We start from the raw sequence: 72,089 nt of genomic DNA, 5'->3' as shown, positions 1-72,089 counted from the left end.
GGCAAGAAAAGGAGATGCTAAATACACAAGACTGCTGTACCTACTAGGAATTGTAGCAGGAAATAGAACAATATATTCCAAAGAGCAAAGAATCTTAATATATAGTTCCAGTTGAGTTAACACTCTAGACTGAACCTAAACACATTTTAAAAGGTGTATATTAAATAAAAGGAAATGCTTGAAACATCCCCAAAAAGAAAACCAGACTTAAAACCAGACAAATAAATTATTTGCCTTGCAAAGAACCCAGACAAGAGAAATAGAAGCCAAATATAAACAATAACAAAAATAACAACAAAATAATGACAGTGTCCTTAAGAGATTTCTTTCTAAATGGATAGAGAGACAAAGGTGAAAGGAGAAGTCAAAAAGAAGTGATGGAGGAGAAACAGGCTTGAAATATCATGGACTAAGCCTTTTAATATGCCACCTGCAAGGGAATCAATGGATTTTTATATTAGTATATTACACCATGGGTTTATTCATAAAAAAGGGGTGGTAAAAAGAAAACAGAGGGGCAGATATGATATCCCTTAAACAAGACTGATACTGAACAATAAATATCCCCTATAATCTTTCAGGAAGAAGAGAACCTATAGGAGAAAGGTTGAGGATGCAAAAAGAGGTATTGAAAAAGGAAGAAAGAGGGGAAACTTGTTTAGTGGTAGGAGGGAGTATGACTAAGGAATTATAGCAGGAAAGTGATATTCTATAAGATTCTATAAAACATTAGAATGGGCATTGTCTGTAGAGATTTGATGCTCAGAGAGAACAACTCCTCCTATCTCAGGAAAAGTGGAATTACACTGGGAACTATTATTATGCAGAAGAGTGGGAAGAAAATGTCCTAGGGAGGAGAGTTAGGACTAAGTGGGAAAAAACAAGCAAAGTGAAAGGGACATGCAAACATTTATAAACCATCTACTATGTTTTGAATACTGTCCTATATGCTTTACAAATGTTATCTATTGTTTTTCCTCCAGGAGGAGGACAGAGATAAAAAATGGACATCACAATCAATTGCACAATCAGGAAAAAAGATACATTCCTACTATAAAGGCTATATGTCCTCTGTTGCCTGTGAGAATTAGTATTCTCAGTGAGACACAACAGGAAAAACAAAAAGGAATAATAATTTTTAAGCATGTATTATGTCCTAAATGCTTTAGAATATCTCATTGGATCTTCATAGCAACCCTGTGAAGTAGACACTATTATGATGCATAGTCCCCATTTTACAGTTGAGGAAATTAAGGCAGATAGCAGTTATGTGACTTGTCCAGAGTCACATAGTTAGTAAACGACTGAGACTAGGTCTGAAATTAAATCCTTTTTAACCCGTTAGCCTTTGAACTACCTAAATGATAAAAAGGGGATTAAGTGCAAGATTAACAAGGAAAGAAAAAAAATAGAACTCAAAATGATGCTTTAAAAGTTTTAATTCCATGAGGAAGACTGAGATTAAAAAGATATTAAATAAGCATAAGGACCATGAATCAAATAATAAAAGTTTTGAGTAATCAGAAAGGGTAGATAAATAATAAAAAAAATTAGGAAAAGAATTGCATTTTAGAAAAAATCTAAACACAAGTAAATTTAAATAAACTAATGAATGAAAATTTTGAAAAGGATGAAGAAGAAAAATGTTTCTTCCTATTTTAACTGATATGAAAAGAGAGAGGATAATTAAATAGCTAGACAAGATCAAGTGAGGAAAAGAACTTAATAAGCAAAACCCAAATTAGTGAAGGGTTGATAAACAGGAATGTGTGGGTGAGGTTAGGAAAGCTTCAGGGTGAGATAAAGAGGTAAATGTCAATAAGGTCACCCTAAAATAGATTAAAATAACTTAAATGCAGAGGAAGAGGGGAAAATAGTAATTTGAAAAAAAATAGAGACAAATGGAGGCAAATATAAACCTTATCCTAATCACTTAAATGTAAATAGATTAAACCAGGCAATAAAAAGAGCAAAGAGTGGCAGATCGGTTAAACAAACAAATACCCACAATCTGTTGCTTAAAGTAACACATTATGAAAATAAAGACATGCACAAAATTAAAATGAAGGACTAGAAAAATTACTATGCATCAAGTGAATCCCAAAAGCAGGATTACCCCAAATATTATCAGATCAACCAAAAACAACACTCAAAACAGAAAAAAAAATTGGGAAACCAAAATATGTTAAAATGAAGTATTGACAAAAGCAATATTAATATTAAATTTATAGGCTCCAAATGCTTTAGAATCTAAATTCAAAGAGGAATTTGAACTTGGCTGCAAGAAGACATAAGGAGTAACGCAGTAGTGCAATAGGAATCTTCAATTTCTCTCTCGGTTTTGGATAAGTCTAACAGAAAGATAAACAAATAGAAAAAGAGAGAACTAAATACATTGGTGGAGAAATTAGAACCAAAAGAATTATGATGGTTTCTGCATTGTATTGCTACATTTTACAAACACACACAATGTATATTTATATGCACATACATATACATTTATGTGTATATTTATGAATGAACACATATATCACATGGAGCATTTACAAAAATTGACTGTGTTTTAGAGTAAATATATATAAAAAGGATGAACCTGTAAATTGACAAACTAAACCTCAGACTACATAACTCAAAAAATAGTAATCAGTTCAGAATTCACAAATAAAGGACACAAATATTCCGCAAATGGAGACCTAACAAAGAAATCCTAGATAATAAACAGGTTGAAGAATGAATCAGAGATAAACCTGATAATGAAGAAAATTATTATGATGTAAGAAAATAAAATTTCTGGTATGTAGCTAATGCAGTCATTAATGGGAAGAAACATGTCCCTACACGCATCCATTAGTAAAATAGAAAAACAGGAGTTTAATCAAATGAATGCACATTTAAGAAACAGAAAACCAACAAATACACAAAGCTTTAAAAATGCATTAATGAGGGTATATAAATATTAGAGAAGGAGGCAAAGTACAAGCCAAAAAAATCCTGTAGGAATGAGATATTAAACTGAATGCTGAATCTGTAAAAAGGCTTAATTGAACATTTACTCAATCCAATTAAAATGAAGAGGCAAGGAAAATCATATTAACTAAACACCAAATAAAAAGGTAGAGTCATAAAAAAATACAAAAAAATAAATATGCAAAACCCATTATACATAGTTATATGCTGACAAAGTTGAGAACACTAAAGAAACAGAACACTTTCAAAAAATAAAATACTCAGACTAATAGAGGACCAAATAGAGATCTCAAGTAACCCCATCTGAGAAAAGGAAATATTAAAAGCTGTGAAAGATTTACATAAGGAGAAAGGGAGGAAAAATGAAAACAAAAACAACACCAGCACCCCTGATTCTGAGGGGTTTATGGGAAACTATCACACATTTCAAAAATAATTAGCACCCATATTACAAAAATAATAATAATTAGCAAAACCTTATGTAGAAGTCACTTTAATGAAATACTTTTATGAGGCAAAATTATTCATAATAAGGATAAAACAGAAACAAAATCTATATATCAATCTCATGAATTAATATTAATTCAAAAACTTTAAATAAGTTCCAATCAGACTATATTAATTTACCCAAGAAATCATTCATCAGTTGAATAAATAATGGAGCATTTGTTAATACAAAGTTCATATGAAAAACACCTGATTATGTTTGGCAAACTCTTAGAGAAATCCATAACAGTGTTATAAGGCAGCCAAAAGTGTTAATGTAACATTAGGCTTCTTTAATGGAAATACAGTGTTTACAATGGTATCAATTGGAGCCCCATTGTCCTCTCTCATTATTAAAATGCATTTTCCTTATTGTGTCTAGCCAGGGATGTTGCATTTGAGGAGGGACATTGACAAACTGAAGTATGTCCAAAGGCAAGCAATTAGGGTAGTTAGGGAATGTTGAGCTATAATTTATGATTAACACTTGGAAGAATTATCATTCATCCTGAAGGAGAGATAACTTAAGATGGCCAGAAGAGCTGTCATCAAGCTTTTGAAGGACTTTTATGTGGTAGATGGAGTAAATATGTTTAATTCATTCAAAAGGTACAACTAAGACTAAAATGTGGAAGATATAGAGAGGAAGAATTTGGCTAACATAAAGAAAAAGTAATAATTAGAACCATCCTAAAGTGAAATGGGCTGCTGTGGGGAGAGGGGCAATTGGGAAAAGTAAAGGAAAAAAACAGGGAGAATGAAGCAGCAGATAATATATCAGGATAGCATAAGTAGACTTAATGACATCTTTTCTATATTTTACAAAGATGATTTCTGTTAAAATATAAGTTAGATTAAGGCCATGTAGGAGGCACAGTGTATATAGAGCACTGACCTGGAGGCAGGAAGATCTGACTTCAAATCTAGTGTCTGATATTTACTATGTTTCCATGGGCAAGTCACTTAACCCCTGTTACCCTCAGTTCCTCATCTGTAAAAAGGGGATAAACTGGACAAAAAAATGGCAAACCACTCCAAAATCTTTGCTAAGCAAACCTCATGGACATTAACTTCATGGGGTCATAAAGAGTCGGAGATAAGTGAATGATTTGTCAAAAACATGGGTTAGATTAAATGAGTTTGAATGTAAAATGTGGTTAATAATAGTACCTACCTCCTAAGGTCATTGTGAGGATCAAATGCTAGTTTATGCTTTTTCATCAAAGACTTAGGAAAAGATCTAAATGGCACAACAAATTTTCAGATGATAGAAAACTAAGAGGGATAGGTAATAAACTGGATAAGAAAATCAGTTCAAAAATGATCTTGACAGGAAAGAATAATGAGTCCAATTGTTATAGGAATAGAATGGAAATTTAAGGAATGAAAATTTAACATCTTCCCTGTCCTTAGGCCATTTGATAGGCTTGAGTGCACCTCCAGCCTGTGGCAGGAGGCTATTTTTCAGGAGATACTTTGTGATTGGGCAGTGGGGTCAAGAGGGTTGTTACATTCTCTGAGCCAGGAAAAGGCTATATAAACCCTGGTGTGAGGCTTTGTTTTGGGTTTCACTTTGAGCAGTGTTGTGTTATTTGACCAGATGATTCTCTGGGTAGCTGTTGAGAGTCCCCCAGCTTTGAAACACCCAGATGGTGATGCTTCCCTCTCTGGTAACTGACTAGGTATGGATGTAATGGTTGGACACTGGTAGGCCTGTCTGCTTGATGTGTTTGTTTCTCTGTCTTCTTGTAATTTCTGCTTGTAACCTTTGTATACTCTGAAGTTCAGGGTGTTGACTTTTTCCCCTGAACTAGGTAAATGATATGTTTGATTGATTAAAGCAAGATTGTTAACCCATTTTGGGTTGCTTTCCTTTAGAAAAGCAGATCTAAAAACCTGTGTTCACAGCCACCCTGGGTATGTTGGGGTGCTTGCTGCTGCACCAATTTAGAAGAGATAAATGTGAGATAAATGGTCTTACAATTTGTTTTTAAAAGTTGGCAGCAGGATACTAGGTGGCAAGGAATCTTTAACAGCAGTTTGTCAAACAAAAAGAAGTGTGATATGGAAAAAAACAACAACAACCTAACAATGGATTACATTTAGATAGGTAAAGTTTCCAGGAATAAAAAGGTCTAACTTAGCTATACTTCACTTAGAATCTTATATTCAGTTTATGATACCAAATTTTAGGAAGGAGGTGCTGAAGAAAGTCTAGAAGAGATTAATCTGTATAGTAAAGGTCCTTGATATCAATGGAGGTTTTGAAGGAACTGGAGATAGGCCAGAGAAGAGAAGACATGTTTCATTTGAGCAGCTCCTAATAGCTCCACTGAAACATTACTTCATTACTTTATATTACACACACATACATTAAACATATACACACATTTATTTATCTAAACATTTACATACTTATTGCTAAAACATAGAAGGTGAAAGGGGCAGCGATATTTTTCCAACTCTTGTCTAGGGCTAAGGTTATTATTATGATGAAATAAAACACTTCTCAAATGCTTATTATTTGTCAAATACTTTGCCAAGTACTGAAGATATAAATGCCTACATAAAGGAGCATCTTGACCTCAGGGAATTTATATTCTTAGGTCGCCAAGCAACCCATAAAGGGGAGCTAGAAAGGTGGGGGTTGCACTAACACACTGAGGGGTACAGTGGCTGGGAAGTGAAGTGGAATCCTCATTCCAGTCAATATAAAGTATAAAGTTACTTATCTGTAATCCAAGCTCTTAGGGGAGAGAACAACATTGACCTGGGGGTGAGAGGGAAATGAGGGGGATAGTGAGAGAGAAACACTCATTCTTTTTTTGTTCTTCTTATTTACATCATTGCACAGACTGTGCATATTTTCTTGGCACTACATCAATCCGTATAATACTTTCAAATCTTTTCTGATTTCTGAACATTATATCTTATTGTGTAGTAATTTCCTATTACATTAATGAGCCTTAATTATCATTATATCATCACAACCACTGCCATAAACATCATTACCTTTGAGATTTCTTCCCTCTCTAGATTTCTATGTTGATAGGATTCTAAGAAGAAGCAACATTTTAAAATATCTGGATATCCTTTCCAATTTTTAGTTTTTGGTAATAAGTATTATAACTATCCAGGATGCATATAGCACTTTAAAATTTACAAAAGTCTTCACAAATTTTCTCTCATTCATTCATCACACAAACCCTGGGAAATAATTGCTATATTATATCTATCCTACAATTGGGGTAACTGAGGCAGACAGCAGTTACATTATTTCCTATGGTTCACACAGTGTTTTAGATCACATTTTAATTAATTAACTAGTCCTAATTCTAAATTCAAAATGCTGCCTAACTATTCAACTATTGGTTGAGTAACTGGTCTTTCTTCTGGAATATTTCTTAACATCTTAGCATCTTGGACTCCTAGAAGATATGTATATAGATCGTTAGAATAATACAGAAGGGGCAATAGAGTTTCATTCTTAGTCCCAAAAAATATGTAAAATATTTCACATTATACAAATCATGTAACATTGATAAGAATCACAATCTCTTGGCCCAGGCCCCCAGAGAGGAGGTTTTAGCTCCAGGGTAGGCCTGACCAGCCTTGGCCAGAGGGACTGCAGATCAGCAGCAGCTGTAGCTGTTTCCACAATTATCAATACATAGATGCAAAGGTCAAAGTGAGTGGTCAGTGCAGTCTGGACTTTGGGACCCAGTAAGTGTGAGTGTGTGGCTTTTGCCCCCAGGGCAGTAAGCCCCGGAGAAGCCTGCACAGCCAGCCAGTGCCACATGGCAGCTTCAGCTCCTAGCCTACAGAGTGAAGGGGGACCAAGCAACCAGTCTGAGGGGCAATTGCTCTTGCTTTAACCTTCTTGGATCTGGATTATAGTCCAGGGTGGAGGTCCTGGGGATTATGTACAGCTTGCCAGAGCCCATGGAGGCATCAGAGAGGACACCCATCTAATACCTCCAGCAGTTGAGAAAACCCCAGCATTTGGGACTAAATCTCCCCTGTCTGGTGGCAGAGTCCTACTGTGGCAAAAAGCCCAGAAGTCAAGTGACGGAGGGGCAACATGACCAGGCAAAGGAAACAAAACAGACAGAATATTCCAACATTACACTCCTATTTTGGGGACAAAAAGGAGCAAATCAAGGAACAGGAGGAAGGCAGTGAAGTCAGAACTCCTGCACCAAAAGCTTCAAAGGAAAATACGAGCTGGTTACAGGCCATAGAGGATCTTAAGAATCAGATAAGAGAAGTGGAGGGAAAATTGGGAAGAGAAATGAGAATGATGCAAGAAAATTATGAAATGAGAATCAACAGCCTAAGGAAAATCATACCTTAAAAAATAGAATAACTCCATTGGCAAAAGAGGCTCAAAAAGGCAATGAGGAGAAGAATGCTTTAAAAAGTCAAATTTGCCAGATAGAAAAAAATCTCAAAAGCTCAGTGAGGAGAATCATTGCTTCCGAATTAGATTAGAGCAAATGGAAGCTAATGACGTTATGAGAAATCAAGATGCTGTTAAACAGATCCAAACAAATGAAAGAATAGAAGGCAATGTGAAATATCTCATGGGAAAAACCACTGACCTGGAAAATAGATCCAGGAGAGATAATTTAAAAATTATTGGACTACCGGAAAGCCATGATCAAAGTAAGAACCTAGAAAGCATCCTTCAGGAAGTTCTCAAAGGAAACTGCCCTGATGTTTTAGAACCATAGGGCAAAATAGAGGTTGAAAGAGTCCACCGATCACTTCCTGAAAAAGATCTCAAAAAGAAAACTCCTAGGAATATTGTAGCCAGGTTCCATAATTCACAGATTAAGGAGAGAATATTACAAGCAGCCAGGAAGAATCAATTTGAATATTGTGGAAACACAATCAGGATAACACAGGATCTGGCAGCTTCTACCCTGAGGGATCAAAGGGCTTAGAATATGATATTATGGAGATCAAAGGAGTTGGGATTAAAACCAAGAATCATCTATCCAACAAAACTGAGTATCATGTTTCAGGGTAAAATATGATCATTCAGTGGAATACAGGACTTTCAAGCATTCTTGATGAAAAAACCAGAGTTGAATAGAAAATTTGACATTCAGATACAAGAAGCAAGCATGAGAAGGTAAACAGGGAAAAGAACTTATTAAAGTTGAACTATTAACATTCCTACATGGAAAGACAATAATTGTACCTGATGAAACTTTTGTCAGTATGAAAATAGTTGAAGGGTATAGAAATACACACACACATATGTATGTCTATATGAGAGGATATATGGGCATATGAATACATATGTGAACATGTGTATATATTTTTACAGGCATACATAGTAGAGGACATAGGGCCAATATAACAGGAAGGAATGATACTTAAAAGGTGAAATTAAGAGGTGAGAGAAGAATATAATGAGAGGAGATCGGGAGAGACACAATGGGGTAATCTATCTCATAAATAAGATGCAAAGAAAAATGGTTACAATAGAGGGGAAGAATAGGAAGGCAAAAGGGAATGGGTCAAGCTTATTCGCATTGAATTTGGCTTAGGGAGGGAATGAAATACACACTAAATAGGGTATCTCACCCTACAGGAGAGTAGGAGAGCAAGGGGATGAGAAGGGGAATGATGGAAGGGAGGGTAGGCTGGGGGGAGGTAAGTTGGAAACATCGGCTTTTGTAAAGGGACGGGATCAAAGTAAAGAATAGAACAAGTGTGAGGTGGGATAGAAGAGAGGGAAATATAGTCAGTCTTTTACAATATATCTACTATGTTACTGTTTTGCATTAGCTACCCATGTACAACCTATATTGGACTGATTATCTTCCCAGTAAGGGTGGGTGAGAAGGGAAAAACGGAATGAATCTTTAATTCAAAGTTTTAAAGTACAATGTTTAAAAATATATATACACACATACATACACACATACATGCATACATATATGTACATATATACATGTGTGTAAATACAATACATATATACTATTATTATTACTATTTTACATCTAATTGGGAAATAAGATATACGGGTACTGGGGCATGGATATCCACCATGCCCTGCTGGAAAAGTCGAAAGGTGTATGGGAGAAAATATGGGAGAAAGCAGATTGGAGGAGGGGATATCCTGTGGGACTGCTATTTTGGGGCAGTGGGTAGGGCAAAAATGGGGAGAAAATTTGTAACTCAAAATCTGGTGGAAATTAATGATGTAAATCATAAGTTAATAAAGCATTTGAAAAATGGAAAAAAAAAGATTCACAATTCCTTGAGCAAATAATTTCCATTTCTATCACCATGTATATCAAGTATGCTAAACAAATTGCTAGCCCCTAATTTTTTGATAGAATGGTAGAATGATAAGGATTAATAAGCATAGATCAATGGTTTTCAGTTCAGGTTATAAGAAATTAATAATTTCATTTCTCCTTTACTTCTCTATAGCTATCCTCGAAAACAAGTGCCTAAATGTACTAATGACTAACTACACCAGAGTCTCCTTTGTCTTTGATCATGCCAACATGGCCTTCCTTTTAATAATGGCAGGTTTACACAAAAATGGGATATAGGTAAATTTTGTCTTCAGTGCACCTAATCATATTTTTATTGGTCTTTTTTCTCTGTCTTCTACAGTACCACCCCTCATATGCAATTCCCTATCCCCAATAGAACCTTTTCATTGGGTAAATCTTATATATTAATTAATGTTGGGGTATAATTGACTTAAGATGTAGCATTTTCTGTCCCAAAGGTATATGGCTTTTTAACAGGTAGTGGATGGGGTGGTAGGAACAAGAATGCATATTTAATAGTAGAATTTCAGGTAATAATAATAAAAAAAAACTGTGTATGCTGAGAGGAGACATGTCATGTTTTTAAAGACAGACTGACCTTCCTAATGTCTTGATCTCATTTATTTGTAAGACAGGCTCAGGTGAGATATTTCAAAGCTTCAAAATATTTTTTTTTCTGAATTCTGGACCAAAAATGTTTTTTTTTTATCCTTGCATATCTTGCCCTCAAGCAAATGTTTCATAATGAGAATTTCTCTTTTCTTTGTAAAGGAAAAGTAAGCCAATCTCTGAATATAAAGAAATACCTAATCTGCTACTTGTTTCCCATTAAAGCTTCCTAAGGGGCAGTTTTTGAGAATAGAATAACACTATTTAATTACCTTAATGTCATTGAATATATAATTAATATTAATAGAATGTATGATCCTTTAGGGCATGGATCATTTCATTTTTATCTTTGTAGACCTAGATATTAAAATAGTCACTGGCACGGTGCCTGGAACATAGGAGACATTTAAGAAATATTTTTGAGTAGTGGAGTATAGAGATGAACTTAGATGAGAAAAACAATACCCTTTAAGCATAGATGACTTGGCCAAAATAATACAACCAGCAAGTGTCAGAGCAGAACTAAATCCAACTCTTCTGCCTCTAAGAGAGGTATTCTTACCGTAGATCCTGAGTGATATAGTTGATAAACTCATTGAATAACATCAATAATATGATACTACATAGCTAAAAATTATGTAGGGCCTACTATGGGCCAGGCACTGTGCTAAGCGCTATAAAAATATTATCACATTTTATCTTATTTAGTCTTCACAACAACCCTGGGAGGTAGGTGCTATCATTGTCCCAATTTTCCTCTTCCTTTTATTTTCCTACAACCTGAACTGACAACCATGGATTTGTGCATATCATTCTTCTCATTCAACCATTCTAGCATAAAGTCAGATTAGGAAACTGAGGCAATTGGAGGTTAAATGATTTGCCCAGGTTATTTAGGTAGTAAATTTCTGGGACTTCATTTGAACTCAGGTCTTCCTAACTAAATCCAGAGCTTTATCAGCTGTACCTCCTAGTTGCCAATTGAACAGTGGATGATAATGATAATAATGGGATTATACCATTAAACTGCTCATGACGGTATCTTACTATCAATATTTAAGTTTATAGTAAACAGGCCAAAGTCCTGTGGAATTTTGACATGTGATAATAGCCAAGTTATTGTGGACAAAATAAAACTTTTGTGACATTTTAAAAGGGTGTGGTGCAGACATAAGGCTGAGAAGATTGGGTGTGGCATTTCAAGTTAGGAAGATGTCCATGTTCAAATCCCAGCTTTGATATTTCTTATCTATATGACCTGGGACAAGACACTTAAATTCCCCCAGACTCAGATTCCTCATGAATACTATCTGGAAGATCTATTTCATAGAGCTGTAATAAGTCTTAAAAGAAATTATTAAAGTTAAAAAAAGGTGAAAGAATTTTTTTGATGTCATAGAACAGTATGGCATAGGAAATAAAATGCTCTACCCTGTCAGGAGGACTTGGGTTTGAACCCCTCCTCTGATGAACACTAAGTGTTTGACTCTAAGCTTTACTTTCCTGACCCATAGTTTCTTCATGTTTTTAATGGTTAAATATTAAGCTCTTCTTCACAGATTTGTTGTAAAGGAACAAAGGTCAAAAGGAATGTTAAAGTACTTTGCAAAACTTAAAGAACTATGCAAATGTATTTTTTTTGTAATTGTATAATTGTAGATAGATATCTAAATGCATAGGTATGAAGCATAGGATTTTTTTTTTACATACTAGATAGTGGACAATTACAACAATATTCTATTACAAAAGTCAATCAAATTACAATTATTTAAGATTTACTTTTTCATGGATAAGGTTATAGGTCTCCTAATTGACAAGACAATATTTTAGCATGCAGACTATTTGCTGGTTTTCTAATGAGTCTGCTGCTTATTGAGAATGGATGATTCCTTTTGAGTGAATCTCCTGAAATGATCTGTTTGGTGGTCTGAAATTAAAAAAAAAAAAGAATCACTTTGCTATGTAGAGAAACCCAGAAAATGAATCCTCTGAGGATAATGGTATAACTAATGCCAAGAGCTACTGGGATTTTTATCTATTCGAGCATATTCTTATTGAGGTGAATACAAAAAAAAATTTAATTTAGAAGCTTTGAGAGAATTGAATTTTATCATTCTCAGAGCATACTCTCTTTAGACAGTTGACTGAATACAATATTCAGAACTCAGAGAAAGCAAGATATACAGAAATTAGAATACACACATATGTGTGTATGTGTGTGTGTCTATATATATATGTGGAGAGAGAGATCATATATATGAGAGTGTATGTATGTGTGTATCAGTGTTTGTCCTGTTTCCCCTCTTTATGTGATATTGCATCTGCTTACTCATATGTAATAAAATATTCCCCTCCTCTTATTTTTGTGAAGCTTAATAAATAAACCTTATAAAATGCTTAGAGCTCATTGGGTAAGAAGGGTTGTGTCTCATGAATGAAAATGGATAATCGAGCAGGGAAAGTTCCTTCTCTGTTTATGCCATTAAAATAAAAGGCATCCTTTTAGATTAATGGATTATAAAAATGACCAGGTTGTGCTTAAAAGGAAAGGCTGGCTGGTTGCATTTTAACTGACCTTTACAGAGATATGTGGATCAGTAAAACAGTGAGTGCCTCCCAACTCTTCGTGAATGGCAAATTGATTTTTTTTAAGAGATAAATTTTGCATAGATGAATAATGACCTAAATGAATTTTGAAAGCTTCAGATGACCTTGGTTATAATGCTTGCCTGGAAACAAAAGCATTGTCACTCAGAATGCATGTGATACAATTTAGAATAAGGCTAATTTTGCCTTGTGCTATTGGATATTTTCTTTCATTCTCGTTTTTTAAAGCCACTATGGCATTATTATTGTTATAATTCAACTATTATTTTCTCTAGACAACCCAGCTGTGGCTTTTATTTTTTTTAAAGCAGTACAGATACTATTTAGCAAACAGAAGTGGAATAATCTTCTATTATTTAACATTTATTGAGTTTCAGCAATGCTCTGGGCATTACACAAGATATCTAATTACATCTGATTCCTGAGCTTACAGATGGGTTGCTTACAGGAATTGTTAAAACAGGTGTGGCTTTTTAGAAAATAAGAAGTTAACTTTTTTTTAATATGGAGAAAGATTAAAGCTTGTATTCTGGAGAGAGAAAGGAACTCAATGTTTTGGAATGAATATATATGACAGCAGGGCAAAATTTTTCAACTCCCTTAAGATCTAGAGAAGCAATGTCCAACAGACATAAACTTTAGCTGAAATCTCTGTGTTTATTGAGATAATTTGAAGAATAAGGAAAAAAAAATTGCTGACAACAGTTTAGGTCAAGTCCCTTTCCCATAGCACAAGGTTATGGTGCTAGCTGAGGTAAGAAACTTCTGATTGGCTCTACTGTCATTTGGTCTGAAGTTTACAGGACATCATTAATCAGGGTGGTGGTGGTGGTGTATTTTACATTACTACATACTTAAGTAGAATCTTTCAGTTTCCCAGTAAAGGGCTTTACTTTTGATGAAATTTATCAAAGAAAAACAGCAGTAACCACAATGAAAGGTGCTGCAGCTTTGCAGAGTAATGAGCAGATGCCTTCTGTTCTCTGCCAAAGCCATTGGATGCTATCCTTCCATCTAATTGAAGTGAGAAGAGAAAATACCACCTCAAGTTTTCATTAAGAAATCAGAGCTTCTGGGTTCATGCATGCTAAGGCAAGGCTATAAAGTGTTCCTATCTCCTTCATTGTTTTGAAGTGCTTAGAAATTTTGATTTGCAGAAAGATCTAGGCTTGAGTGGTTTTTCTGCAAAGGTCTGGATTGATAATTCTACCTTTGGCCCTGCTTGGTACTTTTTATGAGTTGTGTGGTCTCTAACCCATTTTGTCTATAAGAGAGGGGTCATAAGGAATGAATTCTGTGTCTGTGAATGTGGGGGAGTCTGGGAAGAATGTCCACTTATCTTGTCTGTCCATATGCTAGAGAAAAGACCCACATCAGTGGTAATGAACGTTGGAAGTACTTGTGATATTATATTGACACCTAAGCTGGGCCTTGCATCTGATATCAAATCCCAAATAATGAAAAAAGCTCTAGTGGCTCGATTTGGTCAAGTATTTCAAGTCAAAAAGCATTTATTATGGACTTACAATGTACTAGACATTTTGCTAAACATTGGAAAGGGGAAATAAATCTACTACCTGCATTCATAGAGTTTAAATTCAAATGAAGGAAGACAATAAACAAAAGGAAGCTAAAGGAAAGGGAGGAAGAAATGGGTACTCATGTACCAAGAGTGAAAAGGGCAGATTGAGAGGAATGAAAATATGACTATGCAATTCCTCTTTAAAATGGTAGTTTGAGTAGAAACCAGTGAATCAAAGGAAACTTTTTAGTCACAAAGAATACTTTAAGTGTGAGAAATCCAGGGTTGAGGGGAATTTGTTGGGTAATGAAGTTTCTGTGGCATGGTAAATAGAGTACAGAGAGACAGGAGTAAACTCTTATGATTGATCATTAAAGCTCTTCATAACTTAACTTCAGTCTACCATTTCAGGCTTATTAACCTTTGCTCCCCCCATCACACAATCTACTTTCCAAACAAACTGTCTTTCCTGTTATTTCTCATACATGACTCTTCATCTCTCTCATCTCCACCTTGGACAGCAAAAGATATGGAATCCATTCACTCATCAACCCTAACTCTTAAAATTTATTCCTTTCCTTAACATTCAGCTGAAATGATATCTCCTATGTGAGATCTTTCTTGATCCTCCCAGGATTTAGTACCTTTCTACCACCACCACTCCTAAAAAAGAAAAAAAAATAACAGAATCCACTGATCACCTCCTGAAAGAAATACCAAAAGGAAAACTGCCAGGGTTATTATAACCAAATTTCAGAGTTCTCAGGTAAAAAAAAAAATTACAAGCAGCCAGAAAGAAAAAATCCAAATATTTTGGAGCCACAGTCAGAATAACACAAGACTTAGCAACTTAAACATTAAAGGATTAGAATGCTTGGAATATGATATTCCAGAAGATGAAGAGAGATGTGAGTATAAGAATAATGTAACCAGAAAAAAATAAGTATAATACTTCAGGGGGGAAAGAGACATGTAATAACATCAAGGATTTTTAAATGTTCCTGATGAAAACACCAGACCTAAATTGAAAAATCTAACTTTCAAATACAAGATGCAAGAGAAGCATAAAAGGTAAACATGAAAGAGAAATCATAAGGAATTCAAAAAGGATAAACTGTTTGCATTCCTTCATGGGAAGATGGTATTTCTGACTTCTAAAAACTGCAATCATTATTAGCACAGTTAGAAGGACTATCCAATGAAAAAAGGAATGAGTGTGAGTTAACTATTATGAGATAATTTCAATGAAAAATAAAATTAAGGGATGGAAAAGAGGGATACACTAAAAGAAGGGAGAGGGAGAGGTTGAATGGGGAAAATTGCCACACATAAAAGTAGCAGGTAAGAAATAAATTTTACTGTAGAAGGGAAGATGGATGGTGGCTGCCAACACTTGAACCTTACTCTCATCTGAATTGGCTCAAAGAGGGAATAACACACATACTCAGTAAGATAGAGAACTCCTTCTTATCCAACAAGCACATAGGAGGGGAATGGTATAAGACAAAGGGCTTTTGATATAAGGGAGGGTGGATCAAAGCAATGGTCAGAAGCACAATAGACTTTTGAGGAGGAACAGGATAAAAATAAAGAAAATGATAAGCAGAGAAAAATAGAATGGAGGGATCATAAACATGAATGTGAATGAGATGAATATACCCATAAAATGGAAGTGAATAGCAGAATGGATTTTTTTTAAAGGAATCAAACAATTTTTTTACAAGAAACACACTCAAAAAAGAGAGACAGAGTGAAAACAAAATGCTTAATCACATCCAATATGCTCCAACTGATAAAGGAAAGCAAAAAAAAATTCTAACTTGAAAAGATAAGGGACAGGGGTGGAGGTAAGACAATTCTGGGAAGATGGAGGGGTAGGTCAGAAAATCCCAAACTCTCCAAATTTCCTCCACAGAGAAGACAAAATAGCACTTAAGGGTCAACATAGAGTGGTAAAAATAAACAAGAGTTGAGGCAGGACAGTGGCCTTGAAAAAGCTGGAGAACAGATAAAAGAAAGACCCAAGGATGGAGGTTTAGCCTGAGTGAGTGTAAACAACCCCAGGCTAGTTCCATTGAAGCAACAAGGGATGACCTCTGGGGGCAGCTGGGTTGGGAGGTGACTTTGACCTCAGCCACATGAATTTTCACCTCTGGATAGTGTGGGGAGCCAGGCATCTGAGCAGTTGAAGATTGAGGGAGCCTCTGCTAAGGGATGCTAGGCTCAGTTGTGCTACAAAGATGTGGTCTTGGTCAAGAACGACTTTGCACACACTCAAGGAGGGCAGATGTAGTGTGTTGGGGGCACTGTTAGCTATAGGCACTTCCAGAAGACCTGAGTCTTTGGTCTCACTTCCAGACCAGAGTGGAGAACTGAAGGTCATAGCCATCATAGAGTTTTCAGTGAACAAGAACATCTCCAGCATCATGTCCCAGGGGACCTTAGTGATGGCTTGGAGGGGGAAAGGAGTGAAGTAGTTGGGGCCAGGAGTAAATTTAGAAAACAAACAGACAAACAAAGCAGTAAGAAGAATCTGAAACCAGAGGCACCATATCCCAAATCCTAAGATTAGAGATGATTATAATAATAAGCTGCTAATTCCTTTAAATGAATAGGCAAAAGAGAAATAACTGAACTATAAATAATTACTATGTAAATAGAGAAGAGGATAAGAAAGTTAAAAAAGCCTCTACTATCCCAAAGAGTAACAGCAAATAGTCACCTGCTCTTCCCCCCCAAAATTCATAGAACTCAACAAAATAATTCAAAAGACAAATAAGTAATATTGGTAAAACTTTTTTTAAAGTAAAAACAATTCAAGAAAAAAGCAAAAGAGATTATGAAAAGAAAGTCAACCAATTAAAAAAGGAGATCCAGAATCTTAAGGAAGAAATGGCTTTCTGAAAATTAGAATTGAACAAGAGGAAGCCAGTAACGTTATAAGAGACTGATAAAAAAAAAACAAATATAAAGAATGAGAAAATAGAAGAAAATGTGAAACATCCCACAACAAAAAACAGCTGATCTTGAGAACTTATCAAGAAGATACAACATAATGATTGTGCTCCTTTAATTTATAATTTTAAAAGTATCTTGATACAATAATACAAGAAAAAAGAAAAAAAAATTGTTCTGAAGAGTTAGCAGGAGAAATAGAAATTTAAAAAAAATACACAGATCACCACCTGAAAGAGATCCTGGGAGGAAAAACTACAGGAATATCATTGTCAATTTCTAAAACCCCCAGGTTAAGGAGAAATTATTACAAGCAACAACAACAAAAAAATTCAAATATGGTGTAGTCACAATTAGAATTACACAAGACCTTGTAGCAGCTATGCTAAAATACTATAGGTCTTCGAACAATATATATTGAAGAGCAACAGCATTGAAGTAATGGTGGAAAATATCATGCCAAGAAAAGTTAAGTATAATCCTGAAAAAAAGACATTCTTTTGTCAATTGACAGACATTCAGGATTTTATTGCAAAAAGAACAAACTAAAAAGAAAATTTGATATATGAGACCCAAAATATATAAAGTAAACATCAAAGAATAAATTATAACAGACTCCTCATTAATGATCAACTGTTTCCTTTTTGTATGTGGAAATGCAAACTGTATGTCTAAATCTATCTTTAAAAATTAGGTACTTTGAAAGAAAGAGTGGAGTAGATCTCAGTATGAAGTAATTCTAAAAAAGCAAAAAAGATGTAGAAAAAGGCAAAAAAAAAAAACCATGCAATTATCTCATAAAAATGAAGTGTGAGAGCAAAAACAAATACAGAGGCATTATATGGGGTGAAGAGGTTGGGTAGTTCTGAAATCCTACTCTCATCAGGAATGAGTTAAATAGTTTAAAATACATGTACACCTAGAAGGGCAAAAAACTTTTTTAAATTCAGAAAGAAATGAGGACAAGGGGATGGAGAGAGAGGATAAGAGAGGGATTCTTGGAGTGGTCTAGTTTAATGAGTAGGAGGGCAAGGTAGTAAGTAGAAGTAAAGTAGAAGAGTGAAGAGGGAAAATGGGGTGAGAAGGATAGTTATGAAAATATGGAGGAGGGAAATATACAAGTAATTGTAATTTATCATGGGAATAAAATAAATCTGCCCATAACATGGAAACTTTTAGCAGATTAAAATTTGAATTAAACAATGTTACTTTTACAAAATGCTATAAATATTAGATACACACAACATAAAATAAAGATCAGAAATAGAATTTATTATGCAAAAAACAGAGACAGTAATCATAATCTCAGACATGTTAAAGCTATAATCAGATTTAACCAAAAGAGAAAATATGGAAACTACACTATGGGCCAGTAATATTTAGGCCATAATATTTTTATAGCTAGAATGTATAAAAAATATGAAAGTATACCTGCCAAACAGACACATGAATTATGCGAATATAAACACAAAACACTTTTTATACAAGTTAGATATAAATAACGAAAGTGATATTTATTGTTCATGGGTAGATAAAGCTAATATAATAAAAAAAAAGACAATTTTACCTAGCCAATCTATTTATGTAATGCCATCTCAAATTACTAAAACATTATCTTACTGAGTTAGAAAAAAAAATAATAAGAGGGTTCATCTGGAATAACAAAAGGTCAAGAATTTGAAGGAAACCAGGGGATTTGAAGGAATCAGATTGAGTAATATCAAGACTTTAAATCATATTATAAGGTGAGAGCAGTGTTGAAGTATAAAATGGATAATTTTGATTACATTAAAATTTTACTCTATGATAAAAACAAACAAACAAACAAGCTACATAACCAAGACTAGAAGGGATGCATAAAATTTGGGGAAAAAAACATTGTATGAGGAAAACAACTGATCATAGACTATTTCCTATATAGAATATCATTGGATCAGAATGTTGTTGAGGTTTAATAAATGATTAGCTGGTGGATTTATAAAGGAAGATCCTATCCACCTACAGAGAAACAGATGACAAGTTAAAATAAGCATAAATCAGTCTTACATATATGCATTTGAGTATATATGTATGTGTTTTTGGATATCTATATATGTATATATATATGTGTACATATATATTTATGTGTATATGTATATAAAGTGTACATCACAATGTTTCTTTTTTTCTTATTTTGTATTTAAGTTTAAAATACATTCAAATGTAATAAAAAAAAAGAGATATAAACCAAGAAATTGCATAATGCTAAAAAGTCCCCATAGACAATGAGGTAACATTGATATTAATTAAATATGTAATATCTATTCTTAAATGAAAAGTTAAATGAGTTAAAAGAAGAAATAAATATTAAAATTGTACTAAGGGGAACTTACTTTTCCTTCTTAGAAAAAGATCAATCTAACCAAAAGTAAATAAGAAAGAAGTTAAGTAGATACATAGAATTTTAGAAATCTTAGCTATTATAGACCTCTGGAGAAAATTGAATGGGGATAGAAAGGAGTATTATTTTTGCTTGACCTGTAGATGGCACCTTCACAAACATTGCCCATATATTAGGGAATAAAAGTATCACAATCAAATGCAGAAAAGTAGAGGTGTTAAATGAATCCTTTTCAGATCATAATGCAACAAAAATACATTCATTAAAGGGCTACAGAAAAATACATTTTAAATTAATTGAAAACTAAATAATCTAATGATAAAGAATTGGCATGGTCAAAAAGAAATAGAAATTAACAATAATTTCATTAAAGAGAAGGACAACAATGATAAAATCTACCAAAATCGTTGGCATGCAGCCAAAGTAGTACTTAGGAGAAAATGTATATTTCTTAATATTTACATCAGTAAAATTGTAAAAGAGCAGATGAATGAATTGGGAATTCAACTGAAAATTTATAAAAATAACAAATAAAAATGCCCAAATTAAACAGCAAATTCAAAATCTTAAAAATCAAAGAAGAGATTTAAGAAGTCAAAAGTAAGAAAAATCATTGTATTAATAAATAAAAGTAAAAGCTGATTTCATAAAAAAACACACCATATTTAAAATATGTGAGTGATTAATTTAAAAAAAAGAAAATCATATTACCAGTATCAAAAATGAAAGAGGGAAATTCACAGCCACTAAGGGGCAATTAGACCCATTATTTGGACCCATTTTGACCTACTGTATTTGCCCAAATCTAGCAATCCAAATGAAAGAGATGAATATTTACAAAAATATATGTTGACCAGATTGAAAGATAAAGAAATAAAATATTCAAATAGTTCTATCTTAAAAAAAGAAATTGAACAAGTCATCAAAGAATTCCCTAAGGAAAAAACAAAGTCCCCAGGACCTTATGCATTCAAAAGTGAATTCTATCCAACATTTAAATAACAATTAATTCAAATACTACATAATCTATTCAGAAAAATGGCAAAAATGAGTTCTACTAAATTCCTTTTATGATAAAAATATTGTGCTTATACCTAAACCAGGAAGAGCAAAAACAAAGAAAGAAAATTATATACCAATTTTCCTAATGATTCTTGATGCAAAAATAAAATAGTATGAAGGAGATTATAGCAATACATCACAAAAAAACATATACTATTACCATGTGGGATTTATATCATGAATACAGGTTAAATATTAGTGAATCAAGGCTGGTTCAATATTAGGAAAATAATATCAGCATAATTGATCATATCAATTGAATAAAAATAAAACACAAGCAACTAAGGGGAGGTTGGCTTATTTTACATGTCATATTTTTGAGGATATGATCAAGCAATTTTCAAAAGAAGAAATCAAAGGTCTCTATAGTCATATAAAATGCTCTACATCCCTACTTATTAGAGAAATGCAAATTAATAACACCTTGACGTTCAAACTCACTCCTATTGGATTGGCTAATCTGACAGAAAAGGATACTCTTTCAAGTGAAGTAAAAAAAATGGGACACTAATGCACTTTTGGTAGAGTTGTGAATTAATCTAAGCATTCTGGAGAACAATTTGAAATTATGTCCAAAGGACTCTCAAATAGTTCACACTCTTTGACTCAGCAATACCACTACTAGATCTGCTCCCCCCTGTAATGTAATGCCAAAGAAAAGCAACTTCCCAGGTTCAAAATACCAGCATAGGTGCTCTCTATTTTATTCAGTGACAAACCAAGAACAGAGAAGATCAAAACATGACATCATTCAAAATACAGCATTTACTAAGTGTGATTAAATAATCTCCAAGTACTACCCCACCCCAGGACCTTCCAATCATTCAATCAATTACAAAGTCCCTGTTCTAAATACTTCTCCACCCCTAGGCTATACCTTCATTTGGTCCACCACAAAACCCCTCTTCTCAAATGGAGATTAGTTTCCAAATATAAGTAAAGTACCTTCATTTGTCAATCACAGAGCACAATAAGGTCAAAAGTTCCCCACCCCTGGATCACAATTGAATCTACCCCAGAGTTACATCAAGTTTAAACACAGCACTTAATAACCAAATGGAGGTCTTTTCTTCATCTTGACACGAGGCAAGTTCTCAGCAATCTTAGTTCCTGGGGAGACAAGGCTTAGCAAGGCCATAAGATACATTGCCAGTCCCTTCATGAATTCATCCTCTGTCTGTAGAACAGTCCTAGAACCCCTGAACACATCAGCAAAACCCTCTCCCAGGATTTCTGTAAACATACAACCAGAAAATCCTTCTTCAGGGCTTCTGAACCAACAGAAAGGCTCCCAGACCCCTGCAACAACAGCACTGTCCTTCACCAGTGGACAGTATTCATTCTGTCTGCAGGACAGTCTCCAGACCCCTGCAACAACAGCACTGTCCCTCACCAGTGGACAGTATTCACTCTCTGTCTGCAGGACAGTCTCAGGCCTTCTTAGCGAACAGCCAGGTTCCAGGACTTCTTCAACAAAAGGACTGTCTTTCACCAGTGGACAAATCTGGCAAAACAACATCAAAACAGACAGACAAAGTACCAGCAAAACAGCCATGTCTCCTCAGTCCTTGGCAGCTCAGGGGGCAGGTCTCAAAAGTCCAGGGCAATTCAAAGCGGCCACCAGCAATTCTCTTAGTCTCTCTCTCTCCACGAGGTGCTGCTTCCAAAAAAGATCTTCCGCCTCTCTTGTCTCTCCAAATCTACGTCACCAGCTCCTCCCAGTTCAGGACTTTCTTTTCACATCAAAAAGTCCATCCCACAGGTGGGATTAACAAGCTCTGGGTTTTACCACAATCAATTTGAAAACCAAGCCAATACAGGGGAATCTTTAATTGCCATTACTATCACACCCCCTCCCCATAGGGATAAAAGGAAATGTAAATATATGGACAAACATATTAATAGCATGTCTTTTTGTGGTGACAAAATATTGGAAAGTGAGGGGATGCCCATCAATTGTGGAATGAGCAAATAAATTGTGATATATGATTGTGACCCACCACTTTTTTTGGCTATAAGAAATAAAGACCAGGATGGTTTAAAAAAGCCCTGGATGAAATGAGAAGGATAAAGGGAACATTGTACAACATAATCTCAATATTGTACAATGTAAAATAACTTAGCTATTCTCAGTAAACAATGATCCTAAACTGTTGTGAAGGACTTAAGATGGAAAATGCTGTCTACCTCCAAAAAAAGAACTGATAGAGTCTAAATGCAGATTGAGGAATACTTTTAAACATTATTTTTTATTCTTGTTTGTTTGTTTTTTGCTTTGTGTTTTCTTTTGCAACATGGGTAATATGAACATGTTTTGCTTGAGTACATTTTTAGGTTCTATATCAAATTGATTGCCTTTTCAAGTAGAAATGAGGGAGAGAATTTGGAACTCAAAAAAATTTTAATGAGTGTTAAAATTTTTGTTTACATAAATTGATCAAAAGCAAAAGCAAATTCATTTTAAGGTAGTTCAATTTTCTCAACTCAAAAAATAACAGTTCCCCTGTATGCCTCACAGTGCTATTGTATCAATAAAGAATGTGCTTGAAAGATAAAACTTTTATCTTTATCACACAAATGTAAAGTGCTCAGCAAAAGAGGATCCCTTGATTCAATGATAAGGCAGGCTAGTTCTTTTTGTATTGTTCCAATTTTTTAACAGAAACCTCAGTACAAATCTTGAACACACCAATGACCAGAAAAGAACAGTGTGAGGAAAGCACTCAAGGAAAGACATCAGAAGCCCTAAAGTATTGGAAATAGTCATTTCACTGACCTTGAATGTATTCTTGTTGTAGATGTACTTTCTAAATACCCCTATGATCCCTTATCACATCACATAAGCTACTGAAATATGCCTTTTCTTCATTTTAGATACACACAAACACACACAGTGTGCATACTTAATTATGAATATTAATACATGTATGTGCATAATATGGTGAGATGCCTATTTCCAAGAAATCTGAAATCTTGTACAATGTACTTATTTTTTTTTGTCTGGCTTCTAACATATGCTCTTAGACATCTCTTGCACATAGATCACTCAGAAAAGCCACTCTTGTTTCAAGATATTATGTGGATGCTAACTACCCACTCAAAAGTATAGCTTATGGACCCTCATGAATGAGCTTCCTTTTACCTGTCATTCAAAGGACATATTTGTTCATGCAAATAAAGTTGGCCTAAAAGTATAACAATTTTACTGATAAAAGCTTCTCCCAAGTTTACATGACATAAACTCTCCCAAAGTTTACTACACTATCAACAGAGAAAGATAAATATGTATAGCACACATATGACCAAGGGCACATATATCAATGGCATATATGACATGCATATAAAATATAGAATGCTATATCTATGTGTATACAGTAATATATGTATATCATATAATATTAACATATATCCACATACAGGTATATATAATAGAAACATGCATATTAATAATTTTTATATATTTCTTCCAGTCATTGGGGACAGGCACTCTATCATATGCATTTAAAAAATTATTTATACCTTTTTGAGTGTTGTCAATAAAAATCTTGCATAATTGGGATATTTGGCCTGATTACTATAGAAATGTTGAGATAATGAACAGATTTTTTTTTGATTAAATTAAAAAAAATTTTCTTATAAAGTCATAGCAAGATAATACCCTTTTGTGTACCAACAATAATTTTACCTTTAATTCCTTATACATGTGTTCATGATTTTAAACATATTTCTAATTTATGCCAAATTATCCTTGAAAATAGGTAAGTATTCAACATTGTGAGTTAAGATTTCCAATTCTATCCTAATATGACCATTTATTTAGTTATTTATTCATTCATTTATTTTTGATAGATGCCTGCCTTTTCTTCCTCCCTCTTCCTCTAAAGTTTACAAGCAAGAAAAATGAAACAACAAAACCAAACAATTCCCAACATTTACCATGTGTAAAAGAATTTTTAAAAATTATCAATCCTCACTGAGTCTATCCCCTTCATATGGGTGCTCTGGAATTATCATATTTAATCATTATATTTAACAGAGTTTTTAAGACTTTCAAGTTTATTGTGTTTACAATATTGACATTGTATAAATTTTTCTATTTCTGTTCAATTTACTCTGGATTAATTCATATGAATCTTCCCAGGTTTTTCTGAAACCATCCCCTTTATCATTCATTAGAATACAATAGGACTGACAAGTATAAAAAATTAATTAATTAATTCCTTTATTCTTCATTTTCAATATTCACTTTTATAAGATATTAAGTTCTAAATTTTCCCCTCTCCTTCCCCTCCTCTTCCCCAAGACAGCATGCAATCTAATATAGACTCTATATGTAGAATTATATCAAATATTTTCCAATTAGTCATGTCATGAAAGAAGAATCAGAACAAAAGGGAAAAATCATGAGAAAGGAAAAAAAAAACACAAAAAAGAGAAAATAGTATGCTATGATCTGCATTCAGACTCCATAGTTCTCTCTCTGGATGTGGATAGCATTATTTTTCATCTTTTGAAATTGTCTTAGATCATTACATTCCTAAAAAGGGCTCAGTCTATAAAAGTTCGTCATCAAACAATGTGGCTGTTATTGTGTACAATTTTCTCCTGTTTCTGCTAACTTCACTCCACATTAGTTCATTCAAGTCTTTCCAGATTTTTCTGAAATCCACCTGCTAATCATTTATTATTGAAGAATAATACTCCATTACATTCATATACCACAACTTGCGCAGCCATTTCCCAATTGATGGGCATTTCCTCAATTTCCAATTCTTGACCACCACAAAAAGAGCTGTATAAAAATTTTTTGTATGTGTGGGTCAGTTTTCTTTTTTTGCAATCTCTTTGGGATACAGTCTTAGAAGTGGAATTGCTGGATCAAAGGGTGTGCATAGTTTTATAGCCTTTGGGACATAGTTCCAAATTGTTCTCCAGAACATCTGGATCAATTCACAGCTCCAACAACAATGCATTATTTTTCCAGTTGTTATGTATCTCCTCTCCAACATTTATCATTTTTCTTTTTTGCCTTGATAGCCAATCATATAGTTGTGCAGTTGTATCTCAGAAATGTTTTAATTTGCATTTCTCTAATCAATAGTGATTTAAAGCATTTTTATATGACTGTAGATAGCTTCAATTTCTTCATTTGAAAACTTTCTGTTAATATCCTTTGACCATTTATCAATTGGGGAATGGCTTTTATTCTAAATTTGAATCAATTCTATCTATATTTGAGGATTGTATCCCAGCTTTCTACTTCCTTTCTAATCTTGGTTGCATTGGCTTTTTTGTGCAAACCCTTTTTAATTTAATTTAATAAATAGTAACCATTTTGTATTTCATAATATTCTCTATCTCTTGTTTGGCAATAATATTTTTCTCTTCTCCATAGATCTGACAGGTGAACTATCCCTTCCTCTCTAATGTGCATATGGCACCACCTTTTATGTCTAAATCATGAACCCAATTTTACTTTAGCTTGGTATATGGTGTAAGACAAATTGGATTTCTTCTCTGCATACTTTGCCAGCACTACCCTTTTTCCTAATATCATCTTCTTAACTCTTACTTTTACTCTTTTCAATAGCACTTAGGGCTCTCACATGTGTAGCAGCAAGCCCTAGCATACCCAGGATGGCTGCTAGCACAGGATCTTAGATCTGCTTTTCTAAAGGAAAGCAAATGGGTTAACAATATTACTTTGAACAAACATATATCATTTACCTAGTTCGGAGGAAAAAGTCAGCACTCTGAACTTCAGAGAATACAAACAGAAGTTACAAGCAGACAAAAAATACAGACAGAGAAACAGATCAGTAGATATGGCTTCCAGCTGTCTGGTCATTACATCCATGCCTAGTTAGTTACCAGAGAGGGAAGCACCAACATCTGGGATGGGGGGCTGAATGGTTGCCCAGAGACATGTTAGGTATATATGTAGCCTTTTCCTGTGTCAGAGAATATCACAAACCTCTTGACCCACTGCCCAATCACAAAGTAACAAGGTGTGGGGCATTCCTGAAAAATAAGCCTCAGATGGCAGGCTCCATATTTTCAAATCAGGGTAGTTTCTCAGATTCATTTAAGCCTATCAAAGGGCCAAGGGGCAGGGAAGATCTTCAGATTCACATTGTCATTACAACATGTTATAGAGCAAATGTGAAAGCTCTAATTCATGAATTGATGAGTTAGATCACTGAAGAATTACTGGAAAATAAATTTTATGTTTATGTATTTTATATAGACCTTCCAGTTTTGAATATAAATATTCTAAGCATTATCTGGTTGAGTTGTGTTTCACATCAATGTTTCTGCAGGTTCATTTTACCCTCCATTGCTTTTAGCTGTTTTTTTTTTTTTAAGCAACACTGCTTTAATCACCTACCATTCTCTTCTACTATCCTTTACAAATGAGTCTTTACTCAATTGGAGTTGCACTTGAATGGCTTGTTTTTGTACTTACAAGAATTGATTTTCACCAGTTGAGAGTATTCCTGGCCTCTATTAGCCTTTTCACTTGGGTAAATATAACTTGAGTACAAACTGAGCTAGTTTCTTTACTTTTGACAATTTCTTAATTTTTCAAACAAGTAAACAACTTTTCTTGATAAGTTATTTTAAAATTCCTTTTTCTTGTAAAAAGTATCTTCTCAAATTTATCTGTTTTTCCAAATTGATGTGGATAATAGCAATTTCCTAGCTCATCTAACTCAAAAACAAGTCATAGATATCTCTTCCCTTTCTGTTGAAATTTCATTTCATTTTGTATGTAATTTTTGAGATTATGTTCAATACTTTTTAAACTTTTATTTAAAAAACAATTCCTGAATATAAGAATAAATTTTCTGAGATGTATATAAAAATTTTCCTGCTAATTTCTTAATCTAGAACTATAATTTATTTTAATTTCTTTATTTAGTATTTTGTTTTTCCCCAGTCACATGTAAAAACAATTTTTGGCATTTATTTCTAAAACTTTTAGTTTTATATTCTCTCCCTCCCTCCCCACTGTCCTGATTGAAAAAGCAAGCAATTTTATATAGATTATACATTTGTAATCATGGAAAAATTTCCATAATAGCCATCTTCTGAAAGAAAATAGACAAAAAGAAGCAACTCAAGAAAACTAAAGTAAAAGGAAAAAAGTATATTTCAATCTGTATTCAAAACCATCAGTTCTTTTTTGGGCATGGATAACATTTTTCATTATTGGTCCTTCAGAGTTATCTTTGTGTCTTTGTAATGCTGATAATACCTAAATCATTTACAACTCATCATTGCACAATATTGCTGTTACTATGTGCACAGCAAATTTTATTTTCCATCAGCTCATGTAAGTCTTTGCATGTTTTTTCTCAGCACATCCTCCTCATCATTTCTTACATCACAATAGCATTCCATAATAATCACATGCCACAGTTTGTTCAGACTGATTGATTGTGTATCTCCTCATTTTCCAAGAATTTGCCACCAGAACAGAGCTGCTGTAGTGTGGGAAGCCAAAGAGGCCTGGTTCAGGACTCAGATACTAAATCCCCAAAGTGAACTTTAAAGAGCTCTTTGAGATGCAACTTCTTTGTTAAGTTAGCTCCCGAGTTCTTTGTTAAGGGTTATACTTGTTAAGGATATTACTTGAGTTCTAAGGTCAATGGGCTATACCCCAAGATTTTAGTTATTAAGAGCTAAAATATTTGATACAGTACTCAGGTATTTTTGGGTGGTCAGCTCTAAACATGATATCTTTTGAGGATTGAAGCTTTGGCTTTGAAGATTGCTCTCAATTGTATCAATTTATAACTGCAGCTGCATTAGCTGATATCTGGGGCCTAGAACAAAGGTCTTAACCTAAGACTTGAGTCACCTAGATAACAAATCCTTATCAAATTATCTATTCTGTGCTACTTCCAGTATACAACACACTAAGGTAATGATAAGGAAACTTGAGTGCCCTTCTTTTGTTTCTTTTTCTCTATAAAACCTTGTACTAAGAATCAATAAATGGAGTTCATCATTCTTCCTTGAACTACCCATATGGTCTGGTCATTTCTTATTCACATCTATGAATCATGCTTAATTGCTGGACACTGAACAACCCATGGCACTATAGACATTTTTGTACATATTGGTTCTCTTTCTTTTTAATCTTTTTTTGGGATACAGACATAGTAGTGGTGTTGGTAGGTCAAAAGGTATGCATGATTGTATAGCCCTTTGGGTATAGTGGAACCATATTTTCTAATATGCCTTCTAGTCACCTGCCCTTATATTCAACTTCCCATTTAATTGACATGGATCAAAGAACATTTGGCTTGATTGGTAAATATTGTCAGGTTCTTTGTAGACTTTATTTCTTCATTCTATGCAGTAGATGTTGACACAAATTTTGCTTATGTTTACCTGTAAACTCTGTAAGGCATATTTATCAAGAAACTATTTTTTTGGTTGTACAATGGGGATCACTCCATTGATTCCTGCACTTTTCTTTCCAAAGAAAAGCAATCAATAGTTCTTCAATTTTATCTGAGTATTAATTCTGTATGCTCTTAAAGTTACAATTATTTGTTTTTGGTTTAGATACATGATTTAATTGGGATGGGATGTTTCCAGGGAGGGAACACTGGGATTGAATCTCAGGCAGATTGGCATCTCCTTTTCAGACTAGTCTTAGAGAATTGCTAGGATATAAGCAGTTAAGTGACTTGCTCAGGTTTAGAGACAGGTCTCAGAAATGGTCTTCCAAATACTCTGTAGCTGACTCTATCAATTACTACATACTGCATCCCTATGGGGTTCTATGGGGAAGGATAAGTTATAATAACAATTTTTTTTAATTTAAGTAGTAGATATAAAACTAGTCATCATTTATACATCCTTATTCAGTAAAAAATAATATCTATCTTTGCCCATCTTCAACGATCATTCCAAGATTTTGTTAGCCAAACTCTGATTGAAGGAGAATTCACCTTCAAAGGAGAATGCTTTGAATAAAAAATGATTAAGAGGTACTCTTGAGAAAAGAGATGAAACCCTTGAAAATTTAGCAACAATGAACCTCTTTAAGACGGTGCTACAAAAGATAAACTGAAAACATGAGTTTCATTGTGCTATCACATGATTTTGATGGAAAAATAATGTTCCCTTCCCCCCAAAAATCAATGTATGATTCATTCTTTGTTCATTCTAGGAATTAGCATATGATCAACAATATAATCTAAATTAATACTTCTGAATTAGACTTTCAGCAACTTTTCTATTTCAAATAGAAAAACATAATTTATATAATTTTGTTGTTCAAACTCAATCACAATTAAAACCAAATTTTATTCAGTATTCTAAGAAAACTCATTTTCATGATTTTAATTTTTCAAGAGAAAACTTATATTCTATTAAATATAAATTTTGGTACTGACTTAAATGGATTGTCTTTAAGTGACTTATTTTCTAGTATTATCCTTAGATAAGAAAGACCTCCTACATAGCAATATTTTCATCATTAGATAATGATAATATTTTTATGAAAACAACAATAAAATTGTTTATAGGTCATCTAAAAACTTTGTGAGGTTCATAAAACTATGTTAGTACTAACTATGCATATTTCTGCCTCTGTGCTGTCCTTACTACAAAAATAAAAGGAAATTAGCTACAAAAGACTGTGGGCTGTTTTGAAATCTACATTTAATATCACATTGGCCAAAGAATCCATTGTCCAATTCCCATTTCATTTGATGAGAACCTTCCTATGCTTAACTAGTCTGGTCCTAGTTCTTACAAGCACTAAACTTGAAGCACCACTGCTGCTACTGTTACTACTCCACCATCACCTTTTATTTATTCATTTTTCCACTTATTTACTTAAATTTATTTATAATTTTATCAGTGTAGGGAACTCTTAGAGAGAAATCTTCTAATTGAAGATTGAATTCTTTTCTGAAGCTATGAAGTTAAAGATGTATCTGTGACAGTGACAGATTAAGTGACATAGCCACAGTTCTAGTATGTATTGAAGCAGGGACTTGAACCCAAGGTTCTTCTCTTATTACTGTATAAATACCATATTGACCAAGATGTTTAAAATATTTGACTATTTCCTTTGTAATAAAGCAGGACACATAAATAAAGCCTCATATCCAGATTCCAAGTCATAATATTTTTGGAAGAGAATTTATCCCTCTTCCTTCTGCTGAGAAAACACACTTGTATAAAAATGAAGAGTAAAGGATAGAAGTAAAGGAAGAAAGAAAAAGGAGTGTTTGTGTTTTAACAAGGCATGTTAACAACACTTCTGGATTAAGCTTTTAATAACTTTGATGTGCTTATAGTAAAAACAGAAAACAAAAACAATCCTGTAAGTGGTTTAAATTCATTTAAATGTTGAAAGATATCTGATTTATATGTTTATCTGCTAAGTTTCACCAGATTTACTAGTAGGAAGCTTAAAAAATAAAACTCTCAGTTTCTGGGAGCCAACATGGCAGAGTAATCAGTAAATCACTGTCACTCTCCCATATACATCTCTGAAAAAACAAAATAGCACCCCAGAAACATCCTGGTGCAACAGAGCTAGTAGAAAGACTGGGTGGAACCACCTTTTAGCCTGGGAAGCTTGGAGGATCAGCAAGAAAGGTCCCTCTCCCAAGAAAGGAAAAAGGAAGTGCATTCCAGTACAGAAAGCATTCCATCAAGCCAGGAACAAGCCTCACTTCAACAAACCAGCAGGATATCCTGAGCCCCAGGGTGATGGAGCATTCAAATGACAACACCAGGTCCTCCCACATTCCTTAACATAGCCAGGGGAACTTGCAGACTCCAGCTCAGAGAACCATCTGGTACACTAGTACAGCTCTAGGCACACAGATATCATCCAGTATCAGACCTCCATATGTTGCCCTGAGGAAATACAGATAAAATCTACCTGGCTTAGCACATACCAGACACCACCATTAATATCCCAGGTCAGGAGCAGGTAAGCTGCCAGACTCCTACAGCCTCTAGCTGCCAGCACCTGAGGCTCCAGCTCACAAAACTAATTACCAGGCCCCTGGCCCCAAGCACAAGAAGCTTGGGACAATACTTCACATACCCCAGAAGCAGAGGTCAACTGCAAAAACCAGGAAATAATAAACAAAAAAATTATGAGCAAAAAATAAAAATGAATACTGGCAATAGAGAGTTTCTATGGAGACAAAATGCAAACTCAGAGGAGAACAACATTGTCAATATACCTACATATACAACCTCAAAGAGGAATATGAATTGATCTCAAGCTCAAAAAACCTTCTTGGAAGAGTTCAAGAAGGACTTTAAAAGTCAAATAAGAGAGGTAGGAGAAAATTGGAAAAGGGAATGAGAGATATGTAAGAGATAGTCAATAACTTGGAAAAGGAAGGGCAAAAATTGACTAAAAAAACATAATTCTTTAAAAAAATATAATAGGCCAAATGGGAAAAAAATCCACTGAAAGAAACAGTTCCTTAAAAAGTAGAACTGATCAAGTGGAAAAGGAGGTACAAAGCAAGAAGGCTTTTTGGGCTTGAGATCAATTCTTATTCCCCTTTGACATTTTGGATGTAGCTACATTAAAAATGTTGGCCTCCTCTGAGTTTGGTCTTTCCTGTCCCCGTTGTAACTATCTCTGGTTCTATTTTGCTTTTTGCTTATATTTTTTTTTTGCGTATTTCCTGGCTTTTGCCATTGAGCTCTGCTTCTGGGACACAGTTATCACTGTACTGGGCTTCTTTTCATGGGACCAGGGACTTGGTCATTGGCTTTGCATGCTGGGGCCTCAGGTGCTGGCAGTTGGAGGCTGTAGGTGACTGGCAGCTTATCTGGATTTATCTGGGGTCCTAGTGTTTCTGTCTGGCATGTTGTGAGGTCAGACAGGGTTTTTCTCTATTTCCCTAGGGCTATAGTGAAGCATGTGGAGGTCTGCTAATAGAGGTGCCTGACCACACTGGTCTGCACTGAAGCATGTGTTGCTTCTCCTAATTGAAGTCTGTCAGTTCCCCTAGCTATGCTATGATATGGGGTGGTGGAGGCATGGAGGGGTGGGTTGGGAGGATTTGCAGAGGGTGGTTCCTGGTGTTGTCATTTGCCTGCTCCAACACTCTGGGCTTCAGGATCTCTCACTGATTTTCTGAGGTGGGGCTTGTTAGTATGGTAGTTTGCTGGGTCCTTCCTTTCCTGCAATGCACTCCCCTTTCACCTGAGCAAAAAAGACCTTTTTTTGATGAGGCTTCAAGTTTCCCTGGCCAAAAGACTGTTCTGCCTTGTATTTCTTCTGGATCCAGTGTTCCAGGATTTGTTTGGGGGCATTATTTTATAGCTCTTTGGAGTTGAATATGGGAGAGCAAGTTATTTACTGCTTACTCCCCAACCTTGGCTCCCAGAAGTATAATTTATAATTTCTTAACAGAAAAGAAGGTTGTTTGTTTTAAATTTAGTAATTTAAAACCAGTTGTACTTGCCTAGAGTTTGGTTGCTTTAAAGAAGTACTTATTTATATGTTATAACCATTGTATGCACTTTTATTTTCTTCACTCTGAACTAATTCATATAAGACTTCCCAAATTTATATGAACTCTCAATATTCAATGTCCTTTAAGATATAATAATATACCAATACATTTATATGATTCAATTTTTTTTAGCCTTTGGAAAATCATTGGTAAAACAATTTGTTTCCAGCTTTTTACCCTTACAAATAGTGTGTATATGAATAATTTATTTTTACATATGGGGTTTTATTTTTTATCAGTGATCGTTTTGTGTCCTATACCCAAAGGTAAAGAGTAAGTAAGTACTAAAAACAATAATTCACTAAAGGTGTAGCACAATTCAGTTAAAGGATCTTAGATAGAGTGTCTGAGCTTTTTCATTCAATTGGTGGAATTAGTTCACTATGTACCCAAAGGTGAAAAGAATCACAATTTTCTGGCATTTGAACCATGTGGAAGTCAGGGTAAGCATGGCAATAGCTGGGAATACTTCCTCCCTTGGTTACAAAATGACAGTGTCAGAGCAGAGGATCTGCAAGGAAGTTCCCTTCTCTGTGTCTATAATACTATTAACTTATTCCCCCTACATGTCTGTATATATTTCTCATTCCTCCTTTGAGTACTTTACCTATAAGTATCATATCTTTGTTCCCTTAAGGAACCTCAGAAAAATGATACTTATAAAAACAAAACCAATAACTGTTTTTTTATCCTTCATTCAGTTCAGATATTAATATATCTCAGCAACCTTTCTCACCCTTCCCCGACTCTTTTTATTTGAATGACCTTCATCTATGCTGCTTCTTCTTCCTCCATACTTTCCCCTCCCCTTGGATATTTTATATTTGATCCCCTTTTATGAGTTTCACCCATAAATATGCTATCTTTATTTCCTCAGTAACCTTCACACAAGGTGAAAATTCTAAAAGACATGTCATATCTTCTTTTTTGTAGCATGTTTGATTTATTGTGACTATGAGAAAGACATTGATATATCTCTTTGATCGTTTCATATGAACTAGTTTGCATTTCTTAATTTTCTTTCTTTTCATTAATTCCCAGGTCAAATATACAGCACATAATTGTTTTTTACTTAATTTTTTTATATTAATTTATTTTTAGTTTTCAACATTCACTTCCACAAGGTTTTGAGTTCCAAATTTTCTCTCTCCCCTCTTCCCATCCCAAGATGGTATACATTCTAATTACCACTTCCCTAATCTGCCTTCCCTTCTATCACCCCTTCCTTTTCTTACCCCCTTCCATTCTATTTTCCTCTAGGGAAAGATAGATTTTTATTGCCTATATACCTTCTTTCCCAGTTGCATGTAGAAACAAATTTTAATATTCATTTTTAAAACTTTGAGTTCCAAATTATTTCCCTTTCACCCTTCCTCCCTTACTGCACAATCTTATTGAGATGGCAAGTAATTCAATATAAGTTATACATGTATAGTCATGCAAAGTATGTCCATAATAGTCATTTTGTGAAACACTAATGATATTTTCCTACATCCTATCCCACTTCCAATTTATTTTATCATCTCCTTTGATCCTGTTTCTCCTCAAAAGTGTTTGCTTCTGATTACCCCCTCCCCAAATTTGTCCTCCCTTCTATTATCCCATTCACCCTAGTTTTCTATAGGGAAAAATAGATTTCTATACTCAATTGTGTGTGTCTGTTATTCCCTCCTTAACCAAATCAAATGAGAGTACGGTTCACTCATTCCCTTCTACCCTCCCCCCCACTTTCCCATCCACTGTAAAAGCTTTTTCTTACCTCTTTTATGTGGAATAATTTACCCAATTTTACCTCTTTTTTTTCTCCTTCTACCAGTACATTCTTCTCTTACCCCTTAATTTTATTTTTTAGATCTTTATTTTTTAGATATTCAACTTATCTTGTGCCCTCTGTTATTTGGAGATCTCTTTCAGAAGGTGATTAGTGGATTCTTTAAATTTCTATTTTGTCCTCTGGTTCTAGAACATCATCACAGTTTTCCACAATTATTTCTTGAAAGATTATGTCTAGGCTTTTTTTTTTTTTGATCATGGCTTTCAGGTAGTCCAAGAATTTTTCAATTACCTCTACTGGATCTATTTTTAGGTCAGTTGTTTCTCCAACTAGATATTTCACATTTTTTTTTTCCATTCCTTTGGTTTTGTTTTATAATTTCTTTATTTCTCACAGAGTCATTAGCTTCCATTTCCTCCATTATAATTTTTAAGCAATTATTTTCGTCAGTGAGCTCTGGGACCTTCTTTTCCGTTTTTCCAGTATTGCTTTTTAAAGGCATTTTTCTCCTCATTGAGGTTTTGGACCTTTTTGGCCATTTGGGTTGGTCTATTTTCTAAGGTGTTATTTTCTTTAGTATTCCATTTTTGGTCTCCTTTAGCAAGCCATTGACTCATTTTCATTATTTTCTATTATCACTCTCATTTCTCTTCACAATTTTCCTCTACTTCTTTCACTTGATTTTCAAAATCCTTTTTGAACTTTTCCATGCCCTGCAACCAATTCATATTTTTTCTTGGAGTCTTTGGATGTAGGATCTTTGACTCTGTTGTTTGCTTCTGGTTGTATGATTTTATATTCTCTGTCACCAATGTAAGATTCTATAATTTGAGGTTTTCCCCCCACTGTTTGCTCATTTTCCCAGCCAATTACTTTTTAACTCTTTAAATTAGAGCTCTGCTTCCAATGTGGAGTGTGTACTGTCCTAAACTTCAGGGATATTGTGTAGCAGTTTCCAGATAGAGGGACCTATACATTTTCAATTCTTCAAAGGTATCATGATCAAAGGATGGGTGTTTATTCTTCTCCTGACCTGTGCTCTGGTATGTGAGTGACCACAAGCACTCTTTTCTGCATTGGAATTGTGAGGAGTATTCCATGTCCACTGCTGCTACAAGTTCTGCCACACTAGTGCTCCTTCTCACCCTAGGACCACCACCCAGGACTGTGACCTGGATCCAAGCACAGACAAAACAAGAAAATTCTGCTTCAGTACCAGTCAAGAGATCCCTGAAATGCCCCTCTGATCAGTCACTCAATCCCTCAACCATCTGTGATCTGAGAGCTCCAGAAACAGCCACCATCATGACCTCTGCCACAGTCCCAGGGCTGCGGCCAGACCACACTCCTGTATAACCCAGGTTTGTCAGACCTTTACTACTGACCTTCTAAGATGTTTTTGACATTTGTGGGTTGAGAAGTCTGGAAACTGCCATAGCTTCCCCCAATTCAGTCCCCTGAGACCTGCTCTGGATTTGCTGGGGCCTAGTCTATGCTGGTGCATTTTGCCCTCCACTGTGCTCCTCTCCTAGCCCTGTTCAATAGACCTTTCCTATTGATCTTCAGGTTGTGACAGGTCAGAAATTTGTTTCATTCTGTCATTTTGTGGGTTTTGCTACTCTAGAATCTATTTAGAGTCATTTTTCTAAGTATTTGCAGGGGCTTATGGGAGATCTGAAGCAAGTCTCTGCTTTTACTCCATCATCTTGACTCTGGAGTAGGAGTATAGTCATGTAAAAGTCATGCAAGATATGTCCATAATAGTAATTTTGTGAAAGACTATATTTCCCTCCATCCTATCCTACTTCCAATTTATCTTATTATCTTCTTTGATCCTATTTCTTTCAAATAGGAATGATCTACATTCTTCCTTTCTGCTAAAACTCCAATTTGTTTTTATACTGAGTTAAACTTTGTGAGAGTAGTTACTGTTGTGGTATATATCCTTTGCTTTTTAGAATATCACATTTTAACTTTTATTTATTATAACAAAATTCTTTGATACAGTATAATTTTCCTTTAATATGCCTTTCAAATATATGTCTTCAGACTTACTTCTCTATCTATCTCTCTTCTTTCACCTTTAGGTGCCTATCATATCTCCACTTGAATGTCCTAGTGACATAAAATTAAATTTTTCTAAAACAAAATTTAAAATTTTTCTCTGAAATACTACAATATGACCTTGCTTCCTGCCACATGTTAAATTTAAGCAATATACTCTAGAAACTGTGATAGTTTTCACTGTCTTGTGATGTCACCTGATATAAATCCCATGATCAAAGAATTGAATATCAAATAAATTTAGGATCCAGTGGGTTATGGTTTCATTATTTAAAAAATGCTTATTAAAATCTTGTGAACTAAGTGCCATACCTGGTAAAAACAAGTGATTGTATCAAAAGAAAAAATGGTACATATAAAAAGTGGTTTAAAGTGGTTAAACCATTTGGAGATTAATTGCATAGGTCAAGAATATAATCATTTTACTCTAGCCTGAGTAATTCACATCCCACTTTCATGAATGAAGAGATGCATTGTAAGTAGAATAAATGTTTGGTGAATTATTTGTTTTATATAAACAGGTGAAATGACAAAAAGTCCTGTGTTCTTTTCTTACCCCGACTGCATCTTTAGAAACAGTGGAAGTAGTGGGAAAAGAGACAAAAATACTATGTACAACACAGTTTTTAGATCATCTATAAACTTTGATTTTCCTTTGATGTTCTAAATGTGACGTCTCTCTCCAGTGATCAGTGAGATGACTAACTACTGGAGGAATTGAATTATATTCATTTTGATGGTCTGACTCTGACACCAGAAGAAAAAGTGTCAGCTAAATGGAAGGCTAGTTCACATGTTCTAAGTAGATAGGTAAATACAGGAGTTAGCAGAGGTGAATTTATGATGAACTCCTAAAACTTACTTAGCTATTTACAATTTCTCTGTTTGGTTAGCTTAATTGAACATCCAGTTACATGATTTTCTTCTTACCTAGTCAGTGATTTGTACCTCAAAGAAAAAGAGGCAAAAGAGCATCTTGTTGAAATATTAAAACTTTTTTTAGAACTCTTGCCATAATTACACTAGATAACTTAATATGTATGTGTATGGGAGTGGATGTGGGTTGGAAATAAAATATCTCCCCTAAAAAAGAAAGAATATAGACACAATTAAAGTTAATTTAATATGAAATTTTAGGCAAATAATTTTTGGTATGCCAAATTTAGTCATGCCAATAATATTTTGAAGCCAAAAAGTATGTTAGGAAGTGAATAGTTGCTTGTTGTTGTTTTAAGATAATAGTTAACTACTGACATTTGCATATTGCTTTAATTTTTGCAAAATGCTTTACAAGTACTATCTCATTTGAGCCTCACAATAACTCTGGAATTTTGGTACTATTATTATCTGTATTTTACTGCTAAGGAAACTGAGGCATTCACCCTGGGATTAATTAACTTGCCCAGGTTTTTATAGCTAGTAATTTTCCAATCTAGCATTTTAACAGATCTTTTTGAGTCAAAGTCCAGCATTCTATCCAGGCATGATACACCATTATTCTAGTCCTGTTGTAAGTGTAGCACAAAAGAGACATGGCAACTATGGCCAATACTAGCTGAGAACTCATTTTTTTCATAAAATTTAATGTATGAAGATGGTGGAAGACCATGGACTCTATTATCTCATCAAGGAAAAGGAAAGCAGTAAAGAGAAAATCCACTTTAAACAAAGTTCATGGAGAGACCCAATAATGACATTCATCCTGAGGACATTTAAGGGTGAAAACAAAAGGACAACAAAAAGTAGAAACATGAAAATTGCTTGTAAGGATTTTTTAAATAAATCTGTATCAGTTTCAAGGAAAACAAGCCATATTTGGCCTTTCACTTGTTATTCCCAAATGTTATCACAGAAGAGGTAAAAATGGTAAAAATAAAGAAGGGAAAAAAAGTTTTATTTTAAGATGTATAAACTCATGCTAGGAGTGACACAATTGTGGGGGAAATAAAGGATTTATTTAAAAGGTATTTTAAGGAAGAGGAAGACACCAAAGGCATAAGGGGAAAAATACCATATTTTATTAATGCTTAAAAAAGGCACTTGAGAGACCATTAATAAGTACTGACTTTTATACTTCCTTTCTCACCTACATACATATTGTTTTGCTTTTTGGATGGGGGGGAGCAGGGCAATAGGGGTTAAGTGACTTGCCCAAGATCACATGGCTAGTAAGTGTTAAGTGTCTGAGGCCAGATTTGAGCTCAGGTCCTCCTGATTGCAGGGCCAGTGCTCTATTCACTGAGCCACCTAGCTACCCCCGATATACATTTTTATGAGAATAATCTGCACACTCTTTGAGAGCATAATAATTGAGCATATTATTACAGAACCAGCAGGAATTCACAAATGGTATTCCACAATAAACCACATCCTTCCGTTATGCAATTGACTGAAAGACATAACGATCACACTGCACTTATGATTTGTTGATTTTTTTAGTGATTGATTCAATAAAGCAAAACATGTCCTTGAAGATTCTCTTCCAAATAGTTATTTCCAGCCCAAACATTAAAATTCTACAAAATTCATCATAATATGTTGCAAAAGATCTAAAGGTGAACTAATCCTCTGATCATTACTATGTAGACATAAAACAGAGGCATTTCTGCAAACAGAGTTTTCTCTTCTACTATGGAGGAGATATAACAAAAATAAATATTTAAGAAAGATTCCCTGTGGAGAGTGAGGTGCTTCCAATGTTTTGTTTGCTGATGGTATTGAGTTGGTTGCTTGGAGTCCTAGAATATTGCAGTGTCATGTGAAATAGATTGTAACCACTCATAACTGCTTTGTCTAGCCATCCAAACAAGAAAAAACAAGCACATGAATAATGGCTTTTATCTAGATTATGACATGTAGTTAGGCAGAAACCCTATAAAATTCAATCATCAGTATACATTTGATAGACAATAAAAATGGACAGTGAATTGGAATATGTATTAAACAAGTTGATGCTATTATTATCCCCATTTTACAGCTGGGGAAACAAAGACAAAGAGCAATGAAATGATTTGCCTAGAGTCACACACCTAGTAAGTAAATATCTGAGGCTGCTTTTTAATTCAAATCTTGACTCCAGACCTAAAGATCTATGCACTGAACCACCTAGCTTTCTCTGTAATTTTCATTTCTCTCTTCTCTCCTTTATAGTCTTCTTGATATAAACTTCTAATCTGTCCCATTCTTTATTGTCTCCATGCCTTTACTCATACTCGGAAAAGCACCAGCCTCCCCTCATGACTAGTTCTCTGCCTTCCCTTCTTTGAATATTAAAATTTCTCCCAGTCCTCAAAGCTTGGCTCAAGTTACATCTCTCAATTCTGTCATATATGTGCCTATCTCTCCACATAGATGTCTTCTCTCCTTCATAAAAAGCTTAGTATCGTATGCTTTTCCTTCATAAGGTATCACAGTCTGATTTGTATTAAAGTTGTTCATACCCCTTTTTTAGACACCCTATAAATTTCATTCTTCTTGAATACAAGGATTGCCCCTTCCTTGTTTTTTTTTTAATAGCCTGTGTCTAGGATTATGCTTTACATTAGGTTATCACACAATACATTTTTCAAAGTGAACTGAAATTCTGCAATCAGGAATTCTAAACTTGAAAAAATCAGCCAAAATTTAAAAAAATGTGAATATCGTTCTGATAAGATGATTTATACTATACAAATAGGAAAGGTTGGAGGTGACAGAAGACTAAACATCAGTAGAGGCTTTTTTATGCTGTCAGACTATGCTATACAAGAGGAAATTGATGCAAGAAATACTACACAGAGAATTTCTGCAGGACCTGGTGATAGACTGAAAGCATGAAGGTAATTAAAGGTTGCTATGAAGTTAAGGACTTGTAGACATAGTAATGATGTACTATTTTGACAAAAGATTCCTTTCTCACTTTTTCAAGGGTTTTACTTTAATTTGAAATCCTTCTTTTGTCACATACCTACCTTCCAAAGACATATCCAACACTAGTCTTAAAACAAGGAGAAACAGGATAAGCAAAGAAAATGCTGAAAATAGTAATTCTCTAGTCAACAACAGGAAGAACTCAGGAAGGACATGATTCTAGCCCCCAAATAATTTCAGCGTAATAATATTAATGAAGCAGAGGGATGATTAATAATGAAAGTAGTCAGTGACCTGCATAGAAATCTGCATTTTAATGGAATGCTGGGAAAAAAGATATATTTTGTATTTTCAAATCTAGATATGTTAAAGTATCTAAATGTATGTTTGCCAGAACAATTTACATATCATTGAAAGAAGCAATTAGTAGGAATAGCTAATTTCTCAATGCCTAGCAAAGTGTCATGCACTTAGCAGGTGCTTAATAAGTGTTTGCTGAATTTGAATGTTTAATGTACGCCCACTTCTCAATAAATGTTTTAGGCAAAAATGTATAGGAATTTTGTACAGTATGTAGGGAGAAAAAAAATAGCAATATAAAAGTCACCACACTGAGAGTGCTATCATTTGAATCTTAGCCAAGATGTAGAAGCAAATGGTCAATAGATCCAAGGACAGAAAGAGTTCCCAAAGGTCAGGGATAGTGTTTTATTCCCTCTGTTTTCATCATAGTGTCTGCAGAAGTGCTATATTGTAAATGTCATTCAAATGTGCCACAGTGTCTAGGACAATGGGGCTGGAGTCAGGGATACTTGAGTTCAAATCTAGCCTTAGACTCTTACTATCTGTATAACCTTGAGCAAATCACTTAACATCTATTTGCCTCAGTTTCTTAATCAATAAACAGGGGATAATAATAGCAACCACCTCCCAGGGTGATTGTCATAATAAATGAGATAATTGTAAAATGAATAGCACAATGCATGGCATATAGGATGTGCTATATTCCTTTTTGGTTATTGGTATTATAACTAAGAAAGTCAATTGTAATAACTTTAATTCCAGAAGTGAATTCTCTGCTATTTAGCACAAAAGCAACAATTGATTCTCTCTCAGTAGGCAAGATATAAGATTTTATATATGTGTGTATATATATATATATATGCTTGTGTGTATATATATATATATATGCATACATATATAATATATATATATAAACATGTATTTAAAATGACATTTTAAGTTTTGCTGTAGTTGTACCTATTTATTCTCTTTATATTATAAACTCCTTGACAGAGAGGACTAATATAGTTTTCATCTTTATGTCCACAGGGTCTTGCCTAATGTCTTGACATTGTAAATTTAAAAAAATATATAAAATTTTCTTTATTTACTTATAGTTTACAACATTCAGTTCCACATTTCCCCACTCCCTTCCTTCTCCTTTCCCCCTCCACCCCTATGGCAGCATGGAATCCAATATAGGTTCTACAAATACCTTCACATTAAACTTTAGTCAAGTTGTAAAGAAGGATTATAACCAATGGAATGAACAATAAGAAAGATAGAAGAAAACAAAACAAAAAAGAGAGAGCAAGCATTTTGCTTCGATCTGAATTCAAACTCTGTAAATCTTTCTCTGGATGTGTATAGCCTTTTCAATTTTGAGTCCTTTGCAGTTGTCTGATAACTTTGCATTGCTTTGATGGCCCCACTCTATCAAAGTCAGTCATCACAGATATGATGTGTCTATAAATGTGTACAATATTCTCCTGGTTTCACTCTTCTCACTCAGCATCAGTTTATATATGACCCTCCAGGTTATTATGAAGTCTGTCTGCTCTTCATTTCTTTTAGTACAATAGTATTCCTTTACCTTCATATGCCACAACTTGTTCAGCCATTCCCCAATTGATGAGCATCCCCTTGATTCCCAATTCTCTGCCAACACAAAAAGAGCTGCTATAAACATTTTGGTACATACCAGTCCTTTTACCACTTGTATGATCTCTTTGGGCTACAGCTCTAGAAGTGGCATTGCTGGGTCAAAGGGCATGCACCTTTTCATAGTCTTTTGGGCATAGTTCCAAATTGCTCTCCAGAATGGTTGGATAAGTCCACAACTCCACCAACGATGTATTTTTGGAACAACATTCTAATTTTTCCACATCCTCTCTAGCATTTACCATTTTCCCATTTTGTCATGTTAGCCAAACTGACTTGTGAGATGTGGTACCTCAGAGTTGTTTTCATTTACATTTCTCTAATCAATAGTGATTTCGCACAATTTTTCATATGATTATAAACATCTTTAATTTCTTCCTCTGAAAACTGCCTGTTCATATCCTTTGATCATTTACAAATCATGGGAATTACTTGTATTCTTATATATTTGACTCAATTCTCTGTATATTTTAGAAATGAGGCCTTTATCAGAGACACTAATGTAAAGCCAGGCATGAGCAGCTTTTTAGAAGAATGGCTTCTGTGAATAGTTTTTAAGGTTTTGATTACACAGTATAGTGAACACTCTATTTATTCAGTAACAAATCAGAGCAAATCATTCACAGAAATCAAGGTACAGCATTCATAATGTTACAACTTATCACAGAAAATCAGAATATAGCATTCAAAACAACTTATCACTAAGTGGGTTACATAGTTCTCAGCACAGTGTTCACAAAGTTTTGAACAACGTACATTCATTTAGTAACTCAATCATTCAATCATCCTTAAGGAGACTTTCCTCTTTAAGGGTTGCAAAATACAATAATCAAAGTGCTCCACTCATGGGACACACTAAGTTACAAATCAGTGTAATGCGAATGTAAATTTTAAAGATCTTCCCTGCCCCTAGGCTAAAGTGCACCAGAAGCCTGGGGAGGGAGGCTTGTTTTTCAGTAGATACTTTTTGATTGGCCAGTGGGTCAATAAGGTTGTTACATTCTCTGAGCCAGGAGAAGGCTATATAAGCCCTGATGTGTAGCTTTGTTTTGGGGACTCACTTTGAGAAGTGTTCTGTGATTTGATCTGAATTCTGGGAAGGCGTTGTTGAGAGTCCCCCGGCTTTGAAAAACCCAGAATGTGGAAACCCAGATGTTGACTGGGTATGGATGTAATGGTTGGACAGTTTGGAAATCTGTCTACTTGATGTTTCTGTCTTGATAATTATGCCTGTATACTTTGAGGTTCAGGGTACTGACCTTTTCTCCTGAACAAGGTAAACGATATATGTCTGACTGATTAAAGTAAGCTTGTTAACCCATTTTGAGTTGCTTTCCTTTAACAAAGCAGATCCAAGAACCTGTATGGGCAGCAAACCCTGAGGACGCGCTTGGGGTGCTTGCTGCTACAATCAGTCACTTATTCAGTCATCACTCACTATTCAATCATCGGAAAATATACAAGTCTTCCACCCCTAGGTCACTAGTAAATTACAATTTCTTAGTCAGTACACAGTATCCAAGTAAAGTCTTCTTTCAGCAGACTCAGGGTGGTCTTTCAAATTCCCTGGATTCCCTTCCATGGTCCCAGGTCCTACCTTGATTAACCAAACTATCACCTTGGTTCAAAGGCAGACAGCTCTCAGGTGCTTGTCCAGCTTTCCACATACTTTCTGTTCCATGCTGAAGCTCACTATATCCAGTCCACCTTAAATCATTCAAAGTCTTTGTTCCCAGGAAGTCAAGGCTTAACAAAGCCACAAAGAGGTTCATACAAAGCACCAGCATCACCAGTAATGCTTCTTTCATCTCCAGCTGGCCCTTGGATGTTTTCAGTAGCTACCAGAAGCTCTGGCTGGCCCTCAGAATCAGCAGCTCTTCAGAAGAAGCTTCAGCTGATTCCCAGAATCAAAATCACTTCACCCAGGTTTCCAAAATCAAAATCATTTTCTCCAACTTGGGAGGCCTTTTCTTTTCAGATTCCCTGGTGGCATCAGCTTCTGCCTCTTCTTGCTCCAATAAGATTTGTGTGACCCATTAGAGACTTCTCCTTATATACACATGGCATTAGCTCCTTCCTGGTTCAGCCAACTCCATCCTGTTACATCAGCAACAGGGGGTTCATATCTTCTGTTTCTTTAACAGATGATTGATTAATTATTAAGTGCTAAGTTCCTCTTAGCTTAGCAGTACAAGAGGAATTTCAAATTCAAATTCCATCAGCATTACATTTAATTCTAATACTTCTTTCACAATTCTCTGCATCCCTCCTAATCTTGGTTACATTGAAATTTTTTTGTACAAAACCTTTTCAATTTAATGTAATAAAAATTATCCATTTTGAATTTCATAATGCTCTCTATCTCTTGTTTGGTCATTAATTATTTCCTTCTCTATAACACTGACAGGTAACCATTCCTTGCTCCCCCAGATTACTTGCAGTATCAGCCTTTATATCTAGATCATGAACCCATTTAGACTTTATTTTGTTATATGGTGTAAGATATTGTTCTATGCTCAGTTTCTGCCATACTACTTTCCAATTTTTCCAGCAGTTTTTGTCAAATAGTGAGTGCTTATCCCAGAAGCTGGAGTGTTTGGGTTTATCAAACAGAAGATTACTATAGTCATTGACTACTGTCCTGTGTAGCTAATCTATTCCACTTATCCTCTTCTCTATTTCAGTCATTACCTAACACTTTTGGTGACTGCTGCTTTATAGTACAGTTATCTGGTATGGTAAATCCACCTCACCTGGCATTTCAATTCATTAAATTTCTTGATATTCTGAACCTTTTGTTCTTCCAGATGAATTTTGTTACTATTTTTTCTAGCTCTATTAAATAATTTTGGAGTATATTGATTGGTATGGCACTATATAGGTAAACTAATTTAGGTAGAATTGTCATTGTCATTATATTAGCTTGGCATAACCATGAGCAACTGACGTTTTTCCAGTTATTTAGATCTGACTTTATTTATGTGAAAAGTATTTTGTAATTGTGTTCATATAGTTCCTGAGTTTATTTTGGTAGGTACATTCCCAAATATTTTATAATATCTATAATAACTTTAAATGGAATTTTTCTTTCTGTTTCTTGCCATTAGATTTTGTTATAAATATCTAGGAATGCTGAGGATTTATGTGGGTTTATTTTATATCCTGCAAATTTGGTATAATTATTTGTTATTTCAAATATTTTTTTTTATTTTATTCTCTATGATTCTCCTAAGTATGTCATCATATCATCTGCAAAGACTGATAACTTAGTCTCTTCTTTACCTAATCTGATTCTTACAATTTCTTTTTCTTCTCTTATTGGTACAGCTATATTTCTTGTACCAAATTGAGTAACAGAAGTGACAGCAGACATCTGTGTTTCACCCTGCTCTTATTGGAAATGCTTCTAGTTTATCTCTATTACATATAATACTTACTGATGGTTTTAGAAAGATGCAACCTATTTTTTTAAGGAAGACTCCATTTATTCCTATATTTTCTGGTGTTTTTAATAATAATGGGTGTTGTATTTTGTCAAAAGCTTTTTTATGCATTTATTGAGATAATCATTGGTTTCTACTAATTTTGTTGTTGATATGACCAATTATACAGATAGTTTTCCTAATATTGAATGATACTTGCATTCCTACAATAAATGCTACCTGAACAAATTGTATTATTTTCATGGTAAGATGTAATCTTTTTGCTAACATTTTATTTAAAAATTTTTACATCTATAAATATGAGAGAAATTGCTGTAATTTTCTTTGTCTGATTAAGCTCTTTCTCATTTAGGTATCAGTACCATGTTGGTATCATTAAAAAAAATTGGTAAGACTCCTTCTCCAATTTTCCCAAATAGTCTATAAGGTATTGGAATTAATTGTTCTGTAAAAGTTTGATAGAATTCTCTTGTAAATCTATCCATCCCTGGAGATGTTTTCCTATCAAATTCGTTAATGGGTTTTTCAATGTCTTTTTTCTGAGATGGGGTTATTTAAATAATTTGCTTGGTCTTCATTTACTCTGGGAAATTTGTATTTTTGTAAATATTCATCCCTTTCACTAAGATTGTCGAATTTATTGTAACTCATAAGACTTTTCTCAGAATGAGGATAGTTGAAGAGAATATATATGTATATATATGTATACATGTATACATGCATATATGTGTGTATGCATAGGAGGGTGTGTGTATGTAAATATGTATATGAGTGTGGGTATATGTATGTTCATGTATACATAAGTAAACGGCACAGGATGGGTTGAATATGAAGGGATGATTTCTAAAAAAATAAAATTAAGAGGTGAGAGGAATTTATTGGTAGAAGAGAAAGGGAGGGATAGACTAGGGTAAATTATAACATATAAAAGAGGCAAGAGAAAGCTGTGACAATGGAGGGGAAGAGCAGGAAGGTGAAAGGGAATGGGAAAACCTGGTTCTCATTGAATTTGGCTTAAGGAGGGAATAACATACATATTCAATTGGGTATCTTACCCTACAGAAAAATAGGGAGGAAGGGGAAAAGAGGGAGCATGATGGAAGGGAGGGCAGATTGGGGGAGAGGATAGTTAGAAGTAAACATTTTTTAAGCAATTGGAGTTAAGTAACTTGATCAAGGTTACATGGCCAGTTATTTTTTGTGAGTGCCAAGTATCTGAGGCTGGAACCAATCCTGGGTCTCCCGACATGGGGGCCAGCACTCTTACTTTCTGTGCCACCTGGCCACCCCGGAAGTAAACATTTTTGAAAACAGATAGAGTCAAAGGAGAAAATAGAATGTGGGGAGTGGGATAGGATAGAAGGAAATATAGTTATTCTTTCACAATATAACAACTATGGAAATGATTTGGGTAACTACACATGTACAATCTGTATTGAATTGCTTATCTTCCCAGTGGGGGTGGGTGAAGAGGGAAGAAGGGAAAAAATCTAGAATTTAAAGTTTTAAAAACAAATGTATAAAAATTTGTTTTTTTACAAGCAATTGGGAAATAATATATACAGGCACAGGGGTATAGAAATATATCTCACCCTACTAGAAAGTTAGGGGGAGGATATAAGAGAGAACAGATTAGGAAAGGGGGTATTCAGTAGGTTTACTATGTTGGGGTGGGGGTAGGGGAAGACAGGGAGAAAATTGTAACTCAAAATCTTGTGAAAACACATGTTGAAAACTAAAAATAAATAAATTAACTAATTTAAATAAAAAGATTATCAAATTTATGGGAATGCAAATTGTGAAAAATTCCTAATTGTTTTATTTTCCTCTTCATTTAGAGGTAATTTCCCCCTTTTCATTTTTATACTGGTATTTTGGTTTTTTCCTTTTTTAAAAATCAAATGGACTAAAGGTTTATCAAGTTTATTTTTTCATAAAACTAGCTCTAAGTTTTATTTATTAGTTCAACAGTCCCCTTAATTTCAATTTTATTAATCTCTCCTTTGATTTTCAATATTTTGAATTTAGCATTCAATTGGGGATTTTCAACTTGTTTTTTTTTCTAACTTTTTCATTTGCATGCTCAATTCATTGATCACTTTTTTCTGTTTTATTCATGTAAGCATTCAGAGATATAAAACTTGCCCTAAGAACTGTTTTTGCTTCATCCTACAATTTTTGGTATGTTGTCTCATTATTGTTATTCAATTGAATGATGTTACTTATTATTTCCATGATCTGTTGTTTGATCCACTGATTCTTTAGGATTAGATTATTTAGTTTCCAATTAGTTTTGAGTCTGTCTTTCCATGGGCCTTTATTACATATAATTTTTATTATACCATGATCTGAAAAGGATGAATTTAATATTTCTCTCTTTCTGTACTGAATTGTGAGGTTTTATTCCCTAGTACATGGTGAATTTTTGTGTATGTGCCATGTACTGCTGAGAGGAAGATATATTCCTTTTTATGCCCATTCAATTTTTCCAAAATCTATCATATCTACCTCCTCTAGAGTTATATTAGCCTCCTTCACTTCTTTCTTCTTTATTTTGACATTAGATACATTAAGTTAAGGGGGGGCGGAGGTTGAAGTCCCCATTAGTATAATTATGTTATCTATTTCTTTCTCTAACTCCCTTAATTTCTCCCCTAAGAATCTGGATGCTATACCACTTGGTGCATATGTTTTTAGTAATTATATTGATCCCAATTATCAATGGTGCTTTTGGTAGAATATAGTTTCCTTCCTTATCTCTTTTAATAAGACCTGCTTTTGCTATTCCTTTGTCTGATATTAGGATTGCTACCCCTGCTTTTTTTTTTTACTTTAGTTGATGCATAATGTATTCTACTCCAACCTTTTACCTTTACCCTGTGTATCCCCTGTTTCAAATGTTTTTGTTTTTTTGTAAACAGTATATTGTAGGATTAAGGTTTTTATTCTATTCTCCTCTTTCTCCATTTTATGGGACAGTTCATCCCATTCACTTTCACAGTTGTTACCATCAGTTTCTTTTTCTCCATCCTATTCCCTCCTCTGCTTGTGATTTTATTTCTCCCTTCTGCCCTCCCCTCCTTAAGAGTTTTCCTTTAGGGGGCAGTGTAATGGTAATAGGATTTGAAGATTTTCCATGCCCCTTGTATTGGCAGGCTAACAGGTACTTAGCACTTTCTTTCAGGTCCATGGTTGTGCCAGGTATTGAGTCTCAGAGGTTGTGAATGCCACAGTGAGATGAACTTGATGATGTAGCAGGAGGGGGTGGGCCAGGGAGAAGCTAATACCATGGATAAGAAGAGGCCTAGGCCAGAAAGGGGAGAGATTTTGAGAACAGAACTTGTGGTGGCAGAACTTCTGAGAGCCAGGCAGAACTTCTCCTAAGGACTTCTGCTGAGAACTACCTGGAACGAGAACTGCTGGGAGCCAGAACTGCTGGAAGCTAGGAGAGTGGAGGCTGAGCAACTACTGTGACTGAGGAGAGGAGGCTCTTTGCCTAAGAGAGCCTGTTTTGTTTTGGAGTCTCAGGAATGTGGATTTTCACTGTATTAACTATGTGTATCAACTCCATGGCTACTGTAATGACTTTAACTCTCTGGTTTTGGGACTGGTCTTCCTAGTATTTGAATAAATGATCTGACTCTGTCCTCCATGAGGACAGCCTGTTACATTTTGTGAATCACACCTACACCAGCATATTTATAGTCATTGTGGATGTTGTGAATATTGCATTGTTGCTACACACAGCTAGATGTTGCATTGAATAGAGCACTGGCCCTTGAGTCAGGAGGACCTGAGTTCAAATCTGGCCTCAGACACTTAATACTTACTAGCTTTGTGATCTTGAGGAAGGCACTTAACCCCTATTGTCCTGACTTCCCCCCTTCAAAAAGACCAAAAAAAAAAAACAAGAAAAAGAGTTTTCATTTGATGATTGCCTCCCTCAATATTCCCTCTGTATCAGCCACCCTCCCTTTTCCTCCCCTTTTCCTTTACCACTTCTTGACTCCTTTCTAAACACACTCTTTTATTTCTCCTTTCCCCTCCTCCTACCTGTAGGTCATGTTAGATTATTATACTTAACAAAGTATGTTATTCCCTCCTTGAACCAAATCTGATGAGAGTAAATCTCAAACAATGTTCCTCTTCTTCACTTCTTTCCTTCTAATACAATAACATTTTATATCTCTTCATATTAGATTCCTATACTTAGCTGAGGGTATTACCTCCTTTAACCAAAACCATGGCGAGTAAGGCTCTTACAATGTTCAACTCCCTCCCGTCTTTCTTAGTACTATAATGTTTTTATTCCTCTTCATGTAGCATAATTAACCCTTTTCTGCCTCCTCTTTTTCTTTTCTCCCATCACAATCCCATTGAACCCCTTAAAAAGGTTTTTTTTCACATCAGTTAATTTGTACCCACATTATCTATCAATGTATCTATCTATGTATCTATGTATGTATGTATGTATGTATGTATGTATCTATCTATCTATCTATCTATCTATCTCCTTTTAAAATGTCATGATATTTACAGAATTCTCAATATTGACAGATATTCTTCCCATATATGGATGTAAACAGTTCACTTTTATTGAATAACAAATTGTGTGTATGTGTGTTTGTGTTACCTGTTTACCTTTTTATGTCTCTCTTGAGGTTTGTATTTAGAGAACAAATTTTCCACTAAGTAATGACCTTTTCATCAAGAAGGTCTAGAAGTCCTTCATTTCAATGAATGACCATCTCCTTGCCTGAAAGATTATGCTCAATCTTCTGGGTAGCTGATCCTTGGCTGTAGTCCAAGCTCTTTTGTCTTATGGAATATCATATTCCCACCCCTCTGATCTTTTAATGTCAAAGCTGGTATGTGCTGCGTGATCCTGATGGTAGTTCTGCAATATTTGAATTGTTTCTGTCTGACTGCTTGCAGTGTTTTCTCCTCAACCTGATAATTCTGGAATTTGGCTACTACATTCCTTGGACATTTCAATTTGGGATCTCTTTCAGGAGGTATTCAGTAGATTCTTTCTATAACTATTTTACCCTCTGGTTCTAGGTCCTCAATGAAATTTCCCTTAATGATTTTTTGAAAGATGTTGTCCAGGCTGTTTTTTTCATCATGGCTTTCTGGAAGAGCAAAAATTTTTAGATTTTTCTCTCCTGGATCTGTTTTCCTGGTCAGTTGTTTTTTCCAATTAGATATTTTACAGTTTCTTTTATATTTTCATTCTTTTTTTTTTTTGCTTTTGTTTGGAGGGGGGGGAAGTAAGGTGTTAAGTGACTTGCCCAAGGTCACATGGCTAGTTTTGTGTTAATTTCTGAGTCTGGATTTGAACTCAGGTCGTCCTGAATCCAGGGCCAGGTCTCTATTCACTGTGCCACCTAGCTGTGCTATTTTTTTTTTCATTCTTTAGATTTTGACTGATTATTGATGTGTTATAGAGTCATTAGTTTCAATTTGTCTTATTCTAATTTTCAGTGGATATTTTTTGTTAGTTTTTTAAATCTCCTTTTCCATTTGTTCAGTTTTTACTTTTAAGGAGTTATTTTCTCTAGTTAGATTTTGAAGATTCCTTCCCATTTCAAATTTTTTACGTTTTTAAGGACATGTTAGCTTCAGGAATTTTTTTTTTTACTTTTTGCCAATTATATTTTTAAAATAATTGGTCAGTTTATCTTTGACCTTTCTAATTTAGCTTTTAAAATCCTTCTTGAGCTCTTTCAAGAATGTTTTTGGGCTTAAGACCAGTTAATATTCCCTTTTGAGATTTTATAAGTGAGTGTAGGATCTTCTGAATTTGATTCTTCTCACTCCACCATGTTGGCTCTGTCTCTGTAAAGTCTTAATAAGTTTCACTTTAATTGAAGTCATGATGTGAATTATGTTGATCTAATTTTCACTTTTTTGTTCTCCTCATTAATTTTTTTAAAGACCCCTGAACTAGCAAATAAAAGACTATTTTGATTCCAGCATTTAATTGCTAAATGATTTTGGGCAAGTCCTTTAATATTTCTGAGTCTTATCAAAGGAGATTTTGTATCTCTCCTGCTTATTCACCAATCTATAGGGATCAAATGAAATAGAGATAGGGATTTGACTTGTGGCTCCACTGGGACAGAGAACTAGAGGATGAGAAAACTTCCTCCACCAATGCTGCTTGGCATCTGCACTACCACTTAACATAAAGTTTTGCCTGGAGTCATTAACACAGTTATGTGATTTTTCCATTTTAACCCAGGTAGCATACATTAGAGGCAGGAATTGAACACAAGTCTTACTGGCTTTAAGACTAGATCTTTATCCACCATACCACATTAAACTTCTCTGTAACCTGTAAAGCCTATACTAACATAAGATATGACCAAGATGATTTATTCTTTCCTTTGTCTTTAAATATCAAGGCAGTCTTGCATTCTGTATGCACTTCAATATGCTTTTCCACAATTATTAGCAAGGGGTTAAATGACTCAAATACATTCTTTAGATGAGGGGAAATTTTAAATACTACCATTTAAATTACAGATAAGAATTTATTGTAGTTGTTCAAACTACTGCATTTAAAGTGAGGAGCATCTAGTAGCGTTCATCTTCTTTAATCATCATCTTCAATGTTAGAAATAATAATGAGATGATTATACTCATTCACTTTAAGGAAATTGTTTCCATTTGTTCACGTTATATACCTTTTTTTCTTTCTTTCCCTTCAGCTGTAACCTCATCTAAGTATTACTGTGACTGAATGCTGGGGGCAAAGCTTTAAAAAGAGCTCAATGGCTATTGGGGGATATATGCATGTTTTCTCCTTATTCTTGAAGTTCATGCTACTATCTCAGATGCAAGATATAAGACTCAAAAGTAAAAGCCTCAATGTCATCAGTCATTGATCCTGCATTTTGCTTGACAGAGTTGCTGGATACTGGATATTATGCCATGAAAAATGATGATAGAAAAGACAAAAGCAGTTTTTTGGCATGTCATGTAAACTCATTGTAGTCATTCTTGAAGCGACTCAATGTCATCATGTCTGTATATTTTGCTGGCTTTTATCCTTCATCCAGATGTTGCCAGGCTTATTTTCCAAATAGCCACTCTCTTCATTATTCGTTTTTCTTAGAAATGTCCACCAGTGAAGAAAGTCCCATATGGATTTCCTCAATACAAAGGAGCAATTGATCCTGAATGAATGTTCCTTCTTCCAGCAAATTCCTCACTGAATATGGTTGGATCTGTCTTGGGAAAAGAAATTATAAGAGAAATTGATATTAAGCCTCTCTTCCATTCTGAAGAAATGGTGATACAGTATTAAATTTTGTCCAAAAGGATTCATAAATGCATAGCAAGGCTGTCTGTGAGGATTGCTTATAGCTTTAAATTGTTTACAAAGATGAAATATGAAATTTGTTGCATTTCTGTCAAAAATAACATTTTTAGGAAACTGGTTAAATTCTCATTTTGTACTAACATGATGCATCATTGTTCTCCTCTAGGTCAGACTTGCTTCTTGATCAGGTTCTTATGAGGAGACAAAGAAGTGAGTTTATATTCCTGTAAATTTCTCAGTGGTCAGGCAGTCATAAAACAACAAAAGTAGAATTATTGAATATGCTGTGAGTGGTGATGCCAGTGAGAAATATGAAGTTAAACCAGAAGGTACACTTTGTTTCTCATCACCTCATCTCTCCAATGCATGATGGATGAAAATTGCCAAAAAATTTTATGGCTCTTTTGCATGATTTTGGAGAGGTATAGTTCTTCCATAAATTGGTATGTAGATTTTTTTATATGTACCATTTTTACTTGAAAGGGAAGCAAAGGAAGCAATGAGATTGTTCTTAGAGTGACATTTATACAGAGAAAAAAATTCTATTTTTTCTACATTGGTTTCCAAAAATCAATCTCACAAGTACAGGTTGAACACAGATTACAGTAGCTTATTTTTTTTTAATTCAGGGTTTTTCATGGACCTCAAACTCCATATGTGTCAATACTCTAATTAAACTAATTAGATCTTGGGTTACATTCAGAAAGTCAACAAGGTGGTACTTCTTCCATGTTATTCCTTGGTCTCACCACACTGGGAATATTTTGTTCAGTACTGGGCAACATAGTTTTTAAATGTATATTGATAAGCTGAAGGGTATCTAAGGAACTACAGTAGGATACTCAAAGGGCCTTTATTATATGAGCATAAGTTGAAGGAATGGAGGGAATTTGGTCTGGAAAAGAAAAGATTCCAGAGGGAAATTATAGTTGTGTTCAAGCAATTGAAATACTATCATGAGAAAGATCAAAGTTGCAAAGAAGTAAATTTAGGTTTGATGTCAGGGAGAGCTTCTTAACAATTAGAGATAACCAAATTAAGAATGAGTGGATTGGACAGATGTTTTCTATGCCACTAGTGATTTCCAAGTAGAGACCAGATGATCGATCACAGGGTATGGTTTAGAGGAGATTCCTTTGCAGTGTGATTTAGATATATTGGTGGATGAGTTCATTCCAACTTTGAACTTCTTTGGTTCTGTGAATCTCTCATATTGCAAGATTTTGATTAAAAAGGAGCTTGGTTTACTCACATTTTTTTATAACACAGGACGAGGAAGGACTTTAAGATCTTGTTTAATTTAATCCCATTCCTCAAATTAGGACTGTACCTTTGCCATTTCAGACAGTAAGTATTAATTTTACTAATGAAGACCTCTAGGGAAAAAAGAATTAGCAATCTGCCCCAGAAATTCTTTCTAGTGGCTAATGACCTTTACAAGACGGAGGTTCTAATTAAATCCCCTTGAATCTTCCTTTTGTAATTTAAGCCTAGTTCTCCTTCTCCTCAATAATAAGCCATATGTATTATATATTTATATGTATTGCTTTATTCTTTATCTTCTTGCCAAAGCCTGATATAGCTCCTCTGTTTCATTGAAATGTTTTTCCTGTACTCAAAGTTAACAGTGACACTTTCTCTGGTTTTTAAGTCTATATATTGGAGTCTCATTAAAACTAACTAGCATAAGATGGGATAAATCACAGCTACAGCCACCAATTTTATCTAATTTATCATATATTTCTCTAGATGAAAAAAGTCTACAATTCCTTCATTATTCATCAGAAGAATTTGGCCTCATCACCCAAACTCATTATTGTATTCCTTCTAATCATTGCTAAATGCACAAGAAGTATAATAGCTACTCCAAAAAGATGAAAATTTGGGAAAGTCACATATTCAATGTCTTTGATATGTTTGGATTAAGTAGGAAATCTACTTTCTTTTCTCCCACAATACTTATGTGAACATTTATGGATTACATGTAGTTTTTTTTTGTAAATATCCCACATGTTTGCATGTCCTCCACCCTCCACATTCTTAAACTTTCTAAAACCAGAGTCACATAAAATCATGGTATAGTGGGAAAGAAGCACTGAAACAGGCATAAGAATGCACTGTTTCAATTTTTAGCTCCATCATATAGTATTGATGTGAACACAGACATATCACTTAATCTCTTAAAATCTCAGTTCTCTTACCTTTAAAATGAGAAAAACAATGCCAGGTGACCTTTGTAAATTGAAAAAAAAAAGTTTTGTAAAACGTGACCTTTTGTCATGATTACATATTGAGCTAATTACCAATAAACTGACAATAGTTTTATTTATTTATTTATTTATTTTTAAGCAATCGGGGTTAAGTAACTTGCTCAAGGTTACACGGCCAGTTATTTCTGGGTGTGGTGCTGAGTGTCTGAGCCCAGGATTCGATCTCCAGGTCGTCCCAACACTGGAGCCGGTACTCTTACTCGCTGAGCCACCTGGCTGCCCCTTGACAATAGTTTTAAAAGTAAAATTTTCAAGTACATTTTGCAACACTAGTCACACAATAAGTATTCAATAATTGATGAAATGGAAAGAGCCTTGGCTTTGGAATCAGATCTGGGTATGAATCCTATATAAATCTTTTAGTGAAATGATAGTGTGGAAAAAGTATCAAGTGTATATGGAGAGGACCTTGGTTCAAACCCTAGCTCTGAAAATTAATACTTAAGTAATTTTTCAAAAATCACTTCACTCTGTATTTCAATTTCCTCATCAGTAAAATGAAAGAAAGGAGTGAACTGAGTATTTAACATCCTCTCCAGTTCTACATTCTATGATCCTACAAATAAATTTACCACATTTTAGACATAAGGTATGGTCAAGAATATGAGGTGATCATATGATAAAATCATCTTTGGCTCAAGTATTTCCACATGGTCTCTAGTGTATGGGGGGGGGGGGGTGAAGAGAACTTGAGTATCGTGTAGCAACTTTATCCTTTTCCATGTACTCTTATGATTAAAAAAAAAATCAGGCCAGTTCTTGATGAAATTTTATCAGAGAAGGAATATTCATTTTCCACCAAAGTAAATAATTTCTTCTTAATCACTTGGATTTAGTAAAAAAGGTAGAGAAAGCAAATAGAGTTTGGTGTGAAGTAAAACCTATTTCTTGAACAAAGCAGGAGACATGGTAATACCAGTGTCATGCTTTCTGCTGCTACTACTGCAAATATCAGGCATTGAAGAATTTCTGCTATGAACATGTTAAAATTGGGAAATGCCACTGCATGTGATCATGATGTTACTAAATAAATTATCTGGTGAGATTTTTTTTTGTTTGGGGTCTTCTCACACCAAATCAAGATGATACAATATACCATCCTACTGCCAATCTACAAGTGTTTCATTTATCCTTGAATTTTTTTATTTCTTGTCTCAGTTGTATCAGGCTTGTTTTTTTTTTTACCAACTGCCTTATATTTGAAAGACACTGGCACCTGTAGAGGTTGTCACCTTCTAATACATCTGAACAGTCTGCTTTGTAGTCTGTCTCAGTTGATAAATTGTCTTCTTCTGGTAGACAGAGTGTCAACTGTGTTTATTTGTTCCCTGTTTACATTTTACTTCATTGTATAAATGAAGCAGGGAACTCTAGATGTCCAGTATAACAGCAAATATTTGGCTGAAATTAACATTAGTAAAATTTCCTTCAAGTAAAAACATCAGGGAGAAAGTTGTATCTGTATTAGAATTACACAATCCCTGAAAATATCCCTTCTATCAGTCAGACTGGTTCTCTCTACCATGTGTCCACCTATTTAATAGCTATATCTGTAATCCCTTCATTCTTTTCTATTAGCTTAGTAGACCTGTCTAATGAAATAGGAGTTAAGTTGACATTTACTCCCCCAATGCTTTTGCAGAAACTAATGACTAACAGCATGGAAGGGCTGTGTGATTTGCCCATGGAAGTCTTCAAAGATGAATACTCCACACTGTGTCACTGTGACTCAGAATTTCAATATAATCTTTTATTAGTTTTAGTACTGCAATTATTATGATTACAGCTACAGCTCTGATCAAGGCTTGCCTTCTAGCAGGTGATCATTCCTGATGAGATGATCTTGAAGTGTACTCTAGAGGTCTTTGGGTGAGCAGTGAAAGGACAGAGCATGAAGAGTGACCTTTATAATCTGTCAGGTAGTCTCAGACTTCACCCAGGATTTTCCCAGATCAAAATATTGCTGATATTTTTATGAAAATTCTGCAACTTTCAAAACTTAAAATGTTGTCCAAAAAAGGGAAAAGGAACAGGGGAAAAAAATAAGAAAACAGAGTAGCTTATACCAAACAGGATTGCTTTATTCAACCAGCAAAATCAAGTAGATTGGTGTCAACTGAGAATTGTTTTCTATATTCTTTTTTACACAAATAAAAAGAATTAAAACTCTCCATAGAGTCAGACATTATAAAAGAATTGACTGGATCTCTATTGATCTATATGAATTTTTTTTTTGTTTAAAAACATAATGGTGAGGGGAAGGATAAGGGATGCGACTAGGAAGAAAAGAGATTAGAAAATCATGCTCTTAAAGGGAAAGCAATATGATGGTAGTCCCATCAGACCTGTTGAGTGAAATGAACTTATAGGGCTCAGCTGTCTTTCCCAACATTGCTGTTACACATTGACAAAAACAAATATCACGCCTGCCTTGACAAATAGGAGCTCCCTAAGCTCAGGAAAACATTGCATTCTTGCTTAATACAATAACCTACCATCTCCCCATGGATCCTTTGAAGAGTGGGAGGATACCTGCCAAGAGACAATTGAAGAGGAACACAGAGGTATTGCTAGAGATGAATGTGCTTGTTATAAAACACTCTCTGTTTCATAAGATTGAGCTGGGACTCTTAGAAGGAGAAAAAACCTTTCAGAGGCTCCTATGACAGAGAAAGTCTTATAGCAGAGGCCTTTATTGCTCTGTTAGTCTCTACCTGACCTTTGACGTCCCTAGTGACACTGAAAAAATTATTTCCCTCCAAAATCTGCATAACTACTGTAGCCGATCTCACAGAACATTATAAGGAAAAAAAGTCAATATAATTAGATCTGACATGCCAATAACCATTAGATTACAATTATCATGAGCCTTCCTGATAAATTTTAGAATGCAAAGCTCTTTAGGATTCTAAATTTATAAATGAAATGCTATTTAGGCCCTCTAATCCAACCCCCGCCTTTTACAAAGAGGAAAAAATGAGGCTCAATATCAGTTCAGTGATTTGTCGAAGATCAAACAAGCAGTAACAGATATTTTGATTCCCTATCCATGACAGTTTTCAATAGCATTATGCTGCCCTAACTTGATCTTCACTGTTATTTAAATAATAACTCACATTAACATTGTACTTTTTTCAAAATTGTCCCCAAGTGGTAGGGAGTACAAGTGTTATGCTCATTTTAGAGCTAAGGATATTGGAACTCAGAGAAGTTAGATGTTAATTAATGAAAGTGCCATAACGTGAGCCTTTCTTCCACATAAGAGTCTAATATTGTTTGCACTAAAGACTGGGTTTCTAAAATCTTCACAAGTTGAATATTTCCCTAAAGTATCCCAGAGTTGAAGAGTATCAAAGGTATTAAGAATTCCTGGAGGTAGAGCCAAGATGGTGAGTAAAAACAGGACCTCTGTGAGACTCCAACTCCCACCACCTCCAATACATTTTTAAAAATGACTCTAAAAAAATTTTAGAGCTACAGAGCCCACAAAGTAACAGAGAGAAACAAAACTCCCACTGAAAGCAGCCTGGCAGGCTGACAGGAAGGGTCTATTCCACCCAGCTGCCAGCAGAGCACAGTCCCAAGTGAGCCATGCAGTTGTGTCCCGAGGGTGGCTGCAACCAGCTGCATTCAGAGCAGACTTCAGGAGAGTGAATCACCACCAGCTGTGGTGGTTTCCAGACTTCTCAATCAATAAACACCAACAAGAAAGTAAAAGGTCAATGAGGAACTCTGATGGAACTGGGTAGAGAACAGAAGGGTCTGGCCCCTGTCCCCAGGGCAAGAAATGGTGGAGGCACAATGGCTGAATCATCTGAAGTCAGAAATATTTGTACTCAAACCCAGACTCTAATATGTATCAGCTGTATTTCCCTAGGAGATTATTTGAACTATGTGCCCTTCAGTTCCTTTATCTATAAAATGGAAATAATAATAGTATCTGCTTAACAAGATTTTTGTGGAGATAAAATTATATACACACACACACACACACACACACAGAAATACAGATAGATATCACTTTGGAAACTTTAAATGCTACAATTATTGTTATTATTATTATTATTAACTATGTACTAGTCCCTCCATGATGGCAAGATGGTATAATGTAACTTACAGGCTTTAATGCTGGGATCAACTCACTGATTCCTTTGCTGCAGCTATTTTTTTCTGACAACTATCTCAGCCCTTTCTTAGTCCTCAGCCCTCTACTCTGTCACAGCCAGTAATAGAATTCACATATAATCCTTTCCCTAAATCTTGTATGGAGAACAGGTATAGAAAAAGAGGTATAGGAGGTAAGAAAGTTTTCTGCCTGAGGTAATAGCAGGGTTCATCCATATAGCTAAACAACAGAGAGAACTGAGGCTGAACATCAGTGTATTGGGTGTGTGTATGTGGGTGGAAATTCACCAGGCATAAAGGAAAAGAGACTAAGATTCAGATGAAGACACTTTTGACTCTCCTTTTTCCCTCTCCCAAAGTAATTTGGGACATAAACTGAGGCCAGTGAAAACTGAATTTACTAGAATGGGAGGAAACTTAAGCATCTTTGATGTAGTGTCATCAGGGAATCTACCATTTAAGGGGAAGGAGTTACAAAATCATCAATAGCAGAATATAAAGAGCAAAGGCTGAAATCACAAAAGTTCTCATGAGAAAAAAAAAACATTCTTAAAGACCTTGAATGCAATTGGATAAACCATCAGGGAAGAAATTAGTAATAGAAGGGAAAACACCATCTAGCATATCAAAATAAGTCTAAACATCTCTGAATTAATGTTGTAAGAAAAAGAGAAATGACTAATCAGTTAATGAGGAAGATGACCCTGTGGCTTCACAAGAGAGAATGGAACCATAACAATATGTTCCTAAATAATCCAGAAGGAAATAAGAATCATGGAAAATGTAAGAACTCTGATTCTAGAGCACCAATGATGAATGCTGCTTACCATCTAACAGAAAAACAAGGGACTAAGTCTTCAGAAGGAAACATAATTTCATTTCTCTTTCTTTTCCTAATTTTCTCCCTTCCTCTATTCTTTTTCTTAAAATACTATAGATGCTTATGTCTGTTTTTAAATCCTGTTTATTTTCAATGCTACTTTAAATGAAAAATTTTATCCCTGACAGGATGGGAATTATTCTGTAGTCACAGATACAGTAAAGGTCCTATTTAAACAAAAATGTAGGTATTTGGATTTATGAGAATCTTAACTATTTTACAAGCAAGTCAGTTAGCATGTACCATTCTTCACAGTTATTTAAGTTTTCTAAATATACATGATTCTTGCAGCATGGAAAGCTACAGAGATGATAATTCATACACTAACCCCCAACAGGTAACAATTATTCTATGAATTAGATCTATAGAATTGCTTGAGGCACATATGGGTTAAGTGATATTGCCATGATAAGAATATAAATGTGATATATAAACCAGGTATTTTCAATTCTAAATCATGCTTAGAATTCACTTATTCCACATTACCTCTTTATTAAAGGTAAATATTAAAGCATTGAATAAAAAATATTGTGATGCTCAGGTGTCTTATTTCAGGGTAGCCTGGTTATATCATACCATTTTAATAATTGAAAAGTTTATTTTTTTCATTTCATAGCATAATTAAATAACATCCCCATGTGCACCATAAAACTATAGTCTTGTGACTGAAACTTTTGAAATAATTTACACTAAAACTTTTTAATGCATTTAATGTTTCTTATATAGCTCAATCCCACCTCACTCTTCTTGCATCCCTGTAAAATTGAATTGGCATAGGCATTAAGGAGGATTTAGGAGCAAAGGGAAATAGAAGAAACAAATATCCCACCATGTATGAGTATGAATTTCTCTTGTTTTTAAACCTACTTTGCATGGGTAAGTTTTCCATGGGGCAGTGCCCCCAAGTCAGATCTTTCTGATGTCCTTTGAAAAGTTCCAAGTCAACAGAAAAGCTATTCAATTCTGTGGCTGTGCACTCTTCTTTCAGCTTGGAAATATATAAATACTATCACATATTGAATTCAGTAAACATATTCCAATCAATTATGAATCAACAGTTTTGGCTAATAGACTGTTAGTTTATTATTGGTTTGAGAAATATTTGCCCAATGTGAATGTTATTTTTCATTTTTTCCCATGAATAGTGGAAAACATAGATACAAGTAAACAAAAGAATAATATTAGAATTTTTTTCTTCCAATTTTTGAAGCATGTAATGCTGGAAGGAATCACAAGACTTAGAATCAAGAGTCCTAGGACAGTTCCTGGCTTTATGAGCTCTGTAAACTGAGTAAGAGGCCTCTCTGTGCCTCAGGTTCCTTGTTTGTTTACACAAATAGAGATTGCAATACCTGTTCTCCCTCCTTCTCAGGGTTGTATTGGAAAGGCTTGCAATCCTCAAAGTACTGTAGAAATATGAATTATTGTAATTATTATCAGGAAGCCATTTGATATTTATATAAAAACGAATCAATTTTCATTAAAGCAGATGGATGTCACTATTACTTAAACATCAATGCTACTTCCATTTTGTTGTTACAATAGCATTTCATATCTTTCTTTGGAAGTTAAGGAGTATCAATGCATACTGTACCTTTTTATTTTTATCTGACAATAAAAATGATCTGTTAGCTTTTCTTTTGATAAATATATCCCGATATGGCTTGGCTTGAAGATATCTGAATCCCTGAACTGCTGTACTTCTGAATCTGCTGTTTATGAATACCATGCTTCAAGAGCTAGAATTTATACTGCCTGATGAGAACAATGTGGGATTACTAAGGATGTAGGTTTTGGTTTTGTACATGTCAAAGATATAAAAGCCAAGCAATAGGAGAAAATGACTGTTACAATAAAGTGTTGTTCTTTGAAGTGATAATATCTGTTTTTCTGACATTATCTCAGATTTCTGTAGAGTTGCTGGATGAACTCATGTCTTCCAAGTAAACTAATGGTGGCATTACAGCCTTGCTTCTGTTAAAAATAGGGAATGGTACAATCTATTTATTTTTAAATATTTACTTGTTTTTATTTATTTCATTTTTTACATCAACATATCCTCCACATGTGATGGATATACATATGCAACATTCAATGCCTATAGTCCCCTTCCTTTCCAATGAAACTCTTCTCTTCCACCTGGCTAAGTCATTGTAATTATTCAGGATTCATCTTCATTTTATTGTTCTTCCCATTTAGATTATGTTGGCATTGTATGTGGAATTGTTCTCATTGTTCTGTGTGCTTCATTCTGCATACAAAAAACCACTATATTTTATTGAGTTCCTCATATTCGTGATTTCTTTTGTTATGGTAGTATCCCATTGTATTTACACAACACAATTTGTTTACCTAATCAAATGGCATGAATTTTACTTCTAGTTCTTCATTACCACAAGCAGTGCCATTATGAATATTTTGACTTATATATGTATGTTCATGTGTATAACCATTATTTTTGTTCTTTTTTTAAACTTTTCAGTTATCTTTCATCATTGATTAGTATAGGGCAAGTACATATTACAATTTCCAAGGGAAGAATAATATATTTAATCAATTAAAATGTTTACCTATAACTGATTGTCTTTTGTAAAGTTTATTTTTTTATGAACAGAAATCTATTTCCTCATGATTTTGTCCTTCACCATTCCATTCGGTTGGGGGTGGGGGGGAGGGGAGACAAATTCCTTGTATTTTATTTTGTATTATTTTTATTGACTTTATTCACTCTTTTTTATTTTTTTAGTTCACATCATTCATTTCCACAAGATTTGAGTTACAAATTTTCTCCCCATTTTCCCCTGTCCACCACCTCAAAACAGTGATCTCACTGAATATTCCCTCCCCCAATCTGCTCTCTCCCATGCCTTCCCCCATCCTCCCTCCAACTTTCCAGTAGGGCACGGTAGATATTTATGCCCCAGTTCCTGTATATCTCATTTCCCAGTTAACCAATAATAATAATAACAATAATAATAGTATATTTTTTTAATATTTGATTTTGAAACTTTGAATTTTCCATTGCTCCCTTGTCACCCACCCTCACTGGGAAGATAAGCAATACAATATAGGTTGTACATGTGTAGCTATGCAAAACATTACCATAGTGGTTATATTGTAAGAGATTGACTATATTTCCCTCCATCCTATCCCACCCACCACTTGTTCTATTCTCTACATTGATCCTGTTCCTTTTCAAAATTGGGTGCTTCTAACTTCCCTTCCCCCCAGCCTACCCTCCATTACATAATCCCCCCTCTCATCCGCTTCCCCCCTACTATGCTATGGGATGAGATACCCTTTTTAGTGTGTATGCCATTCCATCCCTAAGCCAAATTCAATGAGAACAAGGTTGACCCATTCCCTTCTGCCTTCCTATTCTTCCCCTCCATTGTAACCATTTCCCCTTGCCTCTTCTATTTGAGATAGGTTACCCCATTCTGTTTCTCCCCATCTCCTCACATTATATTCCTCTCTCACCTCTTAATTTCACCTTTTAAGTATCATACCTTCCTATTCAATTGATCCTGTGCCCTCTGTCTATGTATACCTGTACACATATATACATACACTCACATATGTATTCATATGCCCATATACCCTCCTAGATAGACACATATATGTGTATATATATACACCCACAAACATGCACATTAATGTTCCTTATATGTTTTCATTTGTTTGGATCTGTTTAATAGTATCTTTATTTCTCATAAAGTCATGAGCTTCCATTTGCTCCAGTCTAATTCTGAAGAAATGATTCTCATCAGTGAGTTTTTGAGATTCTTTTTCCATCTGACAAATTCAACTTTTCTAGGCATTCTTCACCTCATTGCCATTTTGAACCTCTTTTGCCATCTGGGTTAGTCTATTTTTTAAGGTGTTATTTTCTTTAGTCAGGTTGTTAACTCTCATTTCATAATTTTCTTGCATCATTCTCATTTCTTTTTCCAATTATTCCTCCACTTCTCTGATTTACAAAATCCTTCTTTAGCTCCTCTATGGCCTCTAATCAATTCATATTTTTCTTGGAAGCTTTTGGTGCAATAGTTCTGACTTCATTGTCTTCCTCTCATTCCATGCTCTGATTCTTTTTGTCCCTAAAATAGGAGTCTTATTTCATATTCCTCTGCTTGATTTGCTTCCTTTGCCTGCTCATATTGCCACTCAATTACTTGACTTTTGAGCCTTTTGCCACATTAGAACTCTGCTACCAGGAAGAGGAGCTTTATCCTAATCACTGGGGTTTTCTCAGATGCTAGAGCTATTAGTTGGGTGTCCTCTCTCAAGACTTCACATGCTCTCTGGCAAGCTGGTCACCCACTCCAGGAACACCACCCTAGACAGCGATTAAGATCTAAGCAGGTTAAAGCAAGAGTGATTGCGCCTCTGCCTGGTCTCTTGGTACTTCTACAATCTGCAGGCCTGGTGCTCTGAAGCAGCCATATGGTGGTGGCTGCACATACTTGGAGCCTTCAAGTGCTTCTCCACCTGGGAGCAAAGGTCAGACAGCACTCCTAAATTCCCTGTTCCCTCAAAGTCTACACTGATCTCTCACTTTGTCATTGATATCTATGGGTTGATAATTCTGGAAACCACCACAGCTGCTGGTGATCTGAAGTCCCTTCAGCTGGTGGCTGGTCAGGCTGCCCTGAGGCTAAAACCTTTGGCTGGAGCAGAGTGCTGTGCTGGCCACTTCCTGCTGGCTTGCTGGGCTGTCTTCACTGGGAGGTTAATTTCTCTCTGTCATTTTGTGGCTTCTGTAGCTCCAAAGATTGTCTAGAGTAATTTTTTACATGAATTGGAAGAGGAGGAAGCCTGAGTTGCATGAAAGTCCCTATTTCCACTCCACCATCTTCACTACACCCGATTATTCCTTGTATTTTATATGCCAAAAATATTTTAAAGAATTTTTTCCATCTTATTTCTATTTAAATGGAATTAACCTTGTCATCACTGATGACTTCATAACTCAAAGATGATACATCAGGTGTTTCTTAGAATCTAAGATTCAGAAGGCATCTCAGGATCATATAGTTCAGCTCAGCTTGAGCAAACTTCCCATTATGATATCCCAGAGAAATTGTCCCCACCCTTTGTTTATGGAGTTTCACAAAGAGAAATTACCACTTCCAGAAGAATCCTATTCTACTCTTGTAAATGGAGAAGCATCCACCTAAACATGTTATAATAATCAAAACCGTTAGACCTGAGGCAGATCCAAAGATGGCAGAGTAAAATAGGACCTTTGCACTGCTCCAGCTCCCACCATTTCCAATACATATAAAAAAATGACTCTAAACTAATTTAGAGCTACAGAACCCACAAAGTGACAGAGAGAAACAAATCTCCCACTGAAGGCAGCCTGGCAAGGTGACAGAAAAGGTCTAGCACACTGTGTTGGGAGCTGAGAACAGTCCTCTCAGAGATGAACAGTTCTGGCCCCAGCGCGGCTCTGATTGGCTGCAGCCAGAGCAGACTTCAGGAGAGTAAATCACCAACACGTGGCATTTTCCAGACTTCTCAATCCACAAACACCAAAAAGAAAGTAAAAGGTCAGTCAGAAACTCTGTTGGAAATGGGTGGAGAAAAGTGCAGTCCGGCCCCAGCCCTAAGGTTAAGAGGTAACAGAGGCATGGCTCCTGCCATTGGACTTCCTCCAGAGCAACTGGCCTGCAGATTTTAGGGAGATCAAATATTCATTTAGAGGGTAATAATTCTTGCTTTGACTTGCTTGGTGTTCGATTGTGGTCTTGGGTGGTGATCCTGGGGTGTGTGGGTAGTGTGCCAGAGCTTGTGGGAGCAATAGAGCTTGTACTCACCTAATAGCTCCAGTATCTACATAAACCCAAGTGATTTGGGACAAATATCTCTGCAATCTGGAAGCATCATTCTACCATGGCAAAGTGCTCAAAAGTCAAATAATTGGCTGGCAATATGAGCAAGCAGAGGAAGCACAAAGAGACTATAGAATCCTTTTGTGGGGACAAAAAGGATCAAAGCATGGAATAGGAGGAAGGCAATAAAGTTAGAACTCCTGCATCAGAAGCTTCCAAGAAAAATAGGAACTGGTTACAGGCCATGGAGGACCTCAAGAAAGATTTTGAAAATCAAATAAGAGAAGTTGAACTATTTACATTCCTACATGGAAAAATGATAATTGTAATTTGTAAGTCTTTTCTCAGTATGAGGATAGTTGGAGGGAATATATATGGAAACATACATATATGTATGTATGTATAAGAGGGCATATGTGTGTATCAATATATATGTGTGTGTACATATGTATGCACATGAATACACAGACAGAGGGCACAGTATGAGTTGAATATGAAGGGATACTATCTAAAAAAATAAAATTAAAAGGGGAGAGAGGAATATATTGGGAGAAGGAGAAAGAAAGAGATAGATTAGGGTAAATTATCTCATATAAAAGAGGCAAGAGAACACTGTTACAATGGAGGGGAAGAATAGGAAGGTGAAAGGGAAGGGGTCAACCAAACTCTCGCTGAATTTGGCTTAAGGAGGGAGCAACATACATACTCAATTGCATATCTTACCCTACAGGAAAATAGGGGGAAAGGGCATAAGAGGGAGGATAATGGGAAGGAGGACAGATTGGGGGAGAGGTTAGTTAGAAGCAAACACTTTTGAAAAAGGACAAGGTCAAAGTAGAAAATAGAATAAGTGGGAAGAGGGATAGAATGGAGCAAATTATAATAAGTCTTTCACAATATAACTACTATGGAAATGCATTGCATAATACATTCATAATGAATTACAATACATTATTTACATATAATATGTTATATACATAGTACCTGTGTAAAACACATATACCACCTATATTTAATTGTTTATCTTCCCAGTACGGGTGGGTGAGTAGGGAAGAAGGGAAAAAATCTGGAATTTGAAGCTTTAAAAACAAATGTTTAAAAAAATTGTTGTTTTTTTTTTTTTGCTTTTTGGAGGGTGGAACATAGGGCAATTGGGGTTAAGTGACTTGCCCAAGGTCACATGAATAGTTTTTATGTGTTAAGTGTCTGAGATTGGATTTGAACTCAGGTCCTCCTGATTCTAGGTCCAGTGCTCTATTTACTGTGCCACCTAGCCCCCCCCCCAAATTGCATTTTACATGGAACTGGGAAATAACATATACAGGCACTGGGGTATAGAAATCCATTTTGCCCTAATAGAAAGTTGTGGGGGAGGCAGAGGGAGGATATAAGAAAGAACATATTGGGGGAAGTGGCATTCAGTAGGCTAGTTATTTTCGGGTTAGGGCAGGGGAAAGAAGTAGAGAAAATTTGTAACTCAAAATGTTGTGGAAATGAATGTGGAAAACTAAAAATAAATAAATTGGGGGAAAAAAACTATTAGACTCACACGTATTAATTCATGGAACCTACCATTCTAAAAGGACATATATTAATTTTTTTACAGAAATATTTATCCATTTAAAGAAGTTTCATTAATGCCTTTGAGAACATAATAATTTCTGATAATCTAAACCCCTTTCTATCCATTCAAATAATAATCCCCATTCCAAAAAATAAAAAAAAGCCAAAACTCTAAACCAATCAGTTTTGCAACTGCATCTGACAGTGTCCAAAACATTCCAAAACAGTAGTTCTCCACTTCAGTATAGATACAAAGGAGACACATTCTATCATCTGTTCTCCAGAACCAAAATGTATTGGCACAATTAATCAGTATGGCCAATTCTTAAGTGTTATTTTCCTATTTGGTACTATATTTCTTGATGCATCAGTTCATGTAAGTCTATTTTTCTTTAAACTTTATTTTCATCACCTATTATAATATGGTAACACTTCATTAAATTTGTGTATCACAATTTCTTCACTACTCTAAAATTGCTGAATACCTATGTTACTTCATATGTTAATGACTACATTACAACAAATAGAGAATTAACATAGCTGTTTAAGATTTTAAAAAATTACAAATTATCGCATTTAAAGCTTACAATAATTCTTAGAAGAAATGCGCAAATTATTTGTGTTAATTTCACTTGTAATTAGTGGTTTGCTTTGTTTTAAACTAAGTTATAGGCATCCAGTTGGTGCCTTGGATAGAGTGCAGTCCTTAGAGTCATGAAGATGTGAGTAAAAGTCCTCCCTCAGACACTTATTATCTGTGTGAACCTGGGTCACACAGCTTTCCAGTGCCTCAGTTACCTCTTTCTTTTCATTTCATTTGCCTTCCTTCCTCAATCTCACTTTCTCTTTCTTTCTTTCTTTTATCTCTTGTTGAAGTATTTTTGAAAAAAAAATGACTAATGAAGAACATGGTTGAACATATATAATCTATATCATATTTCTTATCATCTCAAAGATGGAGGATGAGAGGCAGAGATGGAGTAAAAAAAATGGAACTCAAAACTAAAAAAAATGTTAAAATTGTTTTAACATATGTTTGGGGAAAATAAAATATGTTTTTAAAACAAAGGAAGTAAAAAGAAGGGAACAGAGAGTGGGGAGGATCAAGGGTACAGAGACAGCAAACTCAGTTAAATAGGGCTAAGTGTGAGAGATGTACATATCTTAAACACTGCTACAAGTTTACTCTTTTAGCAGTCCCCAATTCTTAAGAAGGGCTACTGCCAGGATTCCACTGTCAGTGGTAACAAGAATCAAGAGATTGTATGTTTAAGGTGTCTTAAATCCTAGGTAGCACATTCATTTGATAATCCCTGACAGTAGTGTTGGCAGCATTGAGAGTTATGCCTCTTCTCTCTTCATACTTGACAATGCCCAACACCTGTACCACAGGTAGCAAGGGGACTGGAGATAATATTTTCTCAGATTGCAATGTGAGGTTGCACTTAACCCTGGTGGAGTGAGTCTTGCCTAAAGACACAAGTTAAGGGCTCTCAAATACAGTTCCTGAGTGGATCTAGGACTGTGTCAAATTGATGAACGGCAGGATATTGGCCAGTGACAATGGGTTTGTTTTCAGAGGTGACTCCTCACTCTTTAACATTGATAACTCCACTTACTTTACACCTTGGAGATGAAGGAGGGCTCAAGGTGAGCTTCCCATTGACAGTGAAATGGTGAAAAGCTTTTTGTACATAAAAAGAGAATTGCCTCCATGGGGCCTTCTTGGAAGAATTAAAATAGTATTGTAACATAACTTCATTTAATGTGGATTTGTTGTATGTATATCTATTAGTGTCGGGTTTTTTTTGTTTTTTGTTTGCTTTTTGGAGAGCAATTGGAATTAAGCCAGTCGATAGTTTTTTTTTTTTTTTTTTTTTTTTTTTTTTTACTGGGTAGAGATTTAATCTCTAGTTTTTGTGTTGTGTCTGAGACTGGATTTGAACTCAGGTGCTCCTGACTCCAGGGCCAGTGCTGTATTCACTGCATCACATAGCCACCCCATTTCAGTGTGTTTTGAAACCTAAATTCATTTATCATATTTCCTGCACACACGCTAGCACTAAGGATTTAAATTTGGTGAATTTGTGAGCTTCTTGATGCAACATTATGTGCATTAAAAGGAAACTGAGAAAGGAGGTAACTGATTTTATATTATGTAGAAATTTTACTCTTCAAATTAAAATAATACAAACCACTACTTGTCAATGAATCTCTGTAACTTTTCTATCTGAGGGAGCTCAAGAAAAATAACCTGGAATATTTATCTATGGGTAATATATAATGTTACCTTAAAGACATAAAAGTCATTAAAAAAACTACAATTTCCTATAAATACAATGCTGGCTCTTTAATTGGTTTTTAATTATTTTATGCACTCATTTGTGAAATAGCAGCAATTCAAATTGGCAGTTAAGTGGGATTGTAATCCCAACTGATAAAATTATTGTTTTCTCTCCCATTTATCTCAAAGTTTTGGTAGACTCATGAAGTCAACAGATATGAAACTCAACAGCATGGGTACTTGAGAATGAGATATGTCCGTGAAATAGAAAATGATAGGGCAAAAAATAATGAAAGTAGGGAATCTGTTGCTGCCAAAAAATGCTCCAAGTTTTTTTTATCCTATGGTACTGATGTTTAGAAAAGGATTCAGGAAATGATTCTATTTACTGCTATCTCTTCTTCAGTGCATTGCACTTGTAAGGGGAATCTATTCCCTGTGTAGATAAGGGAATATGATTAGAAAACAAAGCCCCAAATGGCAAGATGACTTTTTGCTATAATTTTCCAGAGATAAGGAAGGTAAGATAGCAGTCTTAATTCCCAATCAAAGTTGTTCTGATTTATGTCAACTTCAGATATTTCTCCAGCAAGCATCATTATCAGATAGGGAGAGGGGAAGAGAATAATGTAAAGAATATTAAAATGTTTAATTATAGTTCACTGGGTTAAATGCTCATTTATTCCCGGAAAGGGACTTTTCCTCACTTATGCTTCTACTCTTTATTCTCTCCTCTGACTAGAGAAGCAGCTAAAGTTAACCTCCGTTCAATGTTATTAGTGAAGTCATATCCGAGTGTCCACTATCTGCCTAATGCACTCTCTCCCAGAAATTAAGAACCATTTTCACGTCTCATTTCGTTAGTAAATGTAATGAAAAATTAATTTAGAAACAAAATTACATAGAAAGCAAGATTCATATTTTTCTTATTTTATGAGTCAATATTTTAAAAAATAATTAAATTACCAGTGAGACCTAACTTTCAGTGTGGTATTTTAATGTTAATCAATGTCTTTGCTTCAATGACAGGTAGAACCAAGAGCAATTTAATTCATTTCCTGACATTGTTATAATCTGTCAGCATTGAAGAATATAATTACAAAGTTGTTATTGAGGACCGTGTTATAATTCTCATTCTAGCCATCTGCAAATGTCTGGAAAGGGTAAAAGGAAAACTAGAAATCAGGTCTAGAAGAAATTCTACTGGTCCCAATAATAGCTTTGGCTTATAGGAAAATGTTAGACTTACATCCGTAATGTTCAAAGGCAAATCCGGCCTTATCTTACAGCTAGCCTGAAAAGTGCGGTTTCAGAAATAGGA

This window comes from Petaurus breviceps, unplaced genomic scaffold, assembly GCF_028583685.1.
Source record: "Petaurus breviceps papuanus isolate PSGF00001 unplaced genomic scaffold, PetGlider_PUasm1.0 90977, whole genome shotgun sequence".
Classification (NCBI taxonomy): domain Eukaryota; kingdom Metazoa; phylum Chordata; class Mammalia; order Diprotodontia; family Petauridae; genus Petaurus; species Petaurus breviceps.
This window is presented reverse-complemented; position numbering follows the sequence as displayed.